This window comes from Pseudonaja textilis, chromosome Z, assembly GCF_049901715.1.
Source record: "Pseudonaja textilis isolate UNSWEBS1 chromosome Z, rPseTex1.2, whole genome shotgun sequence".
Classification (NCBI taxonomy): domain Eukaryota; kingdom Metazoa; phylum Chordata; class Lepidosauria; order Squamata; family Elapidae; genus Pseudonaja; species Pseudonaja textilis.
In genome coordinates this window covers 125,680,301-125,747,638 of record NC_142008.1, presented here as the reverse complement: position 1 = coordinate 125,747,638, position 67,338 = coordinate 125,680,301, and the positions used below count along the sequence as shown (strand labels likewise).

Sequence of the window (67,338 nt, the reverse complement as noted above, 5' to 3'; positions counted from 1 at the left end):
GACAGTGAGGACAATGAATCAGTGGAGCTGCTGATCCCTAGAAGTTGTGGAGGCTCCAACACTGGAAGTTTTAAAGAAAAGATTGGACAACAATGTGTCTGAAATGATATAGGGTCTCCTGCTTGAGCAGGGGGGTGGACTAGAAGACCTCCAAGGTCCCTTCCAACTCTTCTATTCTACTCTACTCTACTCTACTCTACTCTACTCTACTCTACTCTACTCTACTCTTCTATTCTTATTTCTATTCTACTCTACTCTATTATTCTATTCTATTCCATTCTACTCTTATTTCTATTCTATTCTTTTCTATTCTTATTTCTTTTCTATTCTTATTTCTATTCTATTCTAGTTTTGTTCTGTTCTATTCTATTTCTATTCTATTCTACTTTATTCTACTCTACTCTACTATTCTTATTTCTATTCTATTCTATTCTATTCTATTCTACTCTACTCTACTCTACTCTTCTCTTCTTAATTCTATTCTATTCTTTTCTATTCTTATTTCTATTCTAGTTTTGTTCTGTTCTATTCTATTCTATTCTACTCTTCTCTTCTATCCTTTTCTATTCTTATTTCTATTCTATTCTAGTTTTGTTCTATTCTATTCTATTCTATTCTATTTCTATTCTATTCTATTCTACTCTATGCTATTTACTCTATTCTACTCTACTGTACTATTCTTATTTCTATTCTATTCTTTTCTATTCTTATTTCTATTCCATTCTACTCTTCTCTATTATTCTGTTCTATTCTATTCTTATTTCTGCTCTATTCTATTTTCATTTCTATTCTATTCTTTTCTATTCTTATTGCTATTCTATTCTTTTCTATTCTTATTTCTATTCTATTCTACTCTATTATTCTATTCTATTCTTATTTCTATTCTATTTCTATTCTATTATTCTATTTTATTCTATTCTTATTTCTCTTCTCTTCTCTTCTCTTCTCTTCTCTTCTCTTCTCTTCTCTTCTCTTCTCTTCTACTCTACTCTACTCTACTCTACTCTACTCTACTCTACTCTACTCTAAGTCTTTGCCGGCTGGGAGATTCTGGGAGCTGAAGTCCACAAGTTTTTATTTATTTATTTATTTTATTTTTGCATAGAAGATAATAGGTATAGGTAAAAACATAATTATGAATACCTGGATACATATAAGAAAAATAAAATATAAAAGAAACCATAGGACAGGGATGGTGGGCACGTTGGTGCGCTTATGCAGGCCCCCTACAGACCTCTTAGGAAAGGGGTGAGGTCCATAGTAGACAGTCTCAGGTTAAAGTTTTTGGGGGTTTGGGGAAGAAACCACAGAGTCAGGTAGAGGATTCCAGACATTGACCGCTCTGTTATTGATGAAGTCGTATTTCCTGCCATCAAGTTTGGTGCATTAGTCTCAAAGTCTTAGAGTTTTAAAGACTTCAAGTTGCCAAGGTTGGAGACCCCTGATCTACAGGAGGGTAAAGCCCACTTATCAACTTACTATTTTATCACCAAGCCTTCCCATAACAATAACCTTGCAGCGTAGGTGGCTGGCTGGGGGATTCTGGGAGTTGAAGTCCACAAGGTGTAAAATTTGCAAGCTTGGACATCCCTACTATAATATTATATCACTTAGTAGCTCATGCCCCGGTCATCTCCCGTTTGGACTACTGCAACCTACTTTACACGAAAAGTCTCCGGAAGCAGCTGCGTGAGCAATTTCGGGCACCTAAAGGGGGCCATGGAACCCCTCTGGCGCCAGGTTCCAATTCAGAAAGTTGCCTATGGCCCTTAGAGACTTACACGCCATGCAATGGAACTGCTGGGCCACCGTATACATGTGATAAATGAAGTTGGAATAGAATAGAGGAAGGGGCTTTCCAACTTGGCAAGTTGAAGATTTGTGGACTTCAAATCCCAGAATTCCTGAGCTGACCTGACTGGAGGGGGGATTCTGGGAGTTGGAAGTCCACAAGTCTTAAAGCTGTCACGTTTGAAAGACCTCTGGAATAGAATAACTGAGTTGGAAGGGATCTTAGAGGTATTCTAGACCAACCCCCTGCCTAGGCAAGGAAACCTACACCACTTCAGACAAATCAATCAATCTGTTAGATCGGGTAGATCGGTTCCAATCAGAGACGCGAGACCAGGGTACTTCAAGCTCTTTATTTCATTGTATAGACCGGTACAAGATCTTGGAGCCACGGCAGCCCTTCATATAGGGATTGCTCGCGACTCGTCGGCCAATGACAGTACTTTGAATCTCCCGCGATCGGCTCGGCCAATCGCGGTTGATTCCAAGTAAGCCAATCACGGTTGTTGAGTAGGCCAATCAGAATGCAGTTCGTGTGGACCAATCAGAATTTACCTTTTGGAGTATGTTAATACAGAACACCCCTCCCCTCTTGGTTCAGTCCTACGGGACATGGTTATGTAGTCGCGCAGATAGGCGGGACTCTGTACCTGCTTATTTGACCTGCGCAGCTCAGTTGTTGTTTGGTCTTCGACCGGTTCGGATGGACTCTTCATTGCTCTCGTCCTTCTCGATGGAACCGCCAGTAAGGGTGAGCCGGGCCTACTGTGGTAGCTCCCACCCGGTCTACCCGGGTCGGTTGAGCTGCCGGTTCCACTGTTCCCGCCTGGTCTTTCCGGGCTGGTTGAACTGGCTTGGCTGCTCCTTCCAGGTGAAGCTCCTCGTCTGCTGAGGGTCGTCGTCTGCCGGTGAGTATTGCTGGTTTATTTTTTTTTGGTGGTGTTCAGTTTGTGTTTTAGAGTTTTCTTCCCCTCTTTGTTTATTGTTTGAGGTCCCCCCCCCTCTGGTTTCTTTATTAGTGATTGTTTGTGGTGTTTGTGTGATGTCTGTGTTGTCGATGGTTGTTCTTGACCTTAGTTGGTCAATGTGCAGCTTCCAGCTTCGTCCGTTGTCCGTTTGTAGCCAGTACGATTGGGGGCCCGTTACCTGGGTTATTTTTGCTGGTATCCAGAGTGGGTCCCCTGTGAAATTTTTGGCGTATACCGTGTCTCCTGGGTTAAATGTTCGGTGTTTGCTTGATGAGTCTGGGGTTTCTCGGGGTTGTATGTGGGGTGCAGTCTGTCTAGCTGGGACCGTAATTTTCTTCCCATTAGTAGTTCTGCTGAGCTTTTGTTGGTTGTTGTGTTGGGTGTTATGTGTTGTATTAATAGCATTTTATTTATTTTGTCCTGTATGTCCCCGGTTTTGATTTTTCCTATGGCGTTTTTTGTATAACAGACCATGCGTTCCACCCACCCGTTCACCGCCGGATGGACGGGCGCTGTCAATGCATGCCATATGCCCCATTCCGCCAGGAATTTTTTGAATGCTAGTGTGGTAAATTGTGGCCCGTTGTCTGACACTAGCACATCTGGTAGGCCATGGGTGGTGAAAGCCTGTTTAATTCCTTGATAATGGCCTCCGTGGTGGTGGATTTCATGGCGCTCACCTCCAGCCAGTTGGAATAAGCGTCGACCGTTATCAGGAATGTGTGTCCCTTGGTAGGTCTGGTGAAGTCTATATGGATCCTAGACCATGGTCTTCTGGGGGTCTCCCATTCTAGGATTGGGGTAGAGGGCGGGCTTGGTCTGGATTCCTGGCATTTTCTTCATGAGGCCACCCAAGTTTCAATCTGTTTGTCCATCCCTGGCCACCAGGCGTAACTCCTGGCCAGGGCTTTCATTTTGATGATGCCCGGGTGCCCCTCATGCAACATAGTCAATACCCTTTTCTGTAAAGTTTCAGGGATCACAACCCTGTCCCTGAAAAGTATGCAACCCTTCTGCGTAAATAGTTCGGTCTGCCGGTTTTGAAAGGTTTTAAACTGCTCGCCGCTGTTGGTTTCCAGCCACCCTTTTTCCACCCAATTCAAGACCCGCGCCAGCCGTTTGTCTTTATTAGTTTCTCTGGCAACGTCTGACGCGGTCAGGGGTGGATTGGGTAGTGTCTCTATGTACAGTGTCGATGTTGCGGGTGCCGGGTCGTCCTCCAGGTCGGGCAGGGGGGAGCGGCTCAACGCGTCTGCATGCGTGATGTTCTTCCCACGTCGGTGTGTCAGTTGGTAGCTGTAGGCGGCAAGGAACTCGGACCACCTTGTCATCCTTGGTGACAGTATGTTTGGGGTGGCCTTGTTCCCTGCCAGTATCCCAGCAGCGGCTTGTGGTCGGTAATAATTGAAAAGGTCCTACCATAGAGGTATTTGTGGAAACACTTCACGCCGGTGATTACTGCTACGGCCTCCTTGTCCAGCTGGCTGTAGTTCCTCTCCAGCTTAGACAATGTTCTGGAGAAGAAGGCGATGGGTGCTTCTCTGGCAGCGTGTGGCTGAGGATGGCTCCGACACCAAAGGGTGAAGCGTCGCAGGTCACGGTCAACGGTAAGGTCTTGCTGTATTGCATGAGGACTGCGTCTGATGTTAGTAAGTCTTTTATTTGTTTGAAAGCATTTTCTTCCTGCTTCCCCCAGGTCCAGGTGGCTGTTTTGTCCAGCAACCTATGAAGGGGTTCCGCTGTGGTCGCCTTCTGGGGCAGGAAAACATTATAAAAATTAATAAGTCCAAGAAAAGCCTGCAGTTCCGTTTTATTTTGCGGTCTGGGGCTTCTTTGATGGCTTTGACCTTTTTTTCCCGTGGGGTAGATTCCGTTTTTGTCTAGAAGGTACCCCAGGAACTCAACTTTCTCTGTGCAAAGCTGACATTTTTCTTTTTTCACTTTTAGCCCGGTGTCTTTGAATTTCTGTAAGACCTCCCATAGGCGGCTCTCCAATTGGGTTTTATTTCTAGATGACACTCGCACATCGTCGAAGTAGGGCGCCACCCCTTTTATCCCTTGTAATAGTCTCTCCATCAGGCTCTGGGATACCCCTGGTGCCACGCTGACTCCGAATTGGAGTCTTTTGCATAAGAATGCCTCCCCCGGTGGGTCACGATGGTTTGCGCCTCTGCTGTCTCGGCGTCGACTGGCAGCTGCTGGTATGCCTGCGCCAGATCGAGTTTCGCGAAGACTTTGCCTCCCCCCAGTGAGTGCAGAAGGTGCTGTACCACTGGGACGGGGTAAACGCTCTGCTGCAGGGCATGGTTGAGGGTGGCTTTGTAATCACCGCAGATCCTCACTGACCCATCCGGCTTGATCGGGGTGACTATACGGGTTTCCCACCGGGCATGGTCTATCAGCTCTAAGACCCCTTGCGTGATGAGCTTGTCCAATTGCTCATCGATTTTGGGCTTGAGCGCGAATGACACTTGCCTTGGCTTAAGGCGGATTGGGGCAATGTTCGGGTTTAGGTTGAAAGATATTGGGGACCCCCGGTACTTGCCTAGGTCGCCATTGAAGACCTCCTGGAAGTCCCTCACGAGCGTTGCTTCCCAGTCCGCCTCGGCGACGTGGTTGATGCCCGTCACCTCGATCCCCATTGCAGTCCCAGCAGGCTTGGGCGGTCTTTGTCCACGATGGTGAGCGGAAGCACCTCTGCACGCCCCTTGAATGTTATTTTAAAATGTCCAATCCCGACCACGGGGATGCGGTTTCCCTGATAGTCCTTCAGGGTCACCTTCTGGTTTTCTAGTTCGCGCCTGTGGATGGTAGGCACCAGGCGCTTGATTGTACGCCAGGAGACCATGGAGAGGTAGGATCCGGAATCTACCTCCATTTCGCATGGCTGGTTCTCGATGCCTACCTCCACGTGCATTTTCCGGGCGTCGAGGGTAGTTGAGTGCCCGATGATGACTGTCTGATGGGTCTCTTCTTTGCGCTGGGCCTCGCTGAACTGCTTGTTCCTCCCATCCCGGCTCCACTGGCTCTTGGCGTGTCGGTCTCTAGTCCTGGGGGTGCCGTCTCGTTGCCGGGGGCTGTGGTTCTTCTTATTCCGGTACACCTTGGCGCTGTGCCCCCGTTTGTCACAGTGCCGACAGATGGCATTGAGGAATCGGCACTCTGAGCAGGCCTCCACACCCGGCGCACTGGAACCCCGACTTACGGCCTCGCCGTTCCCGCCGGTCTCGTTCCGCCTGCAGTCGGTGGATCTCCTCCTCCTTGTCCTTGGTATCGGAGAAGGAGTCGACGTCCCTGTGGTGTGTGGTGGTGGTGGCCTTGTGGCTGGCCTCCCGGACGTCCTTCCGGGGTTGGTGCCATTTCCATGGTTGCGGGTCGGTCTGCGGCGTTCATCTGCCGCATCCGGGCTGCGGACTGCTTGGTGGCTTCGCTGCCGTTGCTTCAGCGATGGCCTCGGTGACTGAGATGTCTGCCCTTGCCATCAGCCGGCTCTGGAGGATGGGGTCCCTGAGCCCGAGGACCATGCGGTCCCGCAAAGCCTCGTCCATGTGGCCACAAAGTCGCTGATGCTCTTGCCCTCTTTCTGATCCCTCCGATAGAACTTGTGCCGTCTGATGAGTTTGGGCACGGCGGGGGCGTAGTGGCTTCGCAGCAGCCGGTTGAGGTCGGGCCAGTCCATTTCTTTCACGTCTGCGGGCTTGGCTAGAGCTTTGGCCATCTTGAACACTGCGGGCTCGCAGTGCGTCAGGAACACGGCCCTCTTCTTCTGTCCGTTGGCATCCTTTAAGTTGCTGCTCTCAAGGAACATTAGGAATCGGTCAATGTATAATTCCCAGTCCTCGGCTCCCTGGTCGAAGGGTGCGGGTGGCGAGTTGCTGCCGGCCATCTTGTCGGTCGGTCAGTGTCGATTCGCCACATGCTCGGTTGGTCTCTTGTCTCACGATCCCACCTTCGTCGCCAGTGTTAGATCGGGTAGATCGGTTCCAATCGGAGATGCGAGACCAGTGTACTTCAAGGTCTTTATTTCATTGTATAGACCTGTACAAGATCTTGGAGTCGCGGCAGCCCTTTATATAGGGATTGCTCTCGGCTCGTCGGCCAATGACAGTACTTTGAATCTCCCGCGATCGGCTCGGCCAATCGCGGTTGATTCCAAGTAAGCCAATCACGGTTGTTGAGTAGGCCAATCAGAATGCAGTTCGTGCGGACCAATCAGAATTTACCTTTTGGACTATGTTTATACAGAACACCCCTCCCCTCTTGGTTCTATCTCTCTCTCTCTCTCTCTCTCTCTCTCATCTCTCTCTCTCATCTATCTCTCTATCTCATCTCTCTCTCTATCTCTATCTCATCTATCTCTCTCTCTCTCATCTCTCTCTCTCTATTTATCTATCTATCTATCTCATCTATCTATCTTATCTATCTATCTCATCTATTTATCTATCTATCTCATCTATCTATCTCATCTATTTATCTCATCTATCTATCTCATCTCTCTCTCTCTCATCTATCTCCCTATCTCATATCTCTCTCTCTCTCTCTCTCTCTCTCTCTATCTCATCTCTATCTCATCTCTCTCTCTCTCTCATCTATCTCCCTATCTCATCTCTCTCTCTCTATATCTCTCTATCTATCTATCTATCTCATCTCTATCTCATCTATCTCTCTATCCCATCTCTCTCTCATCTATCTATCTATCTATCTATCTATCTATCTATCTATCTATCTATCTATCTATCTATCTATTGAATAGCAGAGTTAAAAGGGTCGTTAGAGGTCTTCTAGTCCAACCCCCTGCCTAGGGAAGGAAACCCTACACCACTTCAGACAAATCAATCTATCTCATCTATATCTCATTTATCTATATCATCTATATATCTATCTATCTATCTATTCAACAGAGCATTTCTCTCTATCTATCTCATCTATCTATCTCATCTCTCTCTCTCTCTCTCATCTATCTCCCTATCTCTCTCTCTCTCTCTCTCTATCTATCTATCCTATCTATCATCTATCTATCTATCATCTATCTATTGAATAGCACCTTTCTATCTATCTATCTATCTATCTATCTATCTATCTATCTATCTATCTATCTATCTATCTATCTATCTCATCTCTCTCTCTATCTATCTATCTAAAAGCAGAGTTGGAAGGGACCTTGGAGATCTTCTAGTCCAACCCCTGACTAGGCAGGAAACCCTACACCACTTTAGACAAATGGTTATCCAACATCTTTTAAAAACTTCCAGTGTTGGAGCATTCACTGTTCCACTGATTCATTGTTGTTGATGGTGATCTTTGCTGTCCATCATGTACTCCCACCCAGAAAATCATGGCTGGGGCCGTTTGGGTTCAAACAAGCAGGTAAACCCAGGTTAAGCACCCTCCAACTTGGGAGTCATGCAAACCTGCTATGCCCCCCCACCCCAAATATCTCTGATTGTTGGTTACAAGAGGCTCCTTTCATGCCGTGCGAAGTTACAACGGTTACAGTGAAAAAAAAGGGGACTTAAGGATCGGTTTTCACACTTACGACCATCATAAAATCCCCATTTTCACGAGATCAAAATTCAAGACGCTGCACAACTAGTTCATACTTAGGACGGACGCAGCGTCTGGGTGTGTGTGTGTGTGTCACGCAATCCCCTTTCGTGACCTTCTAAACAAGCAATGTCCATGCTCACTTAACGTCCGTGTTACTATTTTATTTTATTTTTTTTAAAAAAATCCTTTTATATCTGGTGGGTTTTATAACCTTGTAAGCCGCTTTGAGTCGCCATCTGCGAGTCGGCGGGAAGTAAATATGTTTTTCTTAATAAATAAACCCCTGCAGGGATTCCCTTTAAAAACTGTGGCCAGAACTGTGGTTGTAAAATGAGGCAAAAATTCAGGTGGATTTTGACTTAGTGCCCTTGGTGCTAGCTGGCAGAGTCTGCCCCCTGCTGTCCAGAGAGACAACACGCACCCTTTTGGGCCACTCCTGATTTTTCCATCTGCACTCTTGACATGCTCTGTTGTTCGGAGGGGCCAGAGGGTGGGAAGAAAAACTGGCATGGACCGTTTGAGCCACGGAGATAATGTGAACACCCCCCACCCCCCAGTGGACTTTGCAACCATCATAAATACGAGTTAGTTGCCAAGCGTTTGAATTTAGATTGGGTGACTGTTGGGATGCTGCGACGGTCATAAGTGTGAAAAACGGTCCTAAGTCACTTTTTGTCAGTGCTGTTGTAACTTTGGTAACAGATAATCAGTTGGAAGGGACCTTGAAGGTCATCTAGTCCAGCCCCCCGCCCGAGTGGGAGACCCTACACCATTTGTGACCGATGGCAGTCCAATCTCTTCTTGAAAACCTCCAGGGATGAAGCTCCCACAATTTATGAATAACAGAATAATAACCGAGTTGGAAGGGACCTTGGAGGTCATCTAGTCCAACCCCCTTCTGCCCAACCGGGAGACCCTACACCAATCCTGACAGATGGCAGTCCACTCTCTTCTTGAAAGCCTCCAGGGATGAAGCTCCCACAACTTCCGAAGGCAACTTCTGTTCCATTGGATATAGAATACCAGAGTTGGAAGGGACCTTGTAGGTCATCTAGCCCAACCCCCCTGCCCGAGTGGGAGACCCTACCCCATTTCTGACAGACAGTCCAATCTCTTCTTGAAAGTCTCAAGGGATACCTTTGGTCACTAAACGAACTGTTGTAAGTCGAGGACTGCCTGTGGAAGCCATGTGTTAATGGTACCAAAGGCAAATATCCATTTATTACATTTTTTATCCTGTCTTATAAAGTAACTCGGTGTGTGTATGTGTGTATGTGTGTGTGAGCATATCTAACTTTTTATTTATTTAGATTTATTTTTGTTTATTATTGGTAGTCCTCAACTTACAACAGTCGTTTAGGGACCGATTGAAGTTACAACAGCACTGAAAAAAATGACTTATGACCGTTTTCCCCATTTACAACCTTTGAGGCATAATATTTATTTGTGACTCATATTAATGACGGTTGCAGCGTTCTGGGCTTACGTGACTCCCCTTTTGCGAACTTCAGACAGGCAAAGTCAGTGACACCTAGCAACTTAAAAAAATTTGGGGGCTTGATTGTGGTCTTAAAGTTGAGAACTACCCATATTTGGCAGCGAGAAATGAAATTTAAAAAATTATGTTTACAACTTAAGGTCTAACGCTTGTCATCTCCCCATTAAGATTTCAGATTTCGCTTCTGGTGTTTTGTGTTTTTACCCCCGCCTTCCCTTTTACCGAAATAATACTATGATAAAAAAATATAAATAAATGCACATTATAAAGAAATAAATATTTATAAATAAATATTTATTTAGAGAATTTATAAGCCCACTCCGAGTGACTATGGGCAGCTCATAAAAAAAAATAAAAAGCCCAATATACAAAAAAAACCCAAACCCTCCACTCTCTGGTGACAACAATCAATCAAATAATAATCTTTCTGGGTATTTTCCCCCACAACAACCCTGCGAGGTAGGCAGGGAAAACATGACCCATATGGAGCAAGATTTTTGGGAAGGAGGAGGGGTGTGGGCAAGGGTGAGACCCCCTGCCCGTCTCAGGGTAACAAGGCTGACTTGTGGGAGCCACAGAGGATGGGCTTTGTAATACCAGAAAGCCCACCTTCATTAGCCAGGGCCACAGTACTACAAAAGCCATGTTTCAGGTATCACAAAGTCCATCCTCCTGAGAGCCACAGAGGATGGGCTTTGTAATATAAGAAAGCCCACATTCGTTCATTAGCCAGGGCCACAGTACTACAAAAACCAAGCTTCAAGTATTACAAAGTCAAATCCTCGAGAGCCACAGCGGATGGACTTTGTAATACTTCAAGTGTTACGACATCCAAGCATCGTTTCGAGTATTACAAAGTCCATTTCTCTTTAAGAGCCACAGTGGATGGACTTTGCAATACTGGAAATGTGGTTTTTGTAATACTGTTGCACTGGATAATTAACATGGGTTTTGTTGTGCTTTCAAGTCCATCCTGTGTCTATCATGGGAGGGGGGCAATAGTTGCACCCCGAAAGCCCCCGTTCCCTTCCCTGCCTTGGGTTGGGTTAGTGGGCAGGAGGGTCCTGCACCCCCTGCTCCAACTCCCAACACCCTAATGCACCACCTGAAGGCCCAGTGGTGGCCAGGGAGCATGGGTTTTGTAGTCCCAACCCCTTTCAGAGGCAGAGTTGGGCCTGGAAGGATGGCGTTTGCTTTATGGGTCTGCCACCAACCTTCCTGCCTATATAAACCTGAAGTTTTGTTTTTATTTTAGAAAGATTTATGGTGTTAGGGTGGGTCCGGCGGCTCCAGGGGTTGCAGCAAATTCTGGGCTCCAAAAATCCCCGCCAGGGGCTCAGTAAGAGGCCCCTCGCCATGCCTCGGCTGGGAAGCATGGGACTTGGGAGTCCAGGCCACCGGTAGATACCGAGTCGGGTAAGGAAAGGTTGGCTTAAATTATAACGGATCGGGCGTCACAAAGCCCTGCCCGTTGAAAAGGAAAACTTATTTTTCATCTCAACAATCCTAATTTTTTTTCGCTTCGGGAGCGGCGTGGAACGGAGGCCGCCACCGTTGCCGTGGCAACGATGGCGGCCGGGACCCCGGCAAGATGGCCGGCGAAGCAAGCGAACTCGGGGAAAAAAAAAAAATCTTTGTCGCGCCGCTCTGGGCCGCTCGCCACGCACACTCGGTGGTACGGGCAAGTGGGGTGGGGTGGGGAGATGGGCATCGCAAAGCCGAGGTACGCATGTGCCCTCGCGGCATCCCGCTCGCTGGGTAGAGAGCGTTAGAGAACTCGAGGCGTGCGCGGCCTAGGAGCATGCGTGATCTCAAGCAAATGGCCGCGGGGCGGGAGGGAAGGAAGACGGCCGCTCCACGCGCTTGCGCGCGCTGCCTCAAGTATCTCTCTCCACCCCCAGTTGTGAAAGCAGGACGTTTCCTAGCTGGGATCCTTTAAAACAGGGTCCCCAACCTTGGCAACTTTAAGGCTTTGTGGACTTCAACTCCCAGAGTTCCTCAGACAGCAAAGCTGTCTGAGGAACTCTGGGAGTTGAAGTCCACAAAGCCTAAAATTGCCAAGTTTGGAGACCCCTGCTTTAAAAACAAAAACAAAAACATGCGCATTGAGCATTGGTGGTCGGCGTTGTTTTTGTTTTTTTTTTTTTCCTCTCACCCGCGCACGCGCAGGGCTGGTGTCCTCGCCTTCGGCCCTCATCGCGCACGCTCAGAACAGGCCGGGCCCTCCTCCCTTCCCCCCGTCTCGGGCGTAAGCGCAGCGCGACGTTGCCCCGAAAAAAAAAAGAGAGAGAGGCTCCTCCTTTCGGGCGGGGCGCCGTCGCCAGTGCGCGTGCGGCGGCGGCGGCGGCGGCGGGGCGCGAGCGCGAGCGCGAAGAGAGGGCAAGAAGGGTGTGTGGTGAAAGGGGGGAGGGAGGCGATGAGTGCGCGTGCGCACTGCGGGCTGGGTTGCAGCAGGCAGCAGCGGCGGCGGCGGCGGTTGAGCTCGCGGGCGGGTGAGTCGCTTGGTGGGGGGAGGAGGAGGAGGAGGAGGAGGGGGTGGTCGCGTGGGGAGGAGGGGAGAGGCGAAGCGAGGCCGGTGTGGGTGGGTGGCGGGGAGGGCGGGGAAAAAAACGAAAAAAAAACGGGGTCGGCCGCGGGCTCGAGCACGCGCGGCGCCCCGAGGCCTCACCGCGTGGCGGCCGCCTCGGACCAGCAGGCAGGCAGGCAGGCAGGAGGAAGACCCGCCGCCGGCACCGCCTCAGCCGCCTCTCGTGGTGCGGAGCCAGGCCGGGCCTGCTCCGAGGGGCCGCCCCTCGCCTGAGTCACGGGGCGGGGGCGCCCCCGAGGGGAGAGCGAAACGGTGGGGGGGCAGGAAAGTTGGAGGAGGAGGGGGGTCCCTCCACATGTGCTGACCGATGGGCCGTGTAAGTCCCTCGAGGGGAGGGAGGGGGGTAAAGGAGGAGGAGGAGGAGGGGGGCTGCCCTGGGTGGGGTGGGGGGTCTTGTGGGGTGGGGGAAGGGGGCGAACTCTGGCCTCAGCCTGGGGGTCGGGTAAAGGGAGCCTGTCCTGGGTTGAACCCTGAAAAGGGGCTGCCTGGATTGGTGGGTGGGGGTCTTTGGGACGGGGGGGAGAGACCTGGCTTTCCTGAGAGGGGTGGGCTAAAGGGAGCCTGTCTTGGGCTGAACTATGGATTTGAGGGTGGGTGGGGGTCTTTGGGAGAGGGGAGTGGAGGGAAGGGCCTTGGTCTTCCTGGGGGGGTCGCCTAAAAGGAGCCTGTCCTGGTTTGAACTCCTGTAAGGAGGTACCTGGATTTGAGGGGGCTCCTGGGGAGGGAGGGGGTGAGCCCTAATAAGGGGGTGCCTGGATTTGTGTGGGAGGGGGTCCTTGGGAGAGGGGAGGGGGTGGGAAAGACCTGATCTTCCTGGGAGGGGGGTTATCCAAAGGGAGAATGCCCTGGCCTGAACTATGGAGGAGCCTGGATTTTGGGGAGGGGAGGGTGTCGTTGGATATGGGGGGGTCTTTGGGAAGGATGGGGACGAGCCCTGGTCTTCCTGGGGGTGGGGGTCTGCTAAAGGAAGCCTTTCCTGTCCTGAACTCTGAGAGGGGGTACCTGGATTTGGGGTGAAGGGAGGGACTTCCTGGGGTGTCACCTAAAGGGAGCCTGTCCTGAGTTGAACTCAGGTAGGAGATACCTGAATTTGAGGGGGGTCCCCGTGGAGGGAGGGGGACAAGAGGCGGGAGGGGAGAGCCCTGATTGGAGGCGCCCCTTCCACTCCAAGATTCATTGGGGAAAAGTGACCCTGGGGGCAAGGAAGGGAGCTGGGTGGGTAGGTGGGCTCAAAGCCAACACCCCCCCGCCCCCCAAATTATTGACTGAATACACACACAGGCATTTTAAACCAGCTTCCTCCCCCCTTTCCCCCTCCTTTTGTGGTTTGGTTGTGGCTGGTGCAAAACCCCAAAATAGGTGAATTCCCTATTTGTGTGACCTCAGTCTTTTTTTGGGGGGGAGGAGAGAAAAGCCACAATTGCCCTTTAAAGGGAAGGCCCGCCAAGCTCCTCTCCCTTATTTGGGGGCGAGGAACCCAAGGGTTTTTTTGGGGGGGAGGTGTCTTTGCACATTTGGGAAGGCGGCTTTTCTTGTGCAACTTGGGGAGTCAAGCCACTTTGGGAGGGTGACTCTTTTTGGGGTGGGGATGGAAAGGAAACAACTTGCAATGTCTTGGCTGGGCGGCGGTGGCAGAAAAAAAGAAAGGCTTGTGAAAACGACACCTACCCGCCCCCCCAAAAAAAGGGCAACAGCTGGATTTGAACTTTTAATCCCCCGGATGATGGGTTTTCAATCGAGGGTGGCCGAGCTTGGTTACTTTTAAGACAGGTGGGACTTCGACTCCCAGAATTCCCCAGCCAGGTCCTCCCTTAGCCGCTGTTAAGGCTTGTGGACTTCAGTTCCCAGAATTCCCCAGCCAACGTGGGATGGGATTGAGCAACCTGAAAAAAGTGTGTGTGTGTGGGGGGGGTTTAAACTTTTGCTTGCATGGTAACTTTGGGGGGTGGGTGGGTTTGCTTATGGGCAGCCACGTTAGTGGCTTTCCTTTCTCCCCAGAGATAGGTGGCCTTGGGGCCATTTGAGGAGGGGGGGTGGGGAAGCAGATACCTCAGGCTGGATTTGAACTCAGAGCAGGCTTTTAGGCACGGGAGAATCTGTTCAGAGGCCAGGAATCTGTGTGTGTGTGGGGAACCCCTGTGCAAAAGCCTCTCTTGGGGGAGACATTTATCACCCCATAGAATTGGGGACGTAGCAGCTCGGGACAAGATCGAAAGCAAGGGGGGTGTCCCTCCTAAAAGTAGCTGCTCCCTTCCTTCCCCCAAAAGCTGATCACGTGGTGTGGAGCCTGTCTCTCCGCAGTGGCCGCTTAGCTGAATCATGCTTGGGGTTGGCAGGAGCCGACGGGAGGCTCCACGCTGGCCGGAGGGGCTGCCTGATTCTTCTGTTCCACAAAGTGGGTGCAAACTTCCTGCCTCCTTCAGCCAGCTCCCTCCTCCTCCTCCTCCTCCTCCCTTCCTCTTTGGCTCCTCGGCGGCCGCAGCAGCGCACAAGATCGGCAGCACGTGGTCGCGGTCGCCGGGCCTCTCCGGTGCCCCCAACGGCCGCCACCGCCGCTTACGGGCCTTTCGAGGAGCCGCTGTCAGTCAGTCGATGACCCAGACAGGTTGGCAGTGGGAGAGGAGGCTCCCAGTTGCTCTCTTGCAGGGAGGTGGGCAGGCTAAGGATCAGTCTTTGGTGTGTGTGTGGGGGGGCTCCTTGGCATGGCAGGTGAGGGGGAGGTGTGTGGAAGAAGGAGCCAGCAAGCAGCTGTGTCGGCAGCCACCACCTCATGCCGTCTGGGGCTTTGTCTTTAACGCGAGGTTTCCTCCCCGGGAAGAGAAGCGGGTTTTTCCAGCTCTGGTGTGTGTTGGGGAGGGCTGGCCTTCCCTTGGAGAGCCCCCCCGCCCCCCTTTTTGCGTACCCCTCTTGAGAGCAGAAGCCCACTCCGCAGGGCAAGCGGATCCTGGAGATCTGCCTTGGGAGGAAGAATAGGCCTGGGGTCTGTTCACTTCTTCCTTTCCAGGCCTGCTTTTATTCACCCCAAAAGATTGGGGGAGAGTGGGTTTGGGGTGCTGAGGGAACGAGGGGGGGGGGGCCCTTCTACCATCGGTGTAATAGACTTACGCCTTTAAAGCCTTAAGGGAAGATTGTTTGCTCCATGAAGGAATTTCCCGATTTGCATGTTGGCAAGGTGGAATTTTTTTTTTTCCTTTTTGGGGAATGAGTTGAAATGAGCTCTTTGGGGTGTAAAGTCTTGTTTTTTTTTGCTAAACTTAAGAAGTTTCTTTTTAAAAACAAACAAACAAAGGCTGACTCCAAAAACGAGCTTTTTCTCAAATCTGGTTGGCTTCCTCCTCCTCCTCCTCCTCCCCCCCAAAATCTGGCAGTACCAGATTTTACGACTATTTTGGTCTGAAGTGGCTCCTTTGGATTCATTCTGGGCCTCGAGACGTATACGATCCCCGGGCCTTGGAAGCCGCGAAGAGCAGGAGATCCCAAAATAGAGACGGGAGGATCTGTGCCAGCAGAAGGTGTGGTCTAAGTCGCCCTGGCTAAATCTTGGGCTCAGGTCGGCACGAGAAGCAAACTTCTGCAGGCTTATTGCTGCGTGAACGGGCCAACTTGCAGGCCGAAGAAAGTTAGCAGACAAACGTCAAGAGGTTTTCAGGTCACCCTGGTGGTAGTTGGCTCCGAGGTGCTTTTTTCAAAAGGCAGCTGCACTGCAGGTAATCCCCCAACCTTACAATAAGGTGCATTTAGTGACTGGTCAAAAGTTTTAAGAACAGCACCGAGAAAACTTGTGACTTACAACCGTTTTTCACACTTAACGGCCGTTGTGGCATCGCCGTAATCAGAATTCAAGCCGCTTGGCACAACTGTGTCCTGGGGTCGGTCATGTGATTCCCCTTTTGTGGCTTTCCGAGAGGCAAAAATCAGTGCCGGATTCGCTTAACGGCCGTGGGACTAAACTTAACCGCAGTGGCCAGAAAGGTCATAAAATTGGGGTAAAACCTAACAGCGTTTCACTTAACAGAAATGTTTTGCTTGAGGATTACCTGCTGCATATGTGTATTTGGATCTATAAAAATTGGGAGGAAGGTTGTAAAAACGGGGCAAAACTCACTTAAATGCCTCGCTTTTTTAACAACAGAAATTTGGGGCTCCGTTGTCGTAAGTCGGGGACTACCTGTGTGGCTTTTTTTAGTGGATTTGTTCGTTTTTTTTAAAAAAAATGCAGTCGTAATGAGATGGCTTGTGGGGGGGGGAAACCACTGGGGAAGTCCTGAAAATGATCGGCAGTGCTGGAAAAAGAAAGTTTTTAGGCGCTGGTTTTGCTCGACTAAAAACATGTCAGATTAATTTAGCTGTTTGTCTTGTGCTCTTCCTGTCCGTAGTTCCCATTCTAAAAGCAGGCTAGGACATCTACTTAAACGAGTCCCCAAACTTGGCAGGGAATTCTGGGAGTTGAAGTCCACAAGTCCTAAAGTTGCCAAGGTTGGGGGGGCTCTGTCTTAAGGCGACATGCTCTCGCTGCCCCTTACCCCAAATAGCCCAGCATCAGCTGTGTGGGCAGGATTTCAGAGGTAACAGGTCAACACAATTGGAAGGGACCTTGCAGGTCATCTAGTCCAACCCCTCCCCGCCCAAGCAGGAGACCCCACACCAAATTTCTGGCAAACGGCAGTCCAGTCTCCTCTTCTCGAAAGCCTCCCACAACTTCTGAAGGCAACTTAGAACAGAGGTTTTCCCAACTTTCGGACACTGTTAAGTCCTGTGGACTTCAAACTCCTAGAATTCCCCAGCCAGCAACCCTGGGGAGTCGAAGCCCACAAGACTTAACAGTGGCCAAGGTTGGACACCCCCTGTCTCAGAAAGAGGATAGCGGGAGCTTGTGTGCTTTGGATTGAAAGGGTTGCGAACCCCAAATATGGCTGAGCTAGGAAGTCTGTTGGCTGGAATGTGGTGGGTCTCGTGTTTTCGGCGGTGCTTATCAATTTGGAAAATTCACGAGAGATTTTCAATGGCCCTCGGCACGAAGCCCTTTTAAAAGACGTTGCGTGGAGGTAGAACATAGAATGATAAGACTGGAAGGAACTTGGGAGGTCCTCTAGTCCAGCCCAGGCCAAGGCAGGAGACCCCATAGTACCATTCTGGACAAACGTCCGTCTCGTCTTTTTCTTGAAAACTTCCCTGGATTGGAGCCCCCACAATGTCTGGAGAGAAGCTAGGAAATTCCTCCTGAATTCCAGGTTGCTTCTCCTCCTGCCTCCTGGGGCTTTGGAGAATAAATTGACACACACACACACTCCCCTTCTTTGGGGCAGCTCCTCAAACGCTTCAATCAGAATGGAGCTGGAAGGGACCTTGGAGGTCTTCTAGTCCAGCCTCCTGCTGAAGCGGAGCAGAAGATATACAATCTCCAACAAGTGCCGCCTCTTTTTTTGAAAAGTTTTTTAAAAATTATTTTTATAACAAAAACAAAAACTAAACTATCTTTCTGTTCAACAATGTGTCAGTTGGGTATATATATCTTGTGCACATAGTGCCGTGTTTCTCATATAATAAGGCTGGGTCTTTTTTTTTTTTTTGAGCCCCCAAAAAACTGCTAGGCCGTCTTTTGGGGGGGGGTGACTTAATTCCCCCACCCCCCTTGCATCTTCGGGCAGGCGGGCGGCGACGATGGCTTGGATGTTGACCTCGGCGTTGGTGGGGCACTTATCGGGGTCAACGCAGGCAGCACCCTATCCGGGTGTGCAACAAAAGTGCTTCCTGACGGCAAGCCCCCAACATTCCCCCAACATTCCCCCCCCATTTCGCATGTTTTAATACAGGCCTTAATTTGGGGGAGGGGCTAATTTCATTCCATGCCTATAAAACATGCTGGGACGTCCTATTGGGGGAGGCCGTATTGTTGGAGAAACAGGGTAACTATCTTATATTATAATTGATAATGAGTTAGAGTAAGAAGGAATATGAAATGTAATTTTGAAAGACAATAATGTTAATCACAATACAATTGATAAACGTGATATAAAACACTGATTAGAATGGCTATAAATGTGAATAAACAAGTGACTCTTAAAAACCAAAAATCGTCCAGTGACGGAGCACCCGCCGCTTCTGGTGGCAAGCTGTTCCCCTGCTTAATTGTTCTTGCTGTTAGGAAATTTTCTCCTTAATTCCAGGTTGCTTCTCTCCCTGGTTAGTTTCTACCCGTCCCTTTCTCGTCCTGCTTTGGGGAATAAGGTGGACCCCCCTCCTCATCGTGGCAGTCCCTCACATACCTGAACACTGCTATCCCGCCCCTCCTCGGTCCTTCTCAGTTTGGTCTAAGATGCACCCCCTTCCCTCAACCGTTCATGATACAGTTAAGGTTGCCAAGACCCTTTAATCCAGGGATCTCCAACCTTGGCCACTTTAAAACGGGTGGACTTCAACTTCCAGAATCCTCCATTCAACCATAGCTCTTTTTTTCCTCTACTTCCTAGAGGGGAGAGATTGCAGAGGAAGGGATGACAAGAGAGGAAGCAGGAAGAGAGAGTGGAAGTCTTAGCGAAGCTGAATGGGGGAATTCTGGGAGTCGGAGTCCACCAGTCTTAAATCAGGGGTCTCCAACCTTGGGTACTTTAAGACTTGTGGACTGGACTTCAACTCCCAGAATCCTCCATTCAGCCATAGCTCATTTTTTCCCTACTTCCTAGAGGGGAGCGATTGCAGAGGAAGGGATGACAAAGAGAGGAAGCAGGCAGAGAGAGTGGAAGTCTTAGCGAAGCCGGCTGGGGGTGGAATTCTGGGAGTCGGAGTCCTCCAGCCTTAAAAGTTGCCAGGGTTGGAGACTCCCCTGCTTTAATCCGTCCCAGTGCGCCATCCTGTCTTTTCCCAGCCCTGGGAGCAACAGGTGTGCTTGCCATGTGCCAACCAGCGGGTGTAGAAACTTTACGTAGGCGTGTAGAGGCCTTGAGAGTCGCATTCTCCCTCCGGCAGGGTTTGTTTCCCTTCTTCCAAGCTTGCCCATCCAGCCAGTGCGTGGGCAGACCTTCTGCCCACTTCCGTCCTAACCTTTCTCTCCCCTTCCTCTTCCTCCTCCTCCTCCTCCCCGCCCCCCAGCGGTTTCCACAACACCTGATCCACCATGGCTGATGACCTGGACTTCGAGACCGGCGATGCCGGCGCCTCTGCCACCTTCCCCATGCAGTGCTCCGCCCTCCGGAAGAACGGATTTGTGGTGCTCAAGGGGCGTCCTTGCAAGATTGTGGAGATGTCCACTTCGAAGACGGGCAAGCACGGCCACGCCAAAGTAAGGGCCAGCGGTGTGTGTCTCGGTCGGGTGTCTTCTTTGGCGGGAGGGAAGGGAGGACCGTTTTGGGGAAACTCCCAGCGGCGTGCGGGTTTGCGTGTGCCCGACGGGTGTCGAGCGGGGTTTTCCCCTTGCTACTTTGGGTGTGTGTATGTGTGTTGCGTAGGGCCCATTGTGCGGCTGGCCAGACAGAGGAAAAGGACCAGCATCCTGGGTCTCTGGCCTTCATTTTTCCTTTGCAGACGTTTCATGACCCAACTAGGGAATGTCATCAGTGCTAGAAGGGAGGAACAACAACTGTGGGGTCCTTGGCGCTCTCTGAGCCGGGTTGGTTTTCTTGCAGACGTCTCATGACCCAACTAGGGGACATCATCAGTGTTAGGGAGTGGGGTTTACAGAGAGAAGGAGAAAGGAGGAGGATGATTATGGGGTCCTTGGGGCTTTCTGCCCATTTCTTGTAGACATTTCATGACCCAAGTAGGTAATATCATCCATGATGATAGAGTGGAATTGGCAGAGAAGAAGAAGAAGAGGGAGGAATTATTATTACTGTTATTATTACTACTACTACTATTATTACTACTACTATTATTATTAATTTCCTTTATTCATTAAACATGAAACTCAAGTCAACTGAACATTTTAAAATGTACCACAAATATTGACCGGCGCTGGTGGTTGATACAGGTTGCTGCCAGCATCCTAGCTATCAACCCAGTATCATCTTAAAAATATTTCTAAATAATCATAATTATCATTTTTATTAAAATGAAACTCCGTCAACTGAACATTTTAAAATGTATCGCCAATATCATTCGCTGGTGCTGTTGGTTGATCCTGGCTGCCACCAGGTATCGAGCAAGGTGATTATTGTTATTTACTTCCTTGGGGCTTTCTATACATTTCTTGTAGACGTTTCATGACCCAACTAGGTAACACCATCCATGTTAGTAGGGAGGAGGAGGAGGAAGACGATGGGGTCCTTGGTGCTCCCTGAGCTTGCTTGTTTCCTTGCAGGCGTTTCATGACCCATCTAGGGAACATCATCAGTGCTAGGACAGGAAGTGGGGGGGTTAACCAGCACGGGTGATGTTCCCTAGCTGGGTCATGAAACGCCTGCAAGGAAGCCACCAAGAAAGCCCCCCCCTCTGCCCCCCCAAAAGCTACAAATATTCCCTTAGTGCCATTTTTCTGCTTGGCTAGGCGATGCCCCTCTGGTCCGATGCCACTTAGGAGGCCTGGATATTTCACACACACACACACACACACACACACACACACCACAGTCTTTGTTGGTCTTTTTGACCACAGTTGTCACTCCTTTCCTGAGCCGAGCCTTCCTTCGCTTTACGGAGCTGGCTACGCAGGCTCAGGTCAGCTTGCAGTTAGCACCAAAAAAACAAAATTGCTGTATTCTGCAAGGGAAATTTTAAAATAAAAAAAAACCCTTCCCCAGTCGCCCCATTAAGTTCTGACGATGGGATGTGGGGTACGAGAGTTTGATCCCCCAGAATGGATCAGAATGGAGCCATTCAAAGTTACCTGCCTCTTCATCATGAATCTTCCTGGCCTGGGTGATCCATGATAGCCCTGGACAATTCGTTCCAAGTTTCGGGGGAAGCATGACTTACGACCGTTTGGTCACACTTAACGACCGTCACACTGTCTCCACGGTTGCAGGATCAAAAATCCGGCGCTTGGCACAGCCAGTTCGCGTTTACAACGGTCACAGCGTCCCACGGTTGCGTGATGCTCTCTTGCAGCCTTCTGACAAGCCAAGCCAATGGAGGACGGGGAGGGGGAAGCAGGATTCACTTAACAACCACGTGTCTCATTTAACAACAGCAGGGATTCATGTTAACAACCGTGGCAAGGAAAGGTGTCCAAACGGGGCCAAATTCAACTCCCTTTGCACAGCCTCGGAAAGGTTGAGCTGAATATGTCGTCATAAGTTGAGAACTACCTGTAATCCACTGGGTGGGTGGATTTCTTGTGACTACAACGGTTGTTAAGTGTGAAAAAAGCAGTCATAAGTCAGTTTTGCCAGTGCCGGAGTCACTAAACAAGTCAAGGATTATTCCAACAAAGAGTCTCTCCGGAGACCAGAAGCCAAATTTTAATTTCTTACCCACAGAACACCCAAGCAAGTCCGGCCCACCTTCAATGCTAGAGATACCAGGTAGTCCTTGACTTACAATCGTTCGTTTAGCGACGGTTCGAAGTTAACGATGGCACTGAAGAAAGGGACTTGGGACCGCTTAAACACACTTAACGACCGTTGCAGCGTTCCCCATGGAGAGATGATTTAACTTCAGGCGCTTGGCCACTGGTTCGCCTTTATGACGGTCGCATTGTCCAGGTGACCTGATGGGGAAAGCCAGATCCGTTTAACGACTGGGCTAATAATTTAGCAATTGCAGCGACTCGCTTAACAAACGGGCAGGAAAGGGCACAAAACGCAACACACACACACACACACACACACACACCGGAAGCTGTCTGGACTGCAAGCTTCCCCCCAACCCCCCCAGTCCTATTGTGAGGTGGTAGACGAGACACACATTTCTCAACCTCACCAGCATTTTAAGATGTGCGGACGAAAGGGGGGGGCGAAGGGGGTGAAATTACTGGGAATGGAGAGGCTCCCCACCCGGGAGTGGGAAAAGCCCCCGCCAGCCCTTTGGGGTGGGGTGGAGGAGAAGATCGGAGCAGGGCAACAGAGAAAGGGGTGCCCTGCTGTTGGAAAGGGGCCACCTTGAGCTGTTTCGCCAGGCAGGGCTGCTACTTCCTCCTCCTCCCTTCTAGCACTGATGATGTTCCCTAGTTGGGTCATGAAATGTCTGCAAGGAAACCACCCAGCTCAGAAAGCATCTACCTACCTTCCTCCCTCCCTCCCTTCCCTTCCCTTCCCTTCCCTTCCCTTCCCTTCCCTCCCTCCCTCCCTCCCTCCCTTCCTTCCTTCCTTCCTTCCCCTCCCTTCCTTTCTTCCTTCCCTTCTCCTCTCCACAAACCCCTCTCCCTTCTAGCACTGATGATGTTCCCTAGTTGGGTCATGAAACGTCTGCAAGAAAACAATGAAGTTCAGAGAACATCTTCCTTCCTTCCTTCTTTCCTTCCTTCCTTCCTTCCTTCCTTCCTTCCTTCCTTCCTTTCCTCCTCCTCCTCCTCCTCCTCCTCCTCTGCAAACTCTCCTCCCTTCTAGCACTGATGATGTTCCCTAGTTGGGTCATGAAATGTCTGCAAGGAAACCACCCAGCTCAGAAAGCATCTACCTACCTTCCTTCCTCCCTCCCTCCCTCCCTCCCTTCCCTTCCTTCCCTCCCTCCCTCCCTCCCTCCCTCCCTTCCTTCCTTCCTTCCTCCCTTCCTTTCTTCCTTCCCTTCTCCTCTCCACAAACCCCTCTCCCTTTTAGCACTGATGATGTTCCCTAGTTGGGTCATGAAAACGTCTGCAAGAAAACAATGAAGTTCAGAGAACATCTTCCTTCCTTCCTTCTTTCCTTCCTTCCTTCCTTCCTTCCTTTCCTCCTCCTCCTCCTCCTCCTCCTCCAACTCTCCTCCCTTCTAGCACTGATGATGTTCCCTCGCTGGGTCACGAAACGTCTGCAAGGAAACAGTCAAGCTCAGAGAGCACCAAGGGCCCCCACAGTCCTTTTCCTCCTCCTCCTCCTCCCCCCCCCCCCCCATCGTGCTAAGGCCGTTCTCTCCCCTCTGCTGCCCTCCCAGGTGCATCTTGTCGGCATAGACATCTTCACTGGGAAAAAATACGAAGATATCTGCCCTTCCACTCACAACATGGACGTGCCCAACATCAAGAGAAATGACTTCCAGGTAGGCCTGGGGTGTGTGTGGGGGGGGGCGCTTGCGGTCAGCAAGGGGGTCCGTGGGTTTGGTCGTCAAATCGACAAAGCATGCGCATCCCGCGACCGCCTCTCTGGGCAGTGTAGTCCAAGGGTCGAATTGCCTTCCTTCTTGTATCGTGGTGGGGTTTGAGGCCACGTTGCCCTTCCTTGGGGAGGGGGCTTCTCCACAGGCTGGAGGGCTTGCGATGTCTCCATTGTCATAGGGAGGGTGGCAGTTGGTCAGAATATCGGAATAACCGGGTTGGGGGTCTTCTAGGCCAACCCCCTGCGCAGGCAGGAAACCCTGGTATCATCTCAGACAAATGGTTGTCCAATCTTTTCTTTAAAACCTCCCGTGTTGGATCACCCACAGCTTCTGGTGGCAAGTGGTTCCACTGGTGAATTGTTCCCACTGGCAGGACATTTCTCTTTAATTCCAGGTTGCTTCTCTCCTTGCTCAGTTTCCACCCTTTGCTTCTTGTCCTGCCTTCGGATAGAATAGAATAGAATAGAAGGGAGGAGAGAAAAGAACAAGAATAGAATAGAATAGAGAATAGAAAAGAGAATAGAATAGAGAATAGAACGGAATAGAAATAGAATAGAATGAAAATAGAAGAGAATAGAATAAGAATAGAACAGAATAGAAATAGAATAGAATAAACAGAGTTGGAAGGGACCTTGGAGGTCTTCTAGTCCAACCCCCAATGGAATAGAATAGAAATAGAATAGAATTAAAATAGAATAGAACTAGAATAAACAGAGTTGGAAGGGACCTTGGAGGTTTTCTAGTCCAACCCCAATGGAATAGAATAGAATTAAAATAGAATAAAACTGGAATAGAAGTAGAATAGAGTTAAAATAGAATAGAAAGAATTAGAACAGAATTAAAATAGAATAGAATAAGAATAGAACAGAATAAAAATAGAATAAACAGAGAAACCCTACACCACTTCAGACAAAGGGTTATCCAACATCATCTTAAAAATTCCAGTGCTGGAGCGTTCACCACTTCCTGGAGGCAAGTTCTTCCACACATTAATTGTCCTCCCTGTCAGAAAGTTCCTCCTTATTTCCAGGTTGAATCTCTCCTTGTTCAGTTTCCATCCATTGTTCCTTGTCTGGCCTTGGAGAATAGCTTGACCCCCACTCCTCCTCCTCTCTGGGGCAGCCCCTCAGATATTGGAAGGCTGCTCTCCTGTCTCCCCTGGTCCTTCTCTTCCCTAGACCAGCCAGGCCCAGTTCCTGCAACCGTCCATCGTCTGTTTCATCCTCCAGTCCCCTAAAATCATCCTGGTTGCTCTTCCCCGCCCTTTTCCTAGAAAAAGACTGCAGAGAAGGTTGGCCAGTCAAGCCAGAACACATTGGGGGGCTGTTGTAGGCCAGGCTAAGAGGCCAGACTCGTCCATCCCTTTCTTATAAAGTTAACTGCAGAAGAATCTGGCACCCCCCTTTACTTCAGTGGCAACGATGGGGGGGCCAGTCTGAGATGCTTTCTGGCCCAGGCTCAGGTCTTCCTGGCCACTTTGGGACCTGGTCAGGGTGGGAGCAGCTGGGCCCGGCGGGGCAGTGTTGCAGTGACCAGGTGTTCCAGCGGAGAAGGGCCTTTCCTACAGGTGATCCTGGGAGCCAGGTAGAAGCCACAGGTGGGCTGTTTTACACCTTGAAGGCAAGTTGACTTGGAACGCCCTAGAAATCGCACAGCCCAGCAAATCTTTTGACCGATATACTCAGACCGATGGCAGGAGAAATATGTCTTAGACCGGCTTCATTACCTATTTTCTGACAGGGTCGCTTCCTTAATAGGCGAAGGGAATGCGGTCAGTGGAATATACCTTGACTTCAGCCAAAGGGGGGTGGGGGTGGGGTGGGTGGAATAGCCGGGTGGGGAATTCTGGGAGTTTTGAAGTCCACAGGTCTTATAAAGTGGCCAAGTTTGGAGATTCCTGATGTCTATCCCATTTCCTGATGGGGTAACTTTCTTAATAGATAGTGGGAATGTGAGGGATGTAATATATCTTGAGTACAGGAAAGTGGGGGAAACACCCCCTCCCATGAATTAAATAAATAAACAGGTTAAATGTGGACGAGATGGCGTGAGAATTAAATTGGAAACTGATACCCTGGCTGGTGTGGGGGATTCTGGGCGTTGAAGTTCACCTGTCTTAAAGTTGCCAAATGGGGGAAAAGGTGTTTTAGATAACTGTGGGACCTTCCCCGCCCCGTCTGACAAGTGTGGCTGGTTCGAATCACGCTGGGCGGGGGCTTTTCCCAAGAGAGAGGAGCCTTTGGAAGCTCCTTGGGGAAGCCCCGGCGCAGGCGGCGGCCTCTGTGCTCACCCTCCCCCTCTTCCTCTTCCTCTCCCTCTTGCAGCTTATTGGGATCCAGGATGGCTACCTTTCTCTGCTCCAGGACAGCGGGGATGTCCGGGAGGATCTGCGTCTCCCTGAGGGAGACCTGGGCAAGGAGATCGAACAGAAATACGACAGCGGAGAAGAAATCCTGGTAAGGCCGGGCCCTTCGGCTCGTGCGTGTTCGGTTTGCTTCCTTTATTTAGTGTCTTCTATTTTATTTGCAGGTCTATCTATCTACATATACCTACGTACCTATATCTTTACGTATCTTTATATTTAGATCTCTATCTGTCTATTATCTATCTTATTTATATCTATCCATCTATCTACATATATTTATATATCTATAGATATCTCTTGTCTATTATCTATCTAATTTATCTATTTTATCTAATCTAATCTCATCTACCTATCTAATCTTATCTATCTGCGAAATGCTCCTCACGCATCATCACAAAATCTCCAGGACCATAAAGCCTACAAACTTGAAATTGGGCCCATATGTTCCTCTTGGCTTCTAGGGGCTCCCTAAGAAAGGATTTTCTGAAATGACCATCAGAACATTAATATTTCCTTTTTTATTATTATTATTATTATTATTATTATTATTATTATTATTATTATTATTACCCTCTGGTGCTAAGGAGTTCTACTCCCCTCCCCACCTGAAAAGAAATCTCTTCCAAATGCAAAACACAAGCAGAACGGAGGAGTTTCAGTTTCATAGCAGCCAACCAGCTTTAGTACAGAACAGTTAAGCTAAGCCACGCCCAGGCTCCTTGCTGTCTCCTTGCTGACACAGCAAATACTGTTTCAGTTTCCAAACAGTCCTCAACGCTCTCACACACTGACAGGAAGCTAGCCAGATGAATACCCATGGATGCTTTTAGGCAGAGGCAGAATTATTTTTTTCCTTATTTTCCTCCCCCAAAACGAAGCTCCCCCACCTAATTCCGTAGTGAAGGATGGGTATCGGTTTATATATATCAGGGTTAGGGGTAGCTGTATAAAAATGCACATGTGCACGGGTAATCCCCGGCTTACAATTGTTTTTTTTAGTGACCAAAAGTTGCAGCAGCACTGAAAATCTTGACTTAACCACCATTGTTCACACTTAACAACTATTGTGGCGTCCCCATGGTGCCGCAGATCCACACTCGGACGCTGGGAACTGACTCACATGACGGTTGCCATGGTCACATGAGATTTTACCCCTTTTGCGGCCTTCCGACAGTCCACAGGATAGCCGGACTCCCTTAACGACCCTATGACTCACTTAACGATGGCCGCGATGCCCTTAAAAACGGCGGCCATAAAGTGGGCCTAGAAACTCTCCTTCCCAATGTCTCCTCCCATGGAAAACCGCCGATCAATAATAACAACCTTGGCAGCTGGAAGGAAGGCGGGTGGATCCCAGCTCCCAGAATTCCCCGGCCAGTCTCCAACGGGAGGGGAGCTGCCGGCCGGCCGGGGATTCTGGGAGTTGTAGTCCAGCCACCTTCCTTCCAGCCACCGCCACAATTGAGCAGAAAGGGAGAATCCAGCGCTGGAAGATTTCTAACCTGCCAGGTCTCAGGTGGGCGGGTGTTTAGGGAGGTCCTTGCTTTTTGGGGGTTGGGGGCAGGAATTTGGGGGGAGAAAGCAAAGACACCCCCAAAAAGTTTTTCCTCCTCCTCCTCCAGATCACCGTTCTGTCTGCAATGACCGAGGAAGCTGCTGTCGCCATCAAAGCCATGGCTAAATAAAGGAACCGCAGGTGAGTCCAGGTACAGGTGGGGAAGGCGGGGGGAGAAGAGGGGGAGGCCTTTGGGGTCCTTCCCCCAGGGTTTTCTTTTTAACACCCTTTCCCCCGCCCCTTGCAGGCAACAGCCGCAGCCGCAACAAACTTCTAACGAACCAGAGAGGAATCGCAACCCACACAAAGACTGTCAGATGGGGCTCCAAACCACCCAAAATCTTGGTTTTTTTTTTTCCTTCTCTTTTTCTTTGTCATCTTCTCTTCCTCCTCTTCCTCTTCTTCTTCTTCTTCTTCTTCTCTTTCCCTTCCTTTGAAACGAAACAAACAAACCCCCCTTCCTCCTTCCATTCCACCCCCCCGCCACTTCAAATCCTCTCGGTTCCTCCCTTTTGAATTAAAACAAAAGAAAACCAAGCTTTTTATTTTGTGGTCTTTTTAAAAAAAAAGAGCAAAAAGGAAAAACACACAGAGGCAAGAAAATAAAATAAAAATCCCTACCCCCCCACAGCTCACCCTCATCCTTATTATTGTTTATTTTTTCCCCTTGTTTTGGACCCTGCCTCGTTCCCCCGTCCCTCCTCCTCCTCCTCCTCCTCTGTGGTGCTCAGTCACACTACAACCATTTATTTTTTGTGTCTGTGCTCCTGGCAAAGAGAAAATTTGCACTTAAAAAGACAAAAAAAAAGATATTTTAACTGCTGGAAAGGAAAGGAAAGGAAAGGAAAAGAGAAAAACCATCGCGAGAGACTCTTTGGTTCCCCCCTCCCCTCGTTCTCATTTTCATCCTCCTTTCGAGAGGAGAGGGCAGATTTTGGGGAGGGGTGCGTGTGTGTGAAAGCCACCCCATCCCTCCCCAGCTGAGCAAAACGCCCCGGTGGGCCTTTCCTCCTCCAAAGTCTTCGTTCCTCCATGAATGTTTCTCTTGAGGGTTGACAGGGTACGTACGTACGTAGGGGGCGTTGTTTGGGGTGGGGGGCTGTTTTTTAATTTTTTTGTGCCCCTCCTCCACCTCCCCTTTTCCACCTGTCTGCTGGGCGGTTGCAACAGGTTTCGGTCCTTTCTCTCCGTGCTGGGAGGTTAAGCCCCGAAGTGGGGTTGTATTTTTTTGGGGGGAATTCCCACTCTGGTTGCTGAGCTTGCTTAAATCTCCCCCTTTGTCTGCAAGAGCGGGGCAGGAAGACTGGGGGCTGGAATGACGGGGACCTGCCCCTCCGGCGGAGTATATATATAGGGGCAGGGTTACTCTGGCCCCCGTCAATCATGTTGGATTTCCTTCCCCCCTCCCTCCGAGACCCTCCCTCCATTTTACAGGGTTAGCACCCCCACCACCCCTAAACCGCCCAAAAATGCTGTTTTCAGGTTAGGGAAACCTTTTATTTTGGGGGAGGGGAGAGAAAGTGGTTTTTTTTAAAAAAACAAAACATTTAACTAGAAACGCCCTCCCCCCCCCCCCCCCTTTTGAACTGTCTCCTTGGTTCATATTTCCTCTCCTCTGCTGTTCCCAGGTCAAGCTGTGCCCCCCCCTCGCCCCCTCGCCCTGTTAATCCAACCCATTTGTTAATGCACCTCAATAAATAAAAAAAACCAAGTTTAATATGAAAAAGCTCTGGTTGTGCGTCATTGCGTGTGTGTGTGTGCATTGTGTCTCGCAAGGAGGGGAGAAGACTTGCCCTGGCCAGGGGGGCGGGGGGGGGTCTACTCAAGGGACCTAAGGGGGGGGGATGTGCCTCCTTCAGAAATGGGGTGGGTGGGAGCTGCCAGGTGAGAAGAGGTCGAAACAGCTGCTACGAGGAGTCCTCGACTTAACGACGGCCATATATGTATTACCGGACGGTAAGATGGGGCGGCCGATAAATCCTATATAGGAATCAATCCTAGAAAATCTCCCCTGCTAAGCAAGGCCGTTAAGTGATTTGTCCCATTTTGCGACCTCTCCTGCCGCCGTCGTTAACCGAATTGTGGTCTTTAGTTAGTCCCGCAGTCCTTAAGTGAAGCTGGCTCCCCCCCGCTCCCCATAGGACTCTGCTAGTAGGAAAGTCACAAGAGGGGAATCACACGACTGTCATAAAGCATCTGGATTTTGATCCCGCAACTCAGGAGGGTGCGGCGGTCGTTAAGTGCGAAAGGATTCACGAAGTCCCCTTTCGTTTTGGTCGTGGCGCGAATGGTTGCAAGTCAAGAACTTGCCTGTATGTGGAGCATGAATAGCTTTCTATCCGGAAGGCGACTTCAGCCTCAGTCTTTGCGATGTGTCCGAACGGATCCGTGCTGGAAGACCCACACAGAACCCATCATCGACGATGGAACATGGCGTCCTGGTTGCCGTCGGATGTGGCGGCCGAGGTTCTGCACCGACGGCCAGTTTCTTCGGAGCACAACTGGCTTGGTCCTAGAGAGGCCCCGTATCTTGGCACCTTCAGGAGGATCTTACCTGTCCCGACAGGTGCATCATGGATCAATCCAACACCTTGCTCTGCTAAAGCAGGGTGGGGCCTCTTTTACGACCTGTGGACTTCAACTCCCAGAATTCCCTTGCCGGTCGGCCATGTTTCAGTGACTTCTGGACGTCAACTCCCACAATCTCTGGCTCAGGAATTCTGGGAGTTGAAGTCCACAGGTCGTAAAGGGGCCCATAGTTAAAAGTCACCCACTCTACGGACCCACCCAGGTACAGATTAGCTCCCCGCTTTCATGGCTTCTGGAAAAACAAGGCCTGAATTATCCTGGAGAATCGTGGGAAGCAATGTTCAAATCTCTTCAACTTATTTAAATTTGTCGGCGGTTGTGTAAGTGGCACAGGACTGTTATGTGCCATCGGTCTTTCTCCAGCCTTAAAGAGGTGTGGGTTTTAATTCCCAGAATCCCCTCCAAAAGATAATAGAATTAAGGGTTTCTCCGTTTTGGGCAACTTTTAAGAAGCGTGGACTTCCAACTCCCCAAATTCCCTTGCAGGCTAGGGAATTCTGGGAGTTGACATCCACCTATAATCCTATGTCGATGTATTACATGAAAAGTAATGATGAGTGACAGTATTGTCAGGATTCTGGCAGTTACCCCGAAATTAAATTCCCGAGTCTCGAGCCAAACTTCCAAAAAGGATTTATTCGGAGTTAAACGTGTCTGGCACTGCCTGGGTGTAGCCGACTCTGGACACACATCGTTCATTGTCACCCTTGGACCCTGGTTTTCCCCCCGCCCCTCTGGGTGTATCGTAATTCATATTCTCCAATGGGACACCTCCATAGCCCAGAGCCATCAATCATGCTCTCCAGTTAGAATTTTGCAAAGCAGAAACTTCAGTCACCTAGTTACTATCTTTGAAAAAGTATTGATGGAATGCACTTTTGGTTTCCAAGCTGCCGCACTGCTCTTTTCCCCCCTCCCTTTCTGTTGGCCACTCTAAAAGACCAGAGAAATATTTTAGGAGTTGACGTTCTTAGCCACGCTGAATTTTGGTAAACTTTTGGATGGCCGGAGAGTTCTGGGAGTTGAACTCCGTCCATTTTCAAGGTGCCCAGGATGGGTAACACCGCTAAACATTTAGATGATACCCGGCACCCTAATTTTTTATTTATTTATTTTTGCAAACCACAGTGCTTTCTTGCCTATCTCCAGCTGCCGTATTTTCATTTAGTATTACGTTTATATTACATTTGGTGTCGTATCTTATGGTAGATGATGATCGTATTTCATGACTGTGATCCTGGTTTATCGCTTGTTGCTTATGGGGGCAATGAGAGCTTATGCACCGGATACAAATTCCTTGCGTAGCTTAACCACACTTGGCCAATAAAGAATTTTCTGATTCTATTTAGCAAGATTGTTGAATTGTGAACGGCAATTCCTGGAGGGGCTCAACAAAGCTGGCAAGCGGCTGCCAGTGGCTGTACTACTATGCGGAAAGCTTATTCTATTATACTAGGTTATAATAAATATATTGTATTATAACATTCTATATTATATTATATTTCCATATGGTATAATCTGTATATTGTAACATAATATAGTAGAATAGAATCACCTTTCCACGTGGTATATTATCCTATAACATGCTTATTATAAGTATATTGTATTCTAACGTAGTCTACTGTATATTAGGGTATATTATAATAATATAAGGATGTTCAACAGGTACAGCATCCAAATCACACGCACACACAAAAGCTACGGGAATATTCCACTTTATTCAAGGTTGGTTTACGCCCAACTTTTGTGTTGAGTTCCAGGCCACACCACCTTTTAAAAAAAAACAACTTAAGACATAATGGAACAACAAGCTCACAGAATAGCAGTGAAGAAATGCTGAGGACTAGAACCTTAGGACAGTAATATATTTTAAGTATACAGAGAATGTTTTAACCCGGCCGGCTTAGAATTCTTCCGAGTACATGAAAAGAATGACCCAGATCAACGTTGTCTTCCTTGGACTCCCAGAGTTCCCCAGCCAGCAAAGATTGAAGAATAAAGCATCTTTCTAGATTACTTCTGTTTTTTAAAAAAATTAAATAAAGTGAACTTTCTTAAGGGACGGTGGGAATGCAGGAGACGTAATATATCTTGACTTCAGCAAAGTGAAGGGAAAAAAATAAAAACAACCCACGACAAGTTAAAACGAATAAGCGGGTTAAAGGAGGGATAGATGGGAAGTGAAATACTGGCTGGGTACAGGGGATTCTGGGAGTTGAAGTCCACCCAATTTTTTAAAAAACAGGCCAAAATTGAGAATTGCTGGGTTTAAAAGGGGGGGGGGAGAAATTTGAACCCAATTTAACCCGCTTTGGGAAATTCCATCCCATCAATTTGCAAGAAAGCTGTCGAATTTGGCCTATTTTTTCCCCCCTTTAGCACCCAAGATCCGGAAGGAAAATTGGATGCAATGCATTATATATCACAATATATACACAACTGGTATTGATTTCTTCATTGTGTAGCGTCATTTGCACACACACCCCTCCCACAACCTCCCCAACTCTATGGGAGGTTGGAATAAACCACCCACCTCGAAAACGAAAGCGGCAGGATGCGTTTTGTCACGATCCCATTGTTTTGTGTGTGTGTGTGTGTGTGTGTGTGTGTGTAAAATTCGTGACGTTTCTGGAGAAAGGCAGGAAGGAGAAAATCAAAAGGATTTTGACACTCGTCCGAGGGAGACCTTCCAGGTTTTCGTGCCGGGGAAGGACGCTGAAGCAGCCAATGGTGTATGTGTATGTGTGGGGTGTGTGTGTGTGTGTGTGTGTGTGTGTGTGTGTGTCTTGGAGGGTGTGCCAGGCTCACTTGTGGTAGAACCGTTGACCTTGGGGGTGCTGTATGAAAGGGTGCCGGGGTGCTGTCTGGGGAGAGGCCTGGTAGCCGGACTGCAAGAGAGAAGCCGTTGAGAAGGAAGAGGTTTAAATACACACACACACACACACACACACACACACACACACACACACAAAATCACTCTCAAGTACAATCACATTGGGTGTTATGGGGTTGTTCCACAAACCAGGAGACGGTGACTTCTAGTACTGCATTAGGTATGAAAACTGGCAGCTGCCTTTAGGACGATGACCAGGGGAATTCTAGTTCTCATTTAGGCATGAAAGCTACCTGGGAGACATCGGCCAATCCCCAGGAGAAGGGGAGTTCTAGTCCCACCTTAGCCATGAAAGCCAGCTGAGTGACTTTGGGCCAATCACCAGGAGAATGGGAGTTCTAGTCCCGCCTTAGGCATGAAAGCCAGCTGGGTGACTTTGGGCCAATCACCAGGAGAAGGGGAGTTCTAGTCCCGCCTTAGGCATGAAAGCCAGCTGGGTGACTTTGGGCCAATCACCAGGAGAATGGGAGTTCTAGTCCCGCCTTAGGCATGAAAGCCAGCTGGGTGACTTTGGGCCAATCACCAGGAGAAGGGGAGTTCTAGTCCTGCCTTAGCCATGAAAGCCAACTGGGTGACTTTGGGCCAATCACCAGGAGTCGGGAGTTCTAGTCCCGCCTTAGGCACGAAAGCCAGCTGGGTGACTTTGGGCCAATCACCAGGAGAAGGGGAGTTCTAGTCCCACCTTAGCCATGAAAGCCAGCTGAGTGACTTTGGGCCAATCACCAGGAGAATGGGAGTTCTAGTCCCGCCTTAGGCATGAAAGCCAGCTGGGTGACTTTGGGCCAATCACCAGGAGAAGGGGAGTTCTAGTCCTGCCTTAGGCATGAAAGCCAACTGGGTGACTTTGGGCCAATCACCAGGAGTCGGGAGTTCTAGTCCCGCCTTAGGCATGAAAGCCGGCTGGGTGACTTTGGACCAATCACCAGGAGGATGGGAGTTCTAGTCCCGCCTTAGGCACGAAAGCCAGCTGGGTGACTTTGGGCCAATCCCAGGAGGATGGGAGTTCTAGTCCCGCCTTAGGCACGAAAGCCAGCTGGGTGACTTTGGGCCAATCCCCAGGAGGATGGGAGTTCTAGTCCCGCCTTAGGCATGAAAGCCAGCTGGGTGACTTTGGACCAATCACCAGGAGGATGGGAGTTCTAGTCCCGCCTTAGGCATGAAAGCCGGCTGTGTTACTCTGGGCCAATCACCAGGAGTCGGGGAGTTCTAGTCCCGCCTTAGGCATGAAAGCCGGCTGGGTGACTTTGGGCCAATCACCAAGAGTCGGGAGTTCTAGTCCCGCCTTAGCACGAAAGCCAGCTGGGTGACTTTGGGCCAATCACCAGGAGGATGGGAGTTCTAGTCCCGCCTTAGGCACGAAAGCCGGCTGGGTGACTTTGGACCAATCACCAGGAGGATGGGAGTTCTAGTCCCGCGTTAGGCACGAAAGCCAGCTGGGTGACTTTGGGCCAATCCCAGGAGGATGGGAGTTCTAGTCCCGCCTTAGGCACGAAAGCCGGCTGGGTGACTTTGGGCCAATCCCCAGGAGTCGGGAGTTCTAGTCCCGCCTTAGGCAGGAAAGCCGGCTGTGTTACTCTGGGCCAATCCCAGGAGTCGGGAGTTCTAGTCCCGCCTTAGGCAGGAAAGCCGGCTGGGTGACTTTGGGCAACGAGAGTTCTAGCCTCAGAGCAGCCTTTAATTTCAGCCCCTCCTCCCCCTCCCTCCCCTCGGAGGGAAACGTACCGTGTGGGGCTGCTGTGGGAAGCTGCCGGGCGATGCAGGCCGGGCCGTGTGAGTGTAAGCCAGAGTTGGCTGCAGCACGTTTGAGGAGGAGACCGAATGAAAAAAAAGGAAGAAAAGCACATTTAAAATGAGTTCACTTTCCACCACCTGGTCGTCTGCTTTTGACCTTTATCGCTGTTTCCACATCTCTGTTGTTGGATGTTTGGAAGCCCCGGCGGCCTTGAACCGCGAGACGGGGGGGCAGGTCCGTTGAATAAATAAAATAGAAATAATGTTCCAAAGGTGGTTTGGTTTTTTCCCCTCCCCTCAAGAGGCAACTGGGCTTTCTGGTTTTTGGGGGTTTTTTTTGGCTTGGATGATGTTTCCTTCTCCTCTGAGAAGCTTCCTCGGTTCTGACTGGGTGGCCGGGAAAGGGAAGGGTTCATATTCCTTGCACACAAGCTGGTCATTTGCGTCCTTTTTTGGAGGGCGGTTGAGGCCACTTGGAAGTGGGAGGAGGCGGAGACAAACCTCCAAGTGGCCTCAACGACCCTTTAAAAAGGACGCAAACGACCAGCTTGTCTGCAAGGACTCTAAATCCTGACCTGGATGACTGAGAATCTCCCTAGACATGTGGTGTGTATGTAGGTATGTATGTGTATATATAGGGTCTCCTGCTTGAAAGGGGTTGGTCTAGAAGACCTCCAAGGTCCCTTCCCCTTCTCTGATTCTAAAATTCTTCCTTCTTTCTTTCTTTCTTTCTTTCTTTCTTTCTTTCTTTCTTTCTTTCTTTCTTTCTTTCTTTCTTTCTTTCTTTCTTTCCTTCCTTCCTTCCTTCCTTCCTTCCTTCCTTCCTCTCTCTCTCTTTCTCTCTCTCTTTCCCAAAGCTTCTTTTTTTCAGGAGGCAAATTGGATTTTCTTGGTTTTGTTTTTTTGAAGACGTTTGAAGCTTCTCCAACTCTAACCCAGATTTATATTCCTTGCAGACAGCTGCAAGGGGAATATTATTATATTATATTATATTATATTATATTACATTATAGAATACATACATACATACATATATATAAATAAAAGGATGATGGGGAAGTGTGTGTGTCTATGTGTATGTATACACACACACATACATACACACGCGCGCACAAGCGGAGATGTGTATGTATATGCATGTGTGTGTGTGTGTGTGTGTGTGTATATATATTTGTTTTCTTAAGTTTTTGCGGTACTTACATGTATGGTATTCAGCTTTGTTCGGGTATTTTCCCACGTCATTATAGTTGTGCTTTTAAAGTTGTAGCGACGTTTTGGCAGAATCTCATCTGCCATCATCAGGCTTCTGTATAGCCTGTATATATGTTCCTATATACATGTTCCTATACGTCGGGCCCTCATACCGCCCTCATGGAATCTGTTTCTGCCCGTTTGAGCGGCCATATGCACATTTGTGGCCCGCTGGAGGTCGTTTTGCAGGGCTCTGGCAGTGCTCCTCCTGTCCCTCCTTGCACAAAGGCGGAGGTAGCGGTCCTGATGGTGGGTTGTTGCCCTCCTACGGCCTCCTCCACGTCTCCTGATGTACTGGCCTGTCTCCTGGTAGCCCCTCCATGCTCTGGACACTACCCTGACAGACACAGCAAACCTTCTTGCCACAGCTCGCATTGATGTGCCCTCCTGGATGAGCTGCACTACCTGAGCCACTTGTGTGGGTTGTAGACTCCGTCTCATGCTACCACTAGAGTGAAAGCACCGCCAGCATTCAAGAGTGACCAAACCATCAGCCAGAAAGCATAGGAACTGAGAAGGGGTCTGTGGTCACCACCTGCAGAACCACTCCTTTATTGGGGATGTCTTGCTACCTGCCTCTGCTTTCCACCTGTTGACTATTCCATTTGCACAACAGCAGGTGACATGGATTGTCAATCAGTGTTGCTACCTAAGTGGACAGTTTGATTTCACAGAAGTGCGATTGACTCGGAGTTACATTGTGTTGTTTAAGCGTTCCCTTTATTTTTTTGAGCAGGGTATGTCCTCTTCCCTCCTATCGTATCAGAGCTTCTCGCACGAGAAGCAAAATGTCTTCAAAAGAAAAACAGAAAAAGAAACGAAAAAGAAACACAACCAAACCAAACCCAGAAAGTCCAGTTGTCTCCTGAACAAAAAAGTACCTTTGGGACGACCCAAAGACTTGGATGATTTAAGAATCTCTGCAGACAGATGGACAGACTTAACTTTAGAAATCGAAGATGGAAGGGTGAGACAGAATGTGAGGCAGCCTGGAGGAAACACGTCCCGGAAAAAGAGTCCAGGAAAAAGAAAGGAAAGGTTCACGCGTGATAGGAATGAAAGTTAAAAGTTTTGGACAGAATGGAAGAGAATGGACAGATACGAGATTATATGGATGTTGGTAAATATAACGGTAGATTAAAGCAGATTAGTGGAAATAATCTGCAACTAGCGCTATGCTGATAACATTAAGAGAAAAGGAAAACGAACTGCTATGTGTATCTCTATAGTACAGCTTGTACGGCCCGAAAGTCGCATGGGGTTCCATCGTTTGTAATGTTTATTCGATAAAATTTATTTAAAGGGAAGAAAAAAAAAAAGAGAGAGAGGGAAGAATCTCCACAGACTTGGAAAGTAAAAATAATTCACCACCGCCAGCCAGCAGGATGAGGAAAGGAAAGGACCGGACATTGCAATCGTGCCCCCCCCTCCCCTCGCCATTCGAAAGGGGAACACGGGCGTGGGCGCCAGCTGTGCCAACCTCCCCCTTGGGCTTACCTTGGCGGCGGTTTGCATCTGGACGGGGAGCTGCGAGGCCTGGAGGAGTCCCTGGTTCGGATGAAGGGCCTGGGGGTGCATCGGGCGGAGGGTCGACTGGGAGACACAAGGGGGAAGCCACGGAGGGTCAGACCACCCGCCCCACCTCTCTCTCTCAAAGGGAAACCCCCCGTTGGAGGGCAGGGAGAAAAGGGACAACTCAGCCCATCTAGATACCTTCAGGTGCCCCCACCCACAAAAATTTATTATTTATTTTTTAATCTGATAAAACAAACTTTCTACCTTCCAGATTTAAACAGGACAAGGTGACGTCGGATCACAATAAGGACTACAACTCCCATTCTCCTAGAGATTGGCCCAGTCACCCAGGTGGCTTTCGTGCCTAAGGCGGGACTAGAACTCCCATCCTCCAGGTGATTGGCCCAAAGTCACCCAGCTGGCTTTCGTGCCTAAGGCGGGACTAGAACTCCCATCCTCCAGGTGATTGGCCCAAAGTCACCCAGCTGGCTTTCGTGCTCAAGGCGGGACTAGAACTCCCATCCTCCAGGTGATTGGCCCAAAGTCACCCAGCTGGCTTTCGTGCCTAAGGCGGGACTAGAACCCCATCCTCCAGGTGATTGGCCCAAAGTCACCCAGCTGGCTTTCGTGCCTAAGGCGGGACTAGAACTCCCATCCTCCAGGTGATTGGCCCAAAGTCATCCAGCTGGCTTTCGTGCCTAAGGCGGGACTAGAACTCCCATTCTCCTGGGGATTGGCCCAAAGTCACTCAGCTGGCTTTCGTGCCTAAGGCGGGACTAGAACTCCCATCCTCCAGGTGATTGGCCCAAAGTCACTCAGCTGGCTTTCATGGCTAAGGCGGGACTAGAACTCCCATTCTCCTGGTGATTGGCCCAAAGTCACTCAGCTGGCTTTCATGGCTAAGGTGGGACTAGAACTCCCATCCTCCTGGTGATTGGCCCAAAGTCACCCAGCTGGCTTTCGTGCCTAAGGCGGGACTAGAACTCCCATTCTCCTGGTGATTGGCCCAAAGTCACTCAGCTGGCTTTCATGGCTAAGGTGGGACTAGAACTCCCATTCTCCTGGTGATTGGCCCAAAGTCACCCAGCTGGCTTTCGTGCCTAAGGCGGGACTAGAACTCCCAGTCTCCTGGTGATTGGCCCAAAGTCACTCAGCTGGCTTTCATGGCTAAGGTGGGACTAGAACTCCCAGTCTCCTGGTGATTGGCCCAAAGTCACCCAGCTGGCTTTCGTGCCTAAGGCGGGACTAGAACTCCCATTCTCCTGGTGATTGGCCCAAAGTCACTCAGCTGGCTTTCATGGCTAAGGTGGGACTAGAACTCCCATTCTCCTGGTGATTGGCCCAAAGTCACTCAGCTGGCTTTCATGGCTAAGGTGGGACTAGAACTCCCAGTCTCCTGGTGATTGGCCCAAAGTCACCCAGCTGGCTTTCGTGCCTAAGGTGGGACTAGAACTCCCATCCTCCTGGGGATTGGCCCAAAGTCACCCAGCTGGCTTTCGTGCCTAAGGCGGGACTAGAACTCCCATTCTCCTGGTGATTGGCCCAAAGTCACTCAGCTGGCTTTCATGGCTAAGGTGGGACTAGAACTCCCAGTCTCCTGGTGATTGGCCCAAAGTCACTCAGCTGGCTTTCATGGCTAAGGTGGGACTAGAACTCCCAGTCTCCTGGTGATTGGCCCAAAGTCACCCAGCTGGCTTCGTGCCTAAGGTGGGACTAGAACTCCCATCCTCCTGGGGATTGGCCCAAAGTCATCCAGCTGGCTTTCGTGCCTAAGGCGGGACTAGAACTCCCATTCTCCTGGGGATTGGCCCAAAGTCACTCAGCTGGCTTTGTGCCTAAGGCGGGACTAGAACTCCCATCCTCCAGGTGATTGGCCCAAAGTCACTCAGCTGGCTTTCATGGCTAAGGCGGGACTAGAACTCCCATTCTCCTGGTGATTGGCCCAAAGTCACTCAGCTGGCTTTCATGGCTAAGGTGGGACTAGAACTCCCATCCTCCTGGTGATTGGCCCAAAGTCACCCAGCTGGCTTTCGTGCCTAAGGCGGGACTAGAACTCCCATTCTCCTGGTGATTGGCCCAAAGTCACTCAGCTGGCTTTCATGGCTAAGGTGGGACTAGAACTCCCATTCTCCTGGTGATTGGCCCAAAGTCACCCAGCTGGCTTTCGTGCCTAAGGCGGGACTAGAACTCCCAGTCTCCTGGTGATTGGCCCAAAGTCACTCAGCTGGCTTTCATGGCTAAGGTGGGACTAGAACTCCCAGTCTCCTGGTGATTGGCCCAAAGTCACCCAGCTGGCTTTCGTGCCTAAGGCGGGACTAGAACTCCCATTCTCCTGGTGATTGGCCCAAAGTCACTCAGCTGGCTTTCATGGCTAAGGTGGGACTAGAACTCCCATTCTCCTGGTGATTGGCCCAAAGTCACTCAGCTGGCTTTCATGGCTAAAGGTGGGACTAGAACTCCCAGTCTCCTGGTGATTGGCCCAAAGTCACCCAGCTGGCTTTCGTGCCTAAGGTGGGACTAGAACTCCCATCCTCCTGGGGATTGGCCCAAAGTCACCCAGCTGGCTTTCGTGCCTAAGGCGGGACTAGAACTCCCATTCTCCTGGTGATTGGCCCAAAGTCACTCAGCTGGCTTTCATGGCTAAGGTGGGACTAGAACTCCCAGTCTCCTGGTGATTGGCCCAAAGTCACTCAGCTGGCTTTCATGGCTAAGGTGGGACTAGAACTCCCAGTCTCCTGGTGATTGGCCCAAAGTCACCCAGCTGGCTTCGTGCCTAAGGTGGGACTAGAACTCCCATCCTCCTGGGGATTGGCCCAAAGTCACCCAGCTGGCTTTCGTGCCTAAGGTGGGACTAGAACTCCCATTCTCCTGGGGATTGGCCCAAAGTCACCCAGCAGGCTTTCATGGCTAAGGTGGGACTAGAACTCCCATTCTCCTGGTGATTGGCCCAAAGTCACTCAGCTGGCTTTCATGGCTAAGGTGGGACTAGAACTCCCAGTCTCCTAGAGACTGGGCCAAAACCACCCAGCTGGCATTCATGCCTAAATGGGAACTATGTCTCCAGGTGATTTCCCAAGTAAACCAGCCGGCTTTCGTGGGTAAGGTAGGACTAGAACTCCCGGTCTCCTGGTGATTGGTCCCAAAATCACCAAGCGGGCTTTCATCTCTAACATGGAACTAGAACTCCCAATCTCCTGGCTTTCATGCCTAAATGGGGACTAGAACTCACGGCCCCCTGGTGATTTCCCCAGTCACCCAGCCGACTTCCATGCCTAAGGTGGCACTAGAATTCACCGTCTCCTGGTTTCCAGCCTGACCTCTCAACCCCCAGGAACTTAACTGGCCACGGGCACCCGAGCCAAGGAATACTCGGGATTCGAACTCACCGAATCGGAAAATCCGGACTGCTGATTGGCGTGTTCCAGCTGCTTCTGAAGAGGGATAGTGCTGCTTGGCGGGATGAAACCTTAAGTGGGCACGAAAAAGGCGCAGGCATCATCACGAGAAAAGGGGTGGAAAGAAGGAGAGAGAGGAGAGAGGAGAGGAGAAGGAGGGAAGGAGGAAGGGGGAATGGAGGGAGGGAGGATGGAAAGAAGAAAGGAAGGAGGAAAGGGAGGGAGGGAGGATGAAGAAACGAGGGAGAAGGAAGGAAGGAAGGAAAGATAGAAAGAAAGAAAAAGAAAGAAAGAAAGGAAGGAAGGAAGGAAGGAATAAAGGAAGGAGGGAGGGAGAAGGGGGAATGGAGGAAGGGATGGAGGGAAGGAAGAAAGATGGAGGAAAGAAGGAGGGAATGGAGGGAAGAAGGGTGGGAGGAATGGGGGAAGGGAGGGAGGAAGTACGGAGGGAGGGAGCGAGAGGGAGAAAGGATGGAGAAGGAACGTCCTCGATGCGCTTGCGTTTCGGGAAAAAGGGGGCAAAGGGGAAATGTGCCTTCGGCTGGTTCCCACCCCCCTCCAGGCAGGGGATGGGATGGATGACCTCAGGCACCCTCCCCATCCTTGGTACCAGAACTCACCTGCTTGGGCAGTGGGGAAGTGACCGTGAATGGCATAACCAGCTTGTTGCTGGGGCAAATACTGCATCGTGGAGAAAGCCGACGGGCCTGGAAACCGGTGGGTGAGTGGGTGGGAGGAAGAGAAAGTGGTCAGATGTTGGTTTAATCCTGGCTTGTTCTGCCCACGTGTCTCAGGGGCCTTTCCCAGACTAACACCCGCCCCCACTTCCTTTCCTCCTGCTTACCTCGGATGGACTGGCTGCTGGCGTAGCTGACGGGCACCGTGTGCTGGCTCTGCCCCACGGCGTAGGGGCTGTGCCCGGTTTGGCTGCTCTGGTACTGCCCGTGTTCCGGGGTGCCAGCCGGGAAAGCCGGCTGGGTTGCAAAATGTCGGGTCTGACAGGGAAAAGAGAAAACCCACCACCACAACCCCCAAAAAAACAAAAAGGGATCAGATGATTCTGGACTTTTTTCTGGATCTTTCTGTCCCAAATATCCCCACCAGAAATTTTCCTCTGAGTTGTAGGCACTGTGGAGGCCATCCTCGACTTACAACTGCTCGTTTAGTGTCCGCTCGAAGTGTTTAAAAAAGTGAGTTAGGACCGTTCCCCCGCCGCTTAAGTTTTCTTTTTGTGTTCTACAGATCGCCTTCAAAGAAGTGAGGGGAGCCGAATGTCAACCCCTAAAATATTTATTTGTTTAGTGTCCGCTCGAAGTGTTTAAAAAAGTGACCTAGGGCCATTTCTACCAGCCGTCACTTAAGTTTTCTTTTTGTGTTCTACAGGTCGCCTTCAAAGAGTGAGGGGAGCCGAATGTCAACCCCTAAAATATTTATTTGTTTAGTGCCCGTCGAAGTGTTTAAAAAGTGACCTAGGGCCATTTCTACCAACTGCCACTTAAGTTTTCTTTTTGTGTTCTACAGGTCGCCTTCAAAGAAGTGAGGGGAGCCGAATGTCAACTCCTAAAATATTTCTCGGGTCTTTTTCGAGTGGCCAACTGATTGGGCGGGGAGGGGGGAGATCAATGCAAATCGAAAGCACACTCCATCAATGGCTTTACAAAGATAGTAACCAGGTGACCGAAGTTTCTGCCGAGCAAAATTCTAGTTGGAGAATGTGATTGATGACGCTTGGCTATGGATGGGTCTTGTTGGAAAATGCGATTTGTGACAGACGCAGGGGGTGGGGTGACGGGGGAAACCAGGGTCAAGGGTGACAATGAATAATGTTACTCAGAGTCAAGTTCACCCAGGCAGTGCCGGACATGTTAATGCCGAATAAATCCTTTTTGGAAGTTTTGGCTCGAGACTCAGGATTTAATTATGGGCGACTGCCGGAATCCTAACACTACAAGCTGGCTGAGAGCCAACCCTCCCAGCTTTTGAGTAAAACACCCCCCATTTGATTTTCCCACCGTTGGGGTCTTTACCGTGATAACCGGCGGCCCGAACATCTGTTTGACACGGTCAGCCGGGATGAGGGTGGTCGCTCTGTTGTGCCCGCTTGGGCTCCCTGTGGAGAAAACGCCCACCGATCCTAATATGAATTGCTGCCTGCCTTGCAATCCTAAAGCCGGTTTGGGCGGCTCATCAACTTATGCTAAAAGGAGTCACACACTCCCCCCCCAGAATAAAGGCAGTCCTTGATTTATGACCATTTCGTTTAGTGGTCGTCCAAAGTTGCAACGGCCCTGAAACAAAAGGGGGACTTCGGACTGTTTTCCCCGTGCTTACGACCACTTGCAGGATCACCCCTGGCTCCTATTTATGACCGTTGCAGTGTGCCCTTGGGGGAATCCCTTTGGTGACCTGGATTCACTTAAGGACCGTGAGCCGCTGCTGTGATTCACTTAGCAACGGCGGCAAGAAAGGTTGTAAAATGAGGGAGGGGGTGGAAATCCACCGAAAAAGCGTTTCATTTAACAACCGAAATGTGGGGGGCTCGAGGGCGGTCGTAAGTCGAGGAGGATCCCTGCAGGGGTAAGCCTCCGACTTAACAGCGGTTCCTTTAGCGACCACCATAAAAAAAAAAATTACGGCCCTTTTCACACGTCCCCCAAAGACTCAAATGCAGACAACGGGCTCCTAGAGGCGACGGCCGACAGGGCAACTGAATCGACTGGTGAGGGTCGCAGCGTCCCGCTTTGCGACCTTTAATGAGTGAAGTCAGTGGGGGCTCACTGAAGAATGGCAGCGATTTGCTTAACTACGGGGTTTTTTTAAAAAAAAGGGAGGAAAATTCATTGAACAGCTCGCGTTTTAGCGACGGAAATCTGGGGTTTGGTCGTAAGCCGAGGACTCCCCTTTTAAATAAAAAAAAATCTGGGGGGTGGGATGGGGCAGAGAAAGGAATAGTCCAATCCTCCTCCTCCCTCTCTCTCTCTTTCCATCTGTTTCTCTGGGGCTGCAGACCCCACCGATGCCCTCCCCCCCACCCTGAGCCTGGATCTCAGCCCCCACCCCACCCCCAATGGAGTCCCTGCCCCTCCCCCAAAGACACCCACCTTGCATGTTGAGGATGTGGGCCCCAGCGTGCACAGCCATCCCCTGCTGGTAGGCCGCCGCCGCCAAGGTGGTCATATCACTGGGGGGAGGAGGGGGGAGGAGAGGAAACGAGAGAAAGATGTCAGTCTCTCCCCCCACCCACCCACCCCCGGCCTTCTCCTTCCTCCTCCTCTTCCTCCTCCTCTTCCTCCCCTCCCCCACAAATCCCATTCCTTTCTAGCACGGATGAGGTTCCCTAGTTGGATCAAGAAATGCCTGCAAATAACCCAACTCAGCATGAAGGACCCCACAGTCCTCCTCCTCCTCCTCCGTCCCCTACACTCCTCTTCCTGCTCCTCCTCCTCCTCCTCACAAACCCCTCTCCCTTCTAGCACGGATGATGTTCCCTAGTTGGGTCACAAACGTCTGCAAGGAAACCACCCAGCTGAGAGAGCACCTTCCTTCCTTCCTTCCTCCCTCATTTTCTCCTTCCTTCCTTCCTTCCCAATTTTTCTCCTCCCTTCCTCAATCCCCACTTTTCCTTCCTTCCTCCCCATTTTCTCTCCTTCCTTCCCTCCTCGCCATTTTCTCCTTCCTTCCTTCCATACTCCCTCCCTATTTTTCTTCCTTCCTTCTTTCCTCCCGCCCCATTTTCTCTCCTTCCTTCCTTCCATCCTCCCTCTCCATTTCCTTCCTTCCTTCCTTCCATCCTCCCTCTCCATTTCCTTCCTTCCTTCCTTCCATCCTCCCTCTCCATTTCCTTCCTTCCTTCCTTCCATCCTCCCTCTCCATTTTCTCCTTCCTTCCTTCCTTCCTTCCTTCCTTCCTTCCATCCTCCCTCTCCATTTTCTCCCTTCCTTCCTTCCTTTCCTTCCTTCCTTCCTTCCTTCCTTCCCTCCCCATTTTCTCTCCTTCCTTCCTCAATCCCCATTTCTCTCCTTCCTCCCTCCCTCCCCATTTTTCCTCCTTCCTTCCTTCCTTTCCTCCCGCCCCATTTTCTCTCCTGCCAGCCTTCAAGATCTTCTGCTACTGCTTTGCATCTTTGGGCTGCCATAAGTAAGGTGGGGGGAGAGAGAGAGAGGACGGGGGGGGATATGGTCTGGGAAGAGCGCTGGAGGAGTTACGTTTTTGTGTTGTGTAAATGAGGAGGCGGGGAGTATAAATTCCTGCTTTCAGGTTTCCATTCCTTGCTTATCTTTCTCTCCTCTGCGCAGCTGCAAACCTTTATCAAAATATGCCAAGGTCAACGGGCAGAGGCCTCATCGCCACCTGAAGACGCCCACATGACGGATATTCAGAACTTTTAACTGGAGGAACCGTTTGATCTATTGGGGGTAGATGTGATTTACGCGCCCATTTCCTCAGATTCAGAATTCGTTTGTTGCTACCACGTGACTTCCAGTAAAAAGATATCTTTTCTCTAATTAAAAGAGTCTGAGTATTTCTTTCTTGGATTTTGAACGGAGCACAGGCTGACACCTTCCTTCTTCCCTTCCTCCCCGTTTTCTCTCCTTCCTTCCTCCCTCTCCATTTTCTCTCGTTCCTTCCTTCCTCCCTCTCCATTTTCTCTCGTTCCTTCCTTCCTTCCTTCCTTCCTCCCCATTTTCTCTCGTTCCTTCCTTCCTCCCTCCCTCTCCATTTTCTCTTCCTTCCTTCCTTCCCATTTTCTCTTTCTTCCTTCCTTCCTTCCTCCCTTTTCTCTCGTTCCTTCCTTCCTCCCTCCCCATTTTCTCTTTCCTTCCTTCCTTCCTTCCTCCCTTTTCTCTTGTTCCTTCCTTCCTCCCTCTCCATTTTCTCTCCTCCCTTCCTTCCCATTTTCTCTTCCTTCCTTCCCTCCCTTCTCACATCGTTGACGTTCCCAGATGGGTCACGAAACGTCTGCAAGGAAACCACCCGGCTCAGAGAGCAACAGAGACCCCAGCCACCAAGTGTTTTACAAGTGACTGGCTCTCCCACGTTTGGGGCCCAGAGGAGACAGAACCCAGAAAGGCCAAATGGTGTCTCTCTCTCTGTCTCTCTCTCTCTCTCTTTCTCTCTCTCTCTGTCTCTCTCTCTCTCTCTCTCTCTCCTGACATCCGTCAACGGCCTGGAAAGCTTCTGTACTGGTTCCCCCCAAGACAGCCTGGGCTCTGTTGGACGCCATGGCTGGACCTGTCGTGGCCAGATCAAAAGTCGGGGGAAGAGGAGGAAGGCTACCCAAGGCCGGGCGTCGTCCTCTGCCCGCCCCCTCCACCTGCTGCAGGGAGGGCAGAGCGAGGAGAGGGAAGGCCCCACCTCTGCTCCTTGCGACGGCGTTTCTCCTCCTCGTGGAGGACTTTCTTGAGCTGGAGGAAGAGCTGATGTTTCTCCTCCTGCAGGGCCTGCAGCTTCTCCTGCAGCTTCAAGATCTGTGGGGTGAGGAAGAGGAGAGAGAGAGAGAGGAAGAGACGGAGGGGTCGGTCTCCCGAGAGTGGGGGGCTCCTCCTCCTCCCCACCGCCGCCCGGCAACCCCCACCTGCTCCTTGGTCTCCTCCAGGGACATGCGCTCCTCCATCTCCTTCTTCCTCCTCCGCTCCTGCTCCTCCTTCATCTTCTGCTCCATCATCTTGTCCACCTCTTCTTCTTCTGCGGGACAGAGGGAGGGGCTGCTACCAAGGAGGGCAGCGCCTGCTCCCCCCTTCACAAAGGCGGCAGGCGTTGGGACCCGCTTGCCAGCTCCTTGGAGGGGAGGGAGGGAGGGAGGGAGGGAGGAGGGAGGATTTTCACCCCCCCTTTTGGCCTTCTCCAACCCCCTCTCCCCATGCCCAAAATGACCCCGGCCGGCCCCGCCCAACGATGAGACTTGGAGGAGCCTGGTCTCTCCCCCCACAAACCGCACTCTCCGCTCCAGGAGCTCTGGGGCCCCTCCCCCAAAGTAGGGGAGGTCCCCCGGCTGCTGAAATGTGTGGAATATCCCCCTCCCCTTCCTCGTTTTAAGATGTGAGATCTGCAGAGAAAGGACTGCAAACCAGGAGGGGGTCTCCAATTAGGGCCATTTTTTTAAAAAAAAATTAAAATAACTATTAAAGATTTAAATATATCTATATATCTATATATCTCTCTCTCTCCTTCTCTCTCTCCTTCTCTCTCTCCTTCTCTCCCTTTCTCTCTCTCCTTCTCTCTCTCTCTATCTACACACACACAATACGTAATATAAGACATTTTGTTACAAGCGAAATGAACGTGAAAGACAAAACACACATAAAACATATATGCTTCTAGCACAATTAGACAGCACGTTCCTTCCTCAAAAACAATTTTTCTAACGTTCCTTTCCCGTTACCGGTCAATGCTCTTAGTCTAACCACTTTATTTTTTCACCCCCCAGCATTCCTTTATATTTTTATTCTCTGGCATTTATCCTTAATCCAACTCTACTGTTTCCCCCAAACTGTACTCTCTTTCGAGTCTGCTTCGTTCTTTAGTTTTTTTGGGGGTAAAGTACGTGCATTTCAGCGCAGTCAAGAACCTTCTGAGTTATCAAATGGCTTGTTGGCATTTGGACACCACTCCCAGCGCGATTCTTCCTGCCGTAATTATAGGAAGAATTAAGTATTTCTTTTGTGTGGTCACCTTTTATCATTCCCGAAGTAACCAGGGCCACTTTTATGGCTTGGGGGACTTCAACTCCCAGAATGCCCCAGCCAGGCAAGGCCCATCCCTCCACTGGCCACAGGGCAACCAAACTTGCTCCTTTGATACGGCCAGATGCCAAAGGAGCAGTAGAGACCACCAGGGGAGGCTCCAAGACCCTTATGCAAGGGGGAACGTCATTTTTTGGAGGGGGAGGGGGTCTACCTTGTTTAGAAGACGAGGGTTCCCCTCCCTCCAGAAGGTCGGGGCCATAGTTGACCGTTTGGGACAAGCCCAGCCTGGCAGGGTCGGCTCCTGGGATGGGACAAGCTTGGCACTTTAATTTGCCTTTGGTGGACTTCAACTCCCAGGAAAACCCCCCATGTCTTTGAGGGGCACATCTGGCCCTGGTCACCATCCCATCCAGCTGTGGGATCCTCTGGTTGGTCAGTCGACAAAGACGTCCAAATCGTAAAGTTTGGCTGAGATTCCAACGGTTAAATTATGTCCAGGGCCTACTAAAGCGAGTAATAATTTAAAAAAAAAGAGAGATTTAAAAGAAAAACAAGGTGGGGTGGGGGAAAACAAGGGAGGGGGGGGTCTTTGGACCATTGGTTTTTTTGCAGACGTCTCAACTAGGGAACGTCACCTGTGGTCGAAGGGAGCAAGGATGGGATTCTTGCAAGGGATTCTGGGAGTTGAAGTCCACGGGGCTTCAAAGGAGCCCAAGTTTGGAGATGCCGGCTCCAAGGTCTCCTTTGGAAAGGGGTGGACTTCAACTCCCAGAATCCACCCCAGCCTGCCATGTTGGTTGGGGGGGATTCTGGGAGTTGAAGTCCACGGGGCTTCAAAGGGGCCGGCGTTGCCCACCCGTTCCTCCGTGGGCGCAGGGAGGCACCGCCAGGCTTGGCATCCAGGAGGGGACCTTCGCCCGGCTTGGGACTGGGAGGAGACCCTGGCTGGAAGGGTGAGGGGCTTGGAAGTCTGGAAGAGGGTCGGTCGGGAATATAGGGGGCCTGCTAGGGCAGGAGGGGTCTGGAAAGGTGGGGGGTGGAATTGGGGGCATCTGAAAGTGGCAACGTGTGTGTGGGAGAGGTGTCAAATGAGGGAGGGGGCTGGGAGTGTGTGTGTGTTTATGTGTGCAAGTGTGTGTGGGGGGCTGGATATGTGGAGGACCTGGGGGTCGGAAGTGGGGGTATTGCAAGTGTGGGTGAGAAGTGGAGGGACTGGAACTGGGTGTGTCTATAAGTGCCTGAAGTGTAGAGAGTGTCTGGAAACATTGGAGGAGTGTTTACAAGTGTGTGTGTGTGTTACAAGCAGGAGGGGCTGGAAATAGGGGCGCTGGAAGTGGAGGGGTCTGTAGATGGGGTCCCATCTGAAAGGAAGGGGGGAATCTCACCATCAAAATTGGCAAAAACGTACCTGAAGCTATTCCCCCAAAATATTGGAAGCGTAATAAGGAAATTGGGAACATACTATCACTTATGGTGGAATTGCAAGAAATCCCAAAATTCTTGGCCGAAAATTCAGAAATTGGACAGTGTGAAATTCAAATCGAATCACAGACCTGATTTTTTTTTTTTTCTGTTGGGAATTAATGTGGGAAAATACAAGAAAGACGCAATATACTTAACTAATCCATGTCACCACAGCCGCAGGGGGAACTTAGGCCCCCAAATTGGAAAGGTGACGAAACACCCGATGAGAGGGAATTAGGAAAATTTGGATGGACAAACTAACTCAAGAATTTAAAAAAAAAAAACCAAAACCGAATCTGATTATTATAAAATTTGGGAAAAGTTTGACCACTAGTTTGGAAAAAAAGGAAGGAACAAGATGATTAAAAGTGACCAAATTTTATGTATCTATGTACATTTGTATCATTCTTTGTACTTGTTAAGGATGGGAGACAGGATGGATGCACCACCTTAAATGTCTTTTCTTTCTTTCTTTTTTAACAAATGGATTGTAAATAAATAGGGATAAGCACTAGATAAGTTAATGATTTACATCAGCACAAATTCTATATATTTGTAAATAATGCACCAAATATTAGTATAAGATGAATGTCACAAACTGCTGATCTTGTAAGGTTTATATTTTTTGTTGTTTGCCTTTTTTTAAAATTATAAAATATTAATAAAGTTTATGTAAAAATGTCTTTTCTTTTTTTGTAGGTCTAATAAAAAATTTTAGAAAGAAAAAGAAAGCAAGGGGGAATCTGCTCCTTGGGGGCTCAAAAGTGGGGGGAGGAAATACGGATGCTGGAAGTGGTGGGTATGCAAATGCAGGGTTTTTTTTGGGAAATGTGGGGAAGGGATTGGAAGTGGAGGGGTCTGTAAGTGGGGGGCCATCTGAGAGGGGAGGAGGTGGAAGTGGGGGGGGCTGGAAAGGCGAGAGGGGCAGCTCTGGTTGTGGGGGGCTGTCTCGCCCTGCAGCTTCCTGGGGGGAGGAGAAGCTGGAACTGTGGAGGGCCTAGGGGAGGTCAAAAATATGGGAGGGGGTGTCTGCAAATGTGGGGGATGGAAGTGTGTTGGGGGCCACAATATGGGGCTGGACTTGAGGGGAGGGGAAATGGGAGTGGTGGGGTCTATATGAGGGCGTGGGGGCCTCTGGAAGTTGAGGGACATCAACCATATGGGGAGGGGGTGTCAGTCAATGGGGAGGGGTTGCAAGTGGGGGGAGGGTGGAAATGGGGGGTCTGGAAGTGGGGCTGTTTATAAGTGGATGAAGTGGAGGAGTCCAAATATGGGGGGGGCTAGAAATGTTGGGGGTGGAGGAAGTGTGTGCAGGGGGTCTCATTATGGGGGCTGCACTTGGGGGATAAGGAAATGGGGGGGTCGGGGTCTCACCCTGCCGCTTTCTCTCCCTCTCCACCATGACGTGCCGGTGGAGGGCGCGGGCCATGGCTGAGGTCAGCTTCGGGCGCTCCAGCAGGGCCGGCATGGCGGCGGTCGCAATCCTCGCGGCGCCCGGAGACCCCCGGGAAGGGGAGGTGAGGCGGGGCAGCAGCGGAACGACGGCGGAGAGACCCTCCCCTTCCCCCGCACCAGGCCTCACTTCCGCTCCGGCGCTTCCTCTTCCGGGTCGCCGCGCTCAGTCCCCGCCTTCGCGCGTAGAAGCCTGGCTGGAGGAGGCGGGCCTGCATGCAAATAAGATGGCAGTGGGCGTGGCTTACTTTCGCCCCCCCGCGCGTAGAACCCTTTCAGGAGGCGACGTAGGGAAGAGGGAAAGGGGCGGGGCCAGCATGCAGATCCAGGCGGTGGGTGTGGCTTCCTTCCGCACGCTCCGCGCCTGGAATCATATCAACCGGAGGCGTATGGAAGATTAATAGGCGTGGCCTGCATGCAAATAGACCTGCGGTGGACGTGGCTTCTTTTCGCACCGTCCACCCTCCCCATCCCGCCCGTAGAAGCCTGGCAGGAGGCGCCGTAGGAAAGAAAAGGGGGCAGGGCCTGCATGCAAATAGATGGCGGGGGGCGTGGCTCCCCCACGTAGAACCCTGGCAAGAGGCGGTGTAAAGGAATAGAAAAAGGGCGGGGCCTGCATGCAAATAGACCTACGGTGGGCGCGGCTTCCTTTTGCATCACCTCCTCTTGCAGCAGGGAAGGGGGAGAAATTAGGGAACCCCCCCACTTATAACCCCCCTCCCCAGCCATGGGGTGCCCCCAAACCCCCAGCCTGGGAAGAAGCCCCCTCTTTTCACCCTGCTTGACACTTTTTCCTGCCACAAACAACCCTCTTGAAAGGTAGGACAATGGGGGGGGGGAGGCAAAGCACCCAGAAACTGGCTCAGTGGGGTGGGGGGGTGACGGTGGTGGGGACACTTCGGAGGAGGTAAGCAGGAGCCCCTTCCTATCAAAGCTGGAAATGCAGAGTGGGGTGGTCTAGATGCTCTCATGGCATGGGGGAATCCTATTTTTTTTGGGGGGTGTTAATTCTGCAGCTTGGTTTGGTTTGGGCAACTCAACACCATGCTAAAAGCCATTTTAAGAGAGGTTGGACTTTCACTCCCAGAATGCCCCAGCCCAGCTTGGCTGTCAGTGTGGGTAGGGGAGGGGGCTTTGCTTGAGAAAAATTTGTCCAAAAAAGGGATTAGACACCCCCCCCCCCCGCTCCCCTCAAAAAATAAAAAATTCCAGACACCTTTTAAAGGGAAGTCAATCCTCACATTAATGGGAAGGGAGGGGGGGTGATCTGAAGCACCTTGGAATTCGGAGGGGCTCCTTAGATCATCTAGTCCAGCCCCCTTTTGCTTTCCTGTAGGCACCCTGATAAATTGGGCCCACCCCTCTGCTTGCAGCTGTTCCATGGAAAGGGGTCTCTGTGCCCTCCCTCGAGCCTCCCGCTGTATAGTACCTGGAATCTTCACCTAAAACAATGTTGGCTGTTTAGCACTGGGATGGGAGACCACCAGGAGATCTCTGGAATGAGAAGAAATTGTCAGGAAACCAAATACATTCTAATGTTTTTAAACATGTTTTTTGCAGTTGATTCAATTACCAACTCGCATGCAAGCTGGCAAATATGTCTTTTTCACCGCAATAATGCAGGTAGTCCTCGACTTACGGCGGTTCATCTAGTGACTGTTCACAAAGTTGCGACGGCACTGGGGAAAAAAAGGAACTTCGGACTGGGTTTCTGCCTGGGCAGCAGCAACATCCCTGCGGTCACATGGGCCAAACTCAGACACTTGGCAACTGACTCACATTAACAACAGTTTTTTTTTTGAAAACAATTTTATTGTTTTTTTAACAAACAAACAAACAGACAAAACATAAAAACATCAGCTCTCATCCGTACTTATGTACAAACAGTGTGTCAGTTGGTTCATCAGTTTTGTGCATTCATTTCATAGTCATAATTACAATTACCTTACATAATAAGTCTTATTATCAATCCAAACTTATATATCCTCATATCATTATAAAAAAAAGATTTGACTATACTTTTATTCAATCATGCCTTATGAGATAACTATGATTAAAGTAATTTATTCTATAACAAATCATATAATCATACCAATTCTATCCTAAAAAAAGAAAGAAAAGAAAAAACATTTTATAAATATCAAATACCAGAAGAAAAAAGAAAAGTGAAATCAATAATATTCCTTATTGTCTAACATTCTAAATATTCTATTTTTGTATTTCATCATCCAGCCATTGATAGAAAAGGTCCCAAATTATATAAAATTGTTTATCTTCTTGCTCTCTAATTTCAAATGTCAATCTACTCATCTCAGCACATTCCAATATTTTCTTGATAACTTCTTCCTGCAATGGAATTTTCTAATTTTTCCAATTTTTTGCAAATACAATCCTAGCCGCAGTTAATACATTCACAATCAAATATTTCAAATCTTTACTATAAACATCTGGTAAGATTCCCAATAAGAAAAACTCCGGTTTCAAGTCTATATGCTTCTTTGTCATTTTTTCCAACCACATGCGGATTTTAGTCCAATATTTTCTAACATCCTCACAAGTCCACCACATATGGTAGTATGAACCAGGTTTCTGATGACATTTCCAACATTTTTCCGATTTGTTCTTGAACATTCTTGCTATCCTTGTCGGGGAAAATGCCACCTGTAAAACATCTTATACAAGTTTTCTTTATAGGCTGTAGACATTGTCATTTTATAGTTTTGCAACCATAATTTCTGCCATTTCTCTAAGTCAATCCCATATCCAAAATTCCTCCCCCAGGCAATCATAGTTTCTTTAACTTGTTCTTCCTCTAGCTTAATTTCCAATAAGTAAACCATATAATTTTTTAATCACCTTTTCATCAGTACCCATCAAAATCTTATCTAAATCTTATCATAAAATCCCTCTGTTTTGGAATCCTCATCATACCTTGACTGTATTTGCACATATGAAAACCAATTCATCTGTACACCTTGTTCCTCTAATTTTTGTATCGATTTAAGTTCACCCTTTTCATCTAATAATTCCCCATAACTAACTGTTTGTTCCTCTTTATAGATTATAGGATAAGAAAAAGCTTCTATCGTCGATAACCAAACTGGAATTTTCAAATAACATTGTTTTTTTATCTTCTCCCAGTTTAACCACAAAGACTCCCGTATATAATGTCTTCTAAAATAGCCCTGTGTTTTGGTTCCCTTATACCATAGAAAAGCATGCCAACCCAACAGCAAATCATGACCTTCTAATGTCAACAATCTAGTCTTCCTTAATGTTATCCATTCTTTAACCCACATCAAGTTTGCAGCTTGATAGTACAACTCCCAATTAGGCAGGCCAAACCCTCCTCTAGTTCTAGCATCCTGCAAGAGCTTTAACTTTATCCTTGCCATATATACTTCAATACAATTTTATTTAAGTCCTCAAAATAGTCTTTCCCGAGCCTAATTGGTATTGTTTGAAACAAAAATAGGATTCTGGGTAGAATATTCATCTTAATTGTTGAAATCCTCCCTATTAATGACAATTGTAAGTTTTCCCATTTCTTCAAATCTAGGGCTATCTGTTGTTTAATAGTTATTCTCTTTTAATGTACTACATCTTGGCGTCAAATATTTCCCCAAATACTTAACCTTGTTTGTGACTTGGATTTTCCACAATTCTGCTAATTCTTCCCTTTGTCTTAGTAACATATTCTTTGACAAAATCTTTGTTTTATCTTTATTTATTTTCAGACCGGCCACCTCACCATATATCTCTATCTTTTCCAGCGGCTTCAAGGCTGTCTCTATGGGATCTTCTAAGATAAAGTCTAGGTCATCTGCAAAGGCTTGTAATTTAAATTCTTCCTTTTTGATTTTCATTCCTTTTATAGTTTTATCTTCTCTAATATTTCTATTCAACACTTCCAAAGTCAGTACAAATAACAAGGGAGAAAGGGGACAACCTTGTCTTGTGCCTTTTCTTATATTAATAGAGTCTGTAAACAACAGTTTGTGATGTTACGGAGTCACGTCATCCCCTTTTTGCGACCTTCAAAACAGGAAGCCGGATTCACTTAACAACCAAGTCCCTGACTTGTCAACAGTGGTGGTTCATTTAACAACAGTGGCAAGCTGTTACTAATTCAAGCTGAATAGTCAAGACCTTGTTGATGATCCAAATTCTGTCAAGGACCTTGGAGTTCTCATCTCTAATGATCTAAGTGCTGTGGCCCATTGTAACTACAGAGCCCAAAAGGCATTAAGAGTTGTTAACCTCATCCTACGTTGCTTTCTCTCTGGTAATATCACACGACTAACTAGAGCATACAAAACATTTGCTAGACCAATACTTGAATACAGCTCATCAGTCTGGAACCTACATTACGTATCTGATATTAGCACAATTGAGAAAGTCCAGAAATATTTCACAAGAAGAGTTCTCCACTCCTCTACTCGTTGTAGAAGACCTTATGCCACCACCAGACTCGAAATTCTTGACCTAGAAAACCTTGAATTACGCCGTATTCGGTCTGATCTAAGTATGGTATATAAAATCATACATTGCAGTATCCTGCCTGTCAATGAGTACTTCAGCTTCAACCACAACAACACAAGAGCACACAATAGATACAAACTCAAGGTAAACTGCACCAAACTTGATTTCAGCAACAGAGTGGTCAGTGCCTGGAATCCTCTACCTGACTCTGTGGTTTCTTCCCCAAACCCCAAAACTTTAACCTCAGACTGTCTACTCTTGACCTCACCCCTTTCCTAAGAGGCCTGTAGGGGGCGTGCATAAGCGCACCAACGTGCCTATTGTTTCTTTTATTTTTCTTATTTGTATCCATTTCATGTATTCATAACTATGTCGATATTTATACCTGTTATCTTATAATTGCTTGACAAAATAAAATAAATAAAAATAAATAAATCTCTGCTGATGTGAAGATCCTGTGGAGCTGATAAAATTGGAGGCTGTTCTCCAACCAGGCAGCCAGCTTGCCGAGGCTCAATTCTTTGGACAATTACCTGGGACATACAACTAACTACCTTCACTTCCAGGCGTCCAAGGGTTGTGGTGATCTCACACACGCGTGTGCACAAGGATAGGACAAGCATGATGTTTCTTACCCACCCTTGAAGATCTGATGATCATGGCAGACTGGGTATCTGTGGGTGGTCTCTTTTCCCTAGCGATCTTTCACCATGTCAGTTTATTATTTATAAGTAACTAGCTCGATCCCCGTGCTTCGCTACGAAACTCTGTGGTCGGGCTTAGTTTTGGGGGAGGAAAATAAGGGGAGAAGAATTCTGCCTCTGCCTACCAGCATCCATCGGCATTCATCTGGCTAGCATCCTGTCAGTGTGGGAGAGAGTGGAGGGCTGTTTGGAAACTGAAAGAGTAGTTGCTGGGTGAGCAAGGAGACAGCAAGGAGCCTGGGCGTGGCTTAAGTCAACTGTTCTGTACTAAAGCTGCTTGTTGCTCTGAAAGTGAAAGTGAAACTCCTCCACTTGTGTTTTGCCTTTGGAAGAGATTCCTTTTCAGGTGGGGAGTAGAACTTCTTAGCATCAGAGCATGTTGATGATAATAATAATAATAATAATAATAATAATAATAATAATAATAATAATAATAATATAGGAAATGCTAATGTTCTGAGGGCCATTTTGAAAAATCCTTTCTTAGTGAGTACCTAGAACGCAAGAGGAACAGACTTGCCAAATTTCAAGTTTGTAGACTTTATGGTTCTGGAGATTTTGTGATGATGCGTGAGGGGCTTAGTTTTGGGGGGAGGAAAATAAGGGGTGGGTGGGAAATTCTGCCTCTGCCTACCAGCATCCACCAGTATTCATCTGGCTAGTGTCCTGTCAGGATGTGAGAGTCGAGGGCTGTTTGGAAACTGAAAGAGTATTTGCTGTGTGAGTAAGGAGACGACAGCAAGGAGCCTGGGCGTGGCTTAGCTCAACTGTTCTGTCTTAAAGCTGCTTGGGGCTCTGAAATTGAGACTGAAACTCCGTTCCTCTGCTTGTGTTTTGCCTTTGGAAAAGATTTCTTTCCAGGTGGGGATTAGAACTCCTTGGAATCAGAGCCTGTTAATAATAATATAGGAAATACTCTAAATGCTCTGAGGGTCATTTGGAAAAATCCTTTCTTAGGGAGCCCCTAAAAGCCGAGAGGAACATACGGGCCCAATTTCAAGTTTGTAGGCTTTACGGTTCTGGAGATTTTGTGATGATGCGTGAGGGGCATTTCCCTTTTTATATATGTATATATATAGATATACTATGTGGAAAGGTTATTCTATTCTACTATATTATAATGTGTGAGTGGCATTTTGCTTTCATATAGAGAGAAATTAGGATTCTTTATTCTGATTTGAGGTCGGTACCGATAATCCTCCATTTTACAACCAAACCTTTAGCAACTGCTCCAAGTTACGGACGTTCCTCGCGCTTACGACCGTGATGGCATCCTTACAGTCGCGGGATCGAAATGTAGGTGCTGGGGGGGGTTGTATTTATGACGGGGGTCTTCCTTTGTGACTGTCCCAGGTGGCTTCGGGCAAGCAAAGTCAATGAGGGAGGCCAGATTCACTTAATGACTGCCTGATTAACAATTTGCTGTGATTTGCTTTTGTGAAGTGAGTTTTGGCCCCATATTACATTCCTTGCCGCCGTTGTTGTGGGAACCACTGCAGTTCAGTGAGGAACCTGGTCGCTAAGCGAATCCGTCTTCCCCATTGATTTTGCTCGTCAAATGGTCGCAAAAAGAGATCCTGTCTCTCTCTCTCTCACACACACATCTCTGGGATACTGAAACCGTCGTAAGTACATGCCAGTTTCCAAAGGTCTGAATTTTTGATCATGGTGGATGCTGCAACGGTCGTTAAGAGGGCAAAAAACGGTCCTACGTCGCTTTTTTTCAGTGCCGTCGCAACTTTCGAAGGGACACTAAACGATTTGTAAGTCCAGGACCATCTAATAAAAAAAAAAATGCACAAAAGTTGCAGAACGGACACTAAACGAACGGTTGTAACTCCAGGACCGCCTAATAATTTAAAAAAAAAGAAGAAAAGCACTACAATCGCAGAGGTCTCGTTCATAATTTGCTTTTGGGATCTGCTGTTTTCCGGGTGCTCAAATCCGAATTTATTTTCTCCTCTGGAGCCTTGTTTTATTTCTCACTTTATTCGAAACCTGGGGAGTGACACGTCATAAATAAGAGGACAGGAAAATTGCATAGGGGTGTGTGTGTGTGTGCGTGTTATTAAATCCCATTTGTGTGTGTGTGTGTGTGTGTGTGTGTTATTAAATCCCATTTGTGTGTGTGTGTGTGTTATTAAATCCCGTTTGTGTGTGTGTGTGTGTGTTATTAAATCCCATTTGTGTGTGTGTGTGTGTGTGTTATTAAATCCCATTTTTTTTGTGTGTGTGTGTTATTAAATCCCATTTTGTGTGTGTGTGTTATTAAATCCCATTTGTGTGTGTGTGTGTTATTAAATTCCATTTTTGTGCGTGTGTGTTATTAAATCCCATTTTTGTGTGTGTGTGTGTTATTAAATCCCATTTGTGTGTGTGTGTGTGTTATTAAATCCCATTTGTGTGTGTGTGTGTGTTATTAAATCCCATTTGTGTGTGTGTGTGTTATTAAATCCCATTTGTGTGTGTGTTATTAAATCCCATTTTTTTTGTGTGTGTGTGTTATTAAATCCCATTTTTTGTGTGTGTGTGTGTTATTAAATCCCATTTGTGTGTGTGTGTGTGTGTTATTAAATCCCATTTGTGTGTGTGTGTGTATTATTAAATCCCATTTTTGTGTGTGTGTGTGTGTGTTATTAAATCCCATTTGTGTGTGTGTGTGTTATTAAATCCTATTTTGTGTGTGTGTGTGTGTATTAAATCCCATTTTTGTGTGTGTGTGTGTGTGTGTTATTAAATCCCATTTGTGTGTGTGTGTGTGTGTGTGTGTGTGTGTGTTGGGGGAAGTCACCAAAGACGCAAGACAGAAAACTGGTTGAACTGTGGTTTATAAACCTCCGAGAGGGCCGGGGGGGGGGGGGAGAGAGAAAGGGAAACAATTCATTTTTTCGGGTGGGGGGAAGAGGAAATAATAATAATAATAATACATCCATAAAACAAGCCCCCACAGCTTCCAACAAATGTAAAAACAAAAACAAAAAGGTAATTCTCGCCCCCGCCCCCCCAAACAAATAAAAGTGAAAGAAGCAGCATAAATAGCATTTAAAATACAAATTAAAATACAAATTAAAATACAAATTAAAAAGAGGGGAGAAATGGGATGAGGACATCCTTTCCATGGGCCCCCCTGAATAAAATTCACATTTTTTTCTTTTTCCTGACGATGAGCACATCAATAAATAAGGGGAGCGGGGGCGGGGGAGGAGGAGGGTGTGTGTGTGTGTGTGTGTGTGTGTGAGAGAGAGACACACACACTACACACACACCCCAAATCCTGTTAAAAGGGGGCAGGAGAACGAAAGAAGAAAATAAGACGCGTCGTTTGTTTGTTTTTTTAAAATGGGGAGGGCACCTTCCCCCCCAAAAAAAAATGGTCTTGAGGGGCTTCCGTGAGGGGGTGGGGAGAAATCTGTGCCGCCTTCTGGTGGGGGGAGGGGGAGGGGAGGGGAGAGAAAAAAAACCCGTCGCAAAATGAGGAATTTGCATTTTAGGCCCCCCTGCCCCCGCCCCATCCAAGGCCCGCAAGCCGCTTCTGTAAATCTGCTCCCACCCCCCACCCCCAAGAATGAGGGAGGGGGACGAGTGGGGTCGTTTGTAGCAAGAAGAGACCCCCCACCCCCAAAATGTTCTTTTAATCCAGAACTCTGATTAAGGGGAGGGGGTTGAGATTAAACTCCCCTCCCTCCCCGGTGTTTTCTTAAGTGCCTGCCCAGGGGAGGGGAGTCTCCCTCAAGGAAGATGAGCGCCCCCCTCCTCTGCCCCAAAAGACCCTTCCCCAAGGAAATAAACGGAGATGGCCGTAGGTCTGTAAAAATCCCCCCACCGCTTCCCGGGGAAGGGGACAGATGGGGAAAGGGGCTTCTGAAAGACCCTTCCCCACATTCTTTTGTGGCAACTCAAGACCCTCCCCTTTTTCCCACCCCCACCCCCCACACAAACCCTCTTTCATGCTCTTAGCGGTTTCCCAAGCCCCTCCCACCGCTGTCCCCGTTAGCTTGTGTCTGTGCAAAAGAAAATAAAAGGAGGCGAAGAGCCCCTCCCCAAGAAGAAGCCCCCAAGACCCCAATAATGTTCTCTCCCGAAAGGGAGTCCTCCTCCGTCTGGCTGGAAAAGTTGACACGCACACACCCCCGCCCCGGTTCCTTCTCCTCTTGCCGTCCGTCTCCAGCCGGTTCTGTGCCGTTGTGGTGGTGAGGGGGGTTGGCAACACTGCGGAGGGCCAAAGGCGGCCGGAGGGAAGGGTTGGTGGTCTCACTCCACACGGATGAGCAGGCCGAAGAGAACCGTAGCACCTTTCTCCTTGGTGACCCACTCGATCTCGGCACTGCTGAAGCGGGGGTCCACGGGCTCGGGGGCGGCCTGGGTCGGGGGGCAGACCTTGTAGGAGCCAGGACGGACGCATACCTGCAACGCCACCTGGGCCGAGTGCTGTCGGTGAGATTTGGGGTCTTTGAATCTGGGAGGGAGGAGAAAAAAAACATGGCTGGGCTTACTTACATGCCGAGATCGACAGTCTGAAGGTGGGGAGTCAGTCAAGCTCAAAATTCTGAAGGAAGTCTGGAGGCCGCAGGTGGAATAAAAATTGATGTTTTTTTAAAAATTTAAACTGGATTTTTTAAAAATTTAAACTGGATTTTTTTTATTTAGATCAGATTTTTTAAAAATTTAAATCAGATTTTTTTATATCAGATTTTTTAAAAAAATTAAATTAGATTTTTAAAAATTTGAACTAGATTTTTAAAATTTAAATCGGATTTTTAAAATTTAAATCTGATTTTTTATATCAGATTTTTTAAAAAAATTAAATCAGATTTTTAAAAATTTGAACTAGATTTTTAAATTTTAAATCGGATTTTTAAAATTTAAATCTGATTTTTTAAAAACAATTTAAATCGGATTTTTCTTAAATTTAAACTGATTTTTTAAAATTTAAATCATATTTTTTTCTTTAAATAGGATTTTATTTAAATTAAAGGGTGACAATGGATTATATATCTCAGAGTCGGCTACACCCAGGTAGTCCTGAACATGTTAACTCCCAATAAATCCTTTGGAAGTTTTACAAGTTTGGCTGGAGACTCAGGATTTAATTGGAATCTTGACAACCAGGTCTTATTTTCGGGGAAACACTGTATGTTATGTACCGCCCGGCTGCCATTTTGACTTATTTGCAGGTTTTCCTCCTCCCCAGGTCGCGATCAGACATCTTCCGGTATCCCCGCCCCGCCCCCACCAAGCTGTCCACGCGTGACACCTACTGCACTTTGGTGGCAAAAGGCTCCAGTCCCGCGTAGCGCAGGGTGGGCGAGAGAAGGACGTGGTGGGCTTCCTCGCGCCCCTGGACGCTGTTCTCCTCCGCCTCCAGGTAGACCCCATTGGGGCCGCTGCCCGGGCCCCCTCCCTGTGGATCAGCCTTCACCGGGCGGCAGCTCAAGATGGACGTGATCCCTGCGGGGCAAGGAAGGAAGGGGGTACCATTGCAGTGGGGGGAGTTTTTTGGGGGCCGGGCGGTTGGAGGGCTGACCCACATCACCCCAAATGGTTGAAGGGTAGCGAGGGGGCTCAGCCAGTCATAAAAAGAGAGCAAATCGGCGAGAGTCCCGTTGACCCCCAAATCTTCTCCCTCAGACCCCCATTTTGGGGTCCCTCAATACAATACTAGGTGTAATTCTGGGGGGAGGGGAGAACCCCCCTCTTTTCTTGACTCCTGAACTGACTGTCCCCGCATCTCTCTCAGATTTTCGGAAGGGATTTGCCATGGGGTCCTTTCGAGGGCTGAGAGAGACTGGCTGGCCCGGGCTGGCTTCGGGTCGAAGGCAGGACTAGAACTCCCAGCCTCCCAGTTTTCGGAAAGGGGTGGCCGCTGTGTACTTTTGAGGGCTGAGATCACCCAGCTGGCTTCGCACCGAAGTCAATACTAGAACTCCCGGCCTCCGGTTTTCGGAAGGGGATGCCATTGCGTCCTTTTGAGGGCTGAGAGAGACCGGCCGGCCCAAGATCACCCAGCTGGCTTCGCACCGAAGTCAATACTAGAACTCCCAGTCTCCTGGCTTTCGAAAGGGGGTTGCCATTGCGTCCTTTTGAGGGCTGAGAGAGAGACCAGCCAGCCCGAAGTCACCAGGTTGGTTTTGTACTGAAGTCAATACTAGAACTCCCAGCCTCCTCGTTTTCGGAAGGGGTTTGACGCTGCACCCATTTGAGGGCTGAGAGAGACTGGCCAGCCCAAGAGAGCAATACTAGAACTCCCAGCCTCCCGGCCTTCGAAAGGGGTTTTGCCACTGCGTCCTTTTGAGGGCTGAGAGAGACTGGCTGGCTGGAGATCACACCTGGCCTCATGCTGAAGCCAATACTAGAACTCCCAAGTCTCCTGGTTTCTCGCCTGGCCCCTTCGCTTACCAGGCACCAGTTCCCCTTGATCCAACATGCGGCGCACGGCTCCGATGCTCGTCCCATGGTAGGCTATGTGCCACTTCTTCGAAGTGCTGGCCACGTCCAGGCGGGGGTTTATTCTGCAAGGAACAATGGGTGGGTGGGAGAAAACCCGGAGGGTCCCGGAACCAGGAAGAAGGAAAACCCTCCCTAAACGAGGCCCGCGACAGCTTCATCTTCATACATACTTAACTTATGACCACAACGGAGCCCCCAATGGCCATCGCTAAACGAGATGGCTGTTAAGTTTTGCAACCTTTCTTGCCGCGGCCGTAAAAGCGGATCACGGTGGGCAACCGGCCGTCGGGACTCCCGATAAGCAAAGCCCCTTTGCTCCACCTTACGAGCTTCCTTAACCCCCAGGGGTTAAGCCAATCACTGAGGCCGCTAAGTGAGTCGTGCAGTCGTTAAGCAAAGCTGGCTTCCCCGCTGCTTGTCAGTTGGTTGCGAAACGGGGGAGGACATCACTGCGACCATCGTAAACAGAAACCAGTTGCCAAGGCCGTTAAGTGTGAAACACGGTCCCAAGTTCCCTTTTTTTCCCCCAAACTACCGCTAACCGAGCAGTCGCAAGTAGAGGACCACCCCGCCCTGCCCCTAAAGGTACCTGAGGCTGAAGTGGCACCACCCGAAGGGCAAGGCGTAGTCCCGGGGGCTCCCCCGCTGTAGTAGGCCTCGTCCCCTCGCAGCTTGTGGCACGACTCGCAGTAGCAAAGGCTCAGCTTGGGGTCTTCGGCGAAGTAGGCCTCTGTGGGGGGCGAGATTTAGGGATATTGGGGTGGGGGGAAAGAACACGGTTGGAAGGTGGCCCAGAGGAGCTCGGACAGGAATTCGTTCGTATTTCTCGGTGTGGGATCTGTGTGTGTTGTGTGTGTATTTTTGGAAAAAGGAAAGTTTCCATTTCGTTTTATGATTTCATGGCATTGCATTTCGTTTTTTAAAATTATTATTTTACAAAAACATCCAAATCACCCTCAATGACTTTAGGCAAGTTGCAAAGAGAATAGCCCAACACCAGAATAATTAAAAACACAATAACCACATGTCCCCTATAGCTATTTGAAGAAAAGATGCATGCATGTATGTATGTATATATGTATCTCTCTCTGTCTCTCTCTGCATCTATCTCTCTATCTCTCTCTATCTATGAATCTATCTATCATCGATCTATTTCTATCTCTCTATCTCTCTATCTATCTATCTATATCTATCATCTATCATCTATCTATCTCTATCACTTATCTATCTATCATATCTCTCTACCAATCATTTACCTATCTCTCTATCATTTATCTGTATCTATCATCTATCTATCTATCATCTCTATCTATCAATCATCTATCTATCTATTTTCTATCTATTTATCTATCATCTCTCTCTATCAATCAAATCTCTATCTCTCTGTCATCTATATCTATCATCATCATCTATCATCTATCTATCTATCTATATCTATCATCAATCTATCTATGTCTATCATCTATCTATCATCTATCTTTCATCTCTCTCTTTCTCTCTGTCATCTATATCCATCCATCCATCCATCTACCTATCTATCTATCTCTATCATTTATCTCTATCATCTCTATCTATCATCTATCTATTTATCTATCATCTCTATGAATCATCTCTCTATCTGTCATCTATCATCATCTATCTATATCTATCTATCTATCTATCTATCATCTATCTATCTATCTATCTATCTATCTATCTATCTTTCATCTATCTATCAATCTATCTATCTATCATCTATCATCTATCTATCTTTCATCTATCTATCATCTATCTATCTATCTATCTATCTATCTATCTATCATCTATCTATCTATCTATCTTTCATCTAAGTCTATGTATATCTATCTATCTATCTATCTATCTATCTATCTATCTATCTATCTATCTATCTATCTATCTATCTATCTATCTATCTATCTATCTATCTATCTATCTATCTATCTATCTATCTATCTATCTATCTATCTATCTATCTATCTATCTATCTATCTATCTATCTATCTATCTATCTATCTATCTATCTATCTATCTATCTATCTATCTATCTATCTATCTATCTATCTATCTATCTATCTATCTATCTATCTATCTATCTATGTATCTATCTATCTATCTATCTATCTATCTATCTATCTATCTATTTATGCATCTCTCTCTCTATCTAAAGAAAAAGTATATCTGTCTGTCTGTCATCTCAAGAAAAGATCTATCCTATCCATCCATTCCCCACCCCACCCCAATATACATCTATTTAGAAAATGGATACGGCTGCCTAACGAACTGCCTTGGTGTTGAGGTAAAACCTCAGATTAAAAACCCCCCAATGAATCCCCCCGCCCCCGGCATCAATCAAACCAGCTCTTCCATGGGCTCCGTAACCTGCTTGGGGCCTCCAGGCGCTTTGGCAAAATTGTGTCTTTGGGGCCTTTCAAGAGACTGTCAAAGTGGGGGGGTGGGGGGGAGGCAATCTGACCTCCTCAGGGCTGGGCTTCCCCAGGGAGGGACAACCACCATGGAAAAGGCGCTTCTCCTGGGTCCCCCCAGATAGAGCCCCTGCCTCCTTGTTCCGGTGTAACCAGGAGAAGATTTAATTTATATCAGGGGTCTCCAACCTCGGCCCCTTTAAGACTGGAGGACTCCAACTCCCAGAATTCCCCCAGCCAGCTTCGCTAAGACTTCAACTCTCTCTGCCTGCTTCCTCTCTTGTCATCCCTTCCTCTGCAATCTCTCCGCTCTAGGGCAGAGGTCTCTAACTTTGGCAACTTTTAAGACTCTTGGACTTAGACTCCCAGAATCCCCCATTCAACCATGCCTGTTGTTGTTTTTCCCTCCTGCTCCCTAGAGTGGAGTGATTGCAGAGGAAGGGATTACACGAGAGTAAGCAGGCATACAGAGTTGAAGTCTTAGCAGAGCTGGCTGGGGAATTCTGGGAGTTGGGAGTCCGCCAGGCTTAAAGTTGCCAAGGTTGGAGACTTCTGCCCTAGAGCAGAGAGATTGCAGAGGAAGGGATGACAGAGTAAGAGGGCAGAAGTCAGAGGAAGGGATGACAAGAAAAAGTGGGCAGATTGCAGAGGAAGGGATGACAAGAGAGTAAGAGGGCAGAAGTCAGAGGAAGGGATGACAAGAAAAAGTGGGCAGATTGCAGAGGAAGGGATGACAAGAGAGAAAGCAGGCAGATTGCAGAGAAAGGGATGACAAGAGAGTAAGAGGGCAGAAGTCAGAGGAAGGGATGACAAGAAAAAGTGGGCAGATTGCAGAGGAAGGGATGAGAAGAGAGAAAGCAGGCAGCCTGCAGAGAAAGGGATGACAAGAGAGTAAGAGGGCAGAAGTCAGAGAAAGGGATGACAAGAGAGCAAGCAGGCAGCTTGCAGAGGAAGGGATGACAAGAGAGGAAGCAGGAGGATCGCAGAGGAAGGGATGACAAGAGAGAAAGCTGGCAGATTGCAGAGGAAGGGATGACAAGAGAGTAAGAGGGCAGAAGTCAGAGGAAGGGATGACAAGAGAGCAAGCAGGCAGCTTGCAGAGGAAGGATGACAAGAGAGGAAGCAGGCGGATCGCAGAGGAAGGGATGACAAGAGAGAAAGCAGGCAGAGAGAGTTGAAGTCTTAGTGACGCCGGCTGGGGAATTCTGGGAGTCGGAGTTCACAGGTATTAAATCAGGGGTCTCCAACCTTTGCAACTTTAAATTGCCAAGGTTGGGGACTCCTTATTTAAGACTTGTGGACTTCAACTCCCAGAATCCCCCATTCAACCATCCCTGTTGTTGTTTTTTCCCTCCTCCTCCCTAGAGCGGAGCGATTGCAGAGGAAGGGATGACAAGAGAGGAAGCAGGCAGAGAGAGTGGAAGTCCTAGAGAAGCTGAATGGGGGAATTCTGGGAGTCGGAGTCCACGAGTTCTTTCCCCGCGGAGCCGGGAAGCTGTCACCTGGCAAGAGTAGCAGATCCTTGAAGCGGGCGCAGAGGGAGTGATACTCGCAGATCTTGGTGGGGTTCATGTCCACGGGGGGCTCCAGCAAACACTCTCCTTGATGCCTGGCGGGGAGAAGGCTTCGGTGAGGCTCAAGGACCCCAAAAGAGGCGAAGGCCACCTCGTTTAGAGAAGACACCCCCTCAAAAAAAAAAAAAAAAACCCAGAGGAAATGCTCCTCCCCCCAAAATGACAAAACCGCCAAGACGGCGGTGGGACCCGCAAGCAACACACTTTGAGTTTGTTTCGAAGCCAAGGAGTGAGAAAACAACGGTCAACCCCTGGGACGGAGGCCGCCTTTGGACGTTGTGGGAGCTTCGTCCTTGGAGGCTTTCAAGTTGGACTGCCATTGGCCAGGAACGGGGTAGGGTGTCCTGTTTGGGCAGGAGGGGTTGGACTAGATGACCAATAAGGTCCCTTCTAACTCTGTTGTTCCGTTCTTTCTTTTCTTTCTCTCTCTCTCTCTTTTTCTTCCTCCCTTTCTCTAATTTCTTCCTTTCTTTCAGAAATGGCTGTAGGGTCTTCTGCTTGGGCAGGAAGGGGTTGGACTAGATGACATCCAAGGTCCCTTCCAACTTATTCCTTCCTTCCTTCCTTCCTTCTTTCCTTCCAGAAATGGTGTAGGGTCTCCTGCTTGGGGGTTGGACTAGATGGCCTCCAAGGTCCCTTCCAACTTATTCCTTCCTTCCTTCCTTCCAGAAATGGTGTAGGGTCTCCTGCTTGGGGGGGTTGGATTAGATGACCTCAAAGGTACCCTCTGTTCATATCTGTGAAGGATTGTAAAAGGGGGAAACGAAAGAGCTCCCGGAAGCCCGCACCCCCTACTCACCATCCACCATGTCGGCCTTCTCCATGTCCCCCTGTCCTTGGGGGTCCATGCCCTCCGCTCCTACTGCCAGCGTCTCGTTGGTCACGATGGTGACCTAGCCAAAAAAACCCCCAAAACCCCAGGTTTTTTTTTTTTTGAGTCAGTCAAACGAGTGCGGGGCTTCATTTTTTATGACCGTGGCGAAGAAGGCCGTTTCAAACGGGGCCCCCCAAACTCGCTCAACAAACAAGGGAAATTGGGGACGCCATTGGGGGTGAGGGCAGGGGTAGGATTCAAATTTTGTAACAACCATGGGCGTGGCCTAATTTGTAGGTGTAGCTTGGTGGTCACGTGACTGGCTGGGGGTGGCTTGTATGTAAATATTGTACATATTTATGTAAAGATTGAATTTTTTTTTTTTAAAAAAAGAGCAACTTTTACCCAAAACCAGGCAAAGCAGGCAGGCAGATTGAGTTG

General features: G+C 48.9%; 3 protein-coding genes and 1 long non-coding RNA gene across 8 annotated transcripts in view; 1 reads left to right on the top strand and 3 right to left on the bottom strand.

Annotated features, from left to right (window-relative positions):
- Positions 1–12,107: 12,107 nt before the first annotated feature.
- Positions 12,108–28,014, top strand: EIF5A (eukaryotic translation initiation factor 5A). Of its 5 annotated transcripts, none has more exons than XM_087916446.1 (6): positions 12,108–12,192; positions 19,481–19,670; positions 23,396–23,500; positions 25,882–26,013; positions 27,545–27,618; positions 27,725–28,014. In XM_087916446.1, exons 2-5 carry the CDS (start codon positions 19,506–19,508, stop codon positions 27,605–27,607), a joined length of 465 nt encoding a protein of 154 aa, XP_087772572.1. In that variant the 5' UTR covers positions 12,108–12,192; positions 19,481–19,505; the 3' UTR covers positions 27,608–27,618; positions 27,725–28,014. The 5 variants fall into 5 exon arrangements, with proteins under 5 accessions (XP_087772572.1, XP_087772570.1, XP_087772573.1 ...); XM_087916444.1 differs by lacking the exon at positions 12,108–12,192 and adding an exon at positions 12,237–12,296; XM_087916447.1 differs by lacking the exon at positions 12,108–12,192 and adding an exon at positions 12,237–12,296 and having other exon boundaries at positions 27,545–27,628.
- LOC148124382 (uncharacterized) lies at positions 27,871–28,165 on the bottom strand. The gene is made up of 2 exons (XR_015740102.1): positions 27,965–28,165; positions 27,871–27,934 (listed from the first exon to the last, which is right to left on the bottom strand). It is a non-coding gene; the product is annotated as an uncharacterized LOC148124382 (long non-coding RNA).
- Positions 28,166–31,765: 3,600 nt separating this feature from the next.
- Positions 31,766–50,584, bottom strand: GPS2 (G protein pathway suppressor 2). The gene is made up of 11 exons (XM_087917493.1): positions 50,376–50,584; positions 46,427–46,536; positions 46,207–46,319; positions 43,953–44,032; positions 42,879–42,961; positions 41,696–41,846; positions 41,472–41,558; positions 40,843–40,922; positions 37,439–37,534; positions 34,682–34,750; positions 31,766–32,954 (listed from the first exon to the last, which is right to left on the bottom strand). Exons 1-11 carry the CDS (start codon positions 50,467–50,469, stop codon positions 32,871–32,873), a joined length of 1,047 nt encoding a protein of 348 aa, XP_087773619.1. The 5' UTR covers positions 50,470–50,584; the 3' UTR covers positions 31,766–32,870.
- Positions 50,585–59,301: 8,717 nt separating this feature from the next.
- Positions 59,302–67,338, bottom strand: part of NEURL4 (neuralized E3 ubiquitin protein ligase 4) — a 48,757-nt gene continuing 40,720 nt past the window's right edge. The window contains 8 exon segments of the mRNA XM_087916425.1: positions 59,302–60,095; positions 60,898–61,087; positions 62,036–62,148; positions 62,676–62,724; positions 62,727–62,816; positions 66,012–66,086; positions 66,089–66,118; positions 66,883–66,976. Of these exon segments, the coding sequence (XP_087772551.1) occupies positions 59,891–60,095; positions 60,898–61,087; positions 62,036–62,148; positions 62,676–62,724; positions 62,727–62,816; positions 66,012–66,086; positions 66,089–66,118; positions 66,883–66,976 (846 nt within the window). The 3' untranslated portion in view covers positions 59,302–59,890.

Coding starts and splice junctions, on each gene's coding strand:
- EIF5A (XM_087916446.1), top strand. CDS start 19,506: ATGGCTGATGACCTGGACTTCGAGACCGGCGATGCCGGCGCCTCTGCC. Junction 19,671..23,395: donor GCAAGCACGGCCACGCCAAA/GTAAGGGCCAGC, acceptor CTGCCCTCCCAG/GTGCATCTTGTCGGCATAGA. Junction 26,014..27,544: donor ACAGCGGAGAAGAAATCCTG/GTAAGGCCGGGC, acceptor CTCCTCCTCCAG/ATCACCGTTCTGTCTGCAAT.
- GPS2 (XM_087917493.1), bottom strand. CDS start 50,469: ATGCCGGCCCTGCTGGAGCGCCCGAAGCTGACCTCAGCCATGGCCCGC. Junction 41,847..42,878: donor TCGGGCCGCCGGTTATCACG/GTAAAGACCCCA, acceptor TTTCCCTGTCAG/ACCCGACATTTTGCAACCCA. Junction 37,535..40,842: donor AGTCCGGATTTTCCGATTCG/GTGAGTTCGAAT, acceptor TGTGTCTCCCAG/TCGACCCTCCGCCCGATGCA.